Here is a 72,089-nt window from a genome sequence, read left to right on the forward strand (position 1 = left end):
CATAATTCAAAAAGATACGTGTGCCACAATGTTCATTGCAGCACTATTTACAATAGCCAGGTCATGGAAGCAACCTAAATGCCCATCAACAGATGAATGGATAAAGAAGATGTGGTGTATATATACAATGGAATATTACTCAGCTGTAAAAGGGAAGGAAATTGGGACACTTGTAGAGACATGGACGGACCTAGAGACTGTCATATAGAGTGAAGTGAGTCAGAAAGAGAAAAACAAATATCGTATATTAACACTTATATGTGGAATCTAGAAAAATGGTACAGATCAACTGGTTTGCAAGGCAGAAATGGAGACACGGATGTAAAGAACAAACATATGGACACTAAGGGGGCAAAGTGGGGTGGAGGGGAGGGGTTGGGGTGGGATGAATTGGGAGATTGGGATTGCCATATATACATTGCTAACAAGAAAAAAATTAAATTGTACACTTTAAATATATGCAATTTATTGTATGTCAATTATATCTCAATAAAAGTTCTTTAAAAAAAAGAATCACCTGATTCTAAAATATACATGAAAAGATACAAATGCTTAATCACTATATCCAAGAGATTCTGATTGTTTTGGGGGTGGGCTCAAATATTGATATTTATTACATTTCCCAGACAAGCTTAAATAGCTGGGGCTGAGAACCACTGTGCTATACGTGACCTTCTCCAAAAAAGCTGTTTTAAATAAGATATGTTCTCGGACTTCCCTGGTGGCACAGTGGTTAAGAATCCACCTGCCAATGCAGGGGACACAGGTTCGAGCCCTGGCTCAGGAGGATCCCACATGCCGCAGAGCAAATAAGCCCATGCGCCACAACTACTGAGCCTGTGCTCTAGAGCCCATAAGCCACAAGTACTGAGCCCTCGTGCCATAACTACTGAAGCCCGTGTGCCCAGAGTCCGTGCTCCACAACAAAAGAGGCCACCACAATGAAAAGTCTGCACACCGCAATGAAGAGTAGCCCCTGCTCACCACTAGAGAAAGCCTGCGTGCAGCAACAAAGACCCAACACAGCCATAAATAAATAAATAAATAAATAAATTTAAAAAAGTGTTTCTGAAAGAAAAACTAGGAACAGATTGTAGGGCAGAGGATAGAACGAAAATAGTGTATTATTTCAGGGGTTCTCCATTTTTTCTTCTTGTTATCCACCATGTGTTTTACAGCTTTTCTCACCTTCACTGAAGTCTTCAATTAATACTCCATTTTCTAAACTCTGTAGCTTTGCTTTCCATATTTATATAATGGTAGTGCTCCAAAACTTGAAAGCTAGGAGCAGAGCAGACTCAAGAGATAAAGGGAGGACAGTCAGCTCACCTCTGTTTTTTTAAAAAAAATATGTTTATTTATTTGGTTGCACTGGGTCTTAGTTGCAGCAGTTGGGTTCCTTAGTTGTGGCTTGCCAGCTCCTTAGTTGTGGCACACAGGCTCCTTAGTTGTGGCATGCAAATTCTCAGTTGTGGCATGCATGTGGGAACTAGTTCCCTACCAGGGATTGAACCCAGGCTCCCTGCATGTGGAGCATGGAGTCTTATTCATTGCACCACCAGGAAAGTCCCTCAGCTCACTTTTTTTTTTTTGCATGTGTGTGTGTATGTGTGTTTAATAGTTTATTTTTTTAAATAAATAAATTTATTTATTTATTTATTGGCTGCATTGAGTCTTCGATGCTACACATGGACTTTCTCTAGTTGTGGTGAGCAGGGGCTACTCTTCATTGTGGTGTGTGGTATCCTCATTGCAGTGGCTTCTCTTGTGGAGCACAGGCTCTAGGCACACGGGCTTCAGTAGTTGCAGCACACAGGCTCAATAGTTGTGGCTCACGGGCTTAGTTGCTCCGAGGTATGTGGGATCTTTCTGGAGCAGGGATCAAACCTGTGTCCCCTGCTTTGGCAGGTGGGTTCTTAACCACTATGCCACCTAGGAAGTCCCAGCTCACCTCTTAATAGCCTGTAGAATACTACTATTTAGGGCTCAGCATTTGCAATCTCAGTCAGCCCTTTTGGAAATCCATTACAGTTTTTCTCAGGTTCCAGATTCTATACCACAGACTGTGAAAAAGATACAAAATCTTTGTGTAATATAAAGTAATAGGTACTAATCGGCATATCATTTTATGAACGTGTACACACTGTGAAAATGCACAGAAAGTTTCCAGTTTCCTTTTTTTCCCTTCAAACTCCCTTATTTCTACTACACACTAACCCAGGCTGGAAAAAAATGGTAAATCAGCACTGGTAAATCAATGACATGAGCCTTATCCTTATCTGATCTGAATTTCTGTTGTGTCAGTTTTAGAGCCTTAAGAGCCTGCAACAAGTCTAATATTTGCTTGCAAAGATGTTAGGTAAGTAGAGATAGGTAAGGGAGAGCAAAGCAGCTGACTGGCCTAATCTTTCAAAGCCTGTTTGAAGATTAGGGATTGCCTAACTTTTTGACCCTAGGAAAGTTGCTTCACCATTCTAGGTTTCAGTTTCTCTGCTTATAGAATGGGATAGTGGGACTAGAAGATCTCTAAGGTCCCTTCTAGTTCAAATACTCTAATTCTCATTGTAAAGAGAAACCAGGACATTTGTGTCTTGTAAAAACCAGAACTTCAGAATAGGGAAGGTGGCAAGGATTGAAAGTGCGCAATTCAGAACAGGTGCACCAAAGTGAGGTCAGCATTAGTAAGAAGATTATGATTCTGGTGTGTGACGTTGGGTAAATCACTTTCCCTTTCAGGACTGATTTCTTTATCTTTAAAGTGAAGTTAATACTGCTTGATTTACCTAATGTGTGTGTGTGTGTGTGTGTGTGCGTGTGTGTGTGTGAGAGAGACAGACAGACAGAGTCAGAGAGCAGAGACAGACAGAGAGAGAGAGAGTTAATAAAAGGAAAAGCTGTGAAAGTGTTAAAAGCCCTTTTAGATATGTAAAGTGGTGGTTAGATATGTAAAGTCTTGGTTAGACCAGTTTGATAAAGGGAAAGGAGTGACAGCAAATGGGATTACAAAGCATTTTCGAAGTGTATTATGTATCCACTATTTACAAATTACATAAGTAATTTGTAGAGTAGCCTTCATGGACTCAAAGACCTCTAGCACACTCCACAACTGGAGTCCTTCTCATTTCCAGGAAATCTGTATATTTTGATTGGCCCATGCTGACCCAACTGCTTATCAAACTGTCTTACCTAATGCTTACTATGTTCCCAATCCTATAGTAGGGAACCCTTCAGGGAGATAAGAGGAATCTAAAACTTTTTTCCCCCTCTTGATGACATCATGTTTTAACTGTGGGAGTAAGATTATGGTATTTCTATTTTCCACCAAAAATTGGGATTTGTGGTCTGATAAGTACCCTTGTTCCTATGGAGACATTTGGACAACATTTAAAATCTGTACTGTAATAAATAAAAATCAAGATATTTGGGGGAGTAGTGAGGTAGGGGTAGGGGATTAAGAGACACAAACTACTATATATAAAATAACTAAGCAACAAGAATATATTGTACAGCACAGGGAAACATAGCCATTATTTTGTAATAACTCTAAGTGGAGTATAATCTATTAAAATATTGAATCACTATGTTGTGCACCTAAAACTAATATAATATTGTAAATCAACTATAATTCAACTAAAAAAATCTGTGTACCACCATCAGATACACATTTACCAATATTTACTTGTTTTTTCATTTTATTTCTTTACATTTGACTTTTAAATTTACCTGAATTTTGCTCTGTGGCAAATAATTTACAGGAATCATATGTATTATAATTCCCCCAAATGTTGAATTAATTTTCTCTTTATTATTATTATATCTTTCTCCTGTTACTACTGATTAAAATGCTACCCATATTGTAGTCTGCTAAGGTCAGGGAAGCTTCATCTTTTATTTGGCTTCTGACTGAGTCCCCAAGAAGTTATCTTTGTGTATACAGAGATCTGTTCTTTTCTGTGGAGTTGACAGTTGTTCAGTGGGTGGCTTAAAATGCCAGGTTTAATCAAGAGAGAACCAGGAGATTTTTCTACTTTATAGAATAGTGAAATTATTCATGACAAACAACAAACGAAAGTTTCACATACAGAACTCAGAAAGATATATAGGGTGGTCTTATAATTGTATTGGGGTAAGATTTTAGAACTGGAAAAACCATTACAGAATCTTGAAGTCTCTTATTTGACAGCAGAAAAAATGAAACCCAGGTTAACTATGATCTCACGGTTAGTAAATGGAAAAGGTAGGACTAGAATCCTGGCCTTAAAAAATATACCTGGTCCAGTGTTCTCTCCATCATACTATGCTGTCACCCAAAAATCATATAAGAATGTCTAACATTTATTGAGTTTTTGCTTTATGCCAGACTCTGGGTTAAGCACTTACATGTATTGCCTCACTGAATCCTCACAAGAACACTAAGAATATGGTGCTATTAATATGGTGATATTAATGAGGAAACTGAGGTTTTGAGAGGTTAAGTAACTTCCCCTAGATGAAAGAGCTACTAAGTGGCTTAATTCAGGTCTATCTAGCACTGAAGCCTATTATTTTCATAATTATACTACAGTGCCTACAAATAGCAAACTATACTTGGAAGCATGTTCAGCAACACTAGAAATAAGTGCAAGCTGAATTATTAGATAAATTTCACCTCTCTTAAGTTAGTAATAATAATAAATCTGCTTAATGCTGGAGAGGCTGCCGAAAATCAGGAACATTCATGTATTGCTAATATATTTGTACAATACCATTGATATTTCTATTAGTGGAAAATTGGGAATTGTCCAAAAGCCCCCAATAAGGAAATGTTTAAATCCTATAATCATAGAATGCTGATACTAGAATCTTTGAGATCAATTTATTCAAACACCATTTATTTGCTACGCCACCTTATTTTTCAGATGAAGCAACTGAACTCAAGTAAACTCTGATGGCAACTGAAATGACTATTCTGCAGGCATCAAACATGATAAAGACCATGAAGTATAGGAAAAGATACAGATAAATATTGTAGTCACAGCCTCCTATGAAAATGTAATGAAAAGGGTAAGAAAAAAATAGCCAATGAAAAGTTAAATTTTTAGGCCCACTCCTTGACAGCTATCTGATATCTCTAAATTATTGAAGTTTGCACCATCTGCCTGATTCAGAGATCATTTATATAGAGATGGAAGGAAAGGAGGTGGTCCTGTTCTTAACAATGCAAAGATAATCCAAAGAAAATAGAATAAGTAATACTGCAGTGAGAGTCGGGTAATCTTAGTTTCACTTCCAATTCTGCCATTAAAGGCAAGTCTATGTCAAAATGCAAATCAAAACTACAATGATGATGAATTGGGAGATTGCATTACTAATAAGAAAAAAATCAAATTGTACACTTTAAATACACGCAGTTTATTATCTGTCAATTATATCTCAATAAAAGTTCTTAGAAAAAAACTACAATGAGGTATCACCTCACATCGGTCAGAATGGCTATCATCAAAGTCTATAAATAATAAATTCTGGAGAGGGTGTGGAGAAAAGGGAAACTTCCTACACTGTTGTGGGAATGTAAATTGGTGCAGCCACTATGGAGAACAGTATGAAGTTTCCCTAAAAATCTAAGGTTACCATATGATCCAGCAATCCCCCTTCTGGGCATATATCTGGAGAAAACTCTAATTTGAAAAGATACATGCAACGCAATGTTCATAGCAGCACTATTTACAATAGCCAAGACATGGAAGTAACCTAAATGTATATCAACAGATGAATGGACAAAGAAGATGTAGGGTGCATATATACAATGGAATATTAGCCATAAAAAAGAATGATATCATGCCATTTGCAGCAACATGGATGGACCTAGAGATTATCATACTAAGTGAAGTCAGACAAAGACAAATATCTTATGATATCACTTACATGTGGAATCTAAAAAAATGATATAAATGAACTTATTTATAAAACAGAAACAGATTCGCAGACATAGAAAACAAACTTATGGTTACCAAAGGAGAAACGGGGAGAGGGATAAATTATGAGCTTGGGATTAACAGATACACACACAATATACATAAAATAAACAACAAGGTCCCACCGTATAGCACAGGGAACTATATTCAATATCTGGTAATAACCTACAATGGAAAAGATCCTGAAAAGAATATATATATACACATATATATACATGAATAAAAAGAATATATATGACCAAATCACTTTGTTGTATACCAGAAACTAATACCACATTGTAAATCAACTATAATTAAAAACAAGAAAAAAAAATAAACCAAAACTCAAATTGGTAGCATTGCATTGTGTGGATGTACCAAAATTTACTTACCTGGTCCCTCTTAATGGCTATATTTTTCAAACGTTCTCTTATTATGAGTAATGCTGATGTCAATATTGTTATTACACATATATTTGTACAAATGTTCTCCACAGCTGTTTGTTGTTATTGTCTTTGCTTGTGGTATGTGTAAAGATCAATTTTGCTTCAACTTTATGTGGTCAGCTTTATCAATCATTCTCCCTTCCCCCCCAAAAAAAAAGAAAAAGGAAAGAAAATAAATGCTCCATCAAAAGGGGGCAGGTTGCTACTCAGCTCTTGCTGATTGTTCAGATGTGAAATTTCTCAAGGGAAGCCAGAAATCTGGATTTCTATGTGAAATCTCTTAAGTGCTGGTAACTAATTCAAAATGTGTGAAAAAAAAATTCTGCAGGTCAAAAGGACGTGTCTGAGGACTGTTTATAGCTTAGTTTGCAACCTTTATCTAACCCAACATCTCACCTTGGGGATGATGGATAAAATCAGGCTCACTGAGTGTCCTGATTTTTGCTAGAGGTCAATCAGGTGATAGAATAGGGATTACAACTCAGATTTATGGTAATTACAACTGGAGAATTCTCTATCCCCCAGAGAATTTCCTACATTTAGGTAAGTGAAGCATCCCATAAAGTGGTAAATATTATTTAATGGCAGATTTAAAGGCATGTGGCTTCTGCCCTCAATAATATAAAATGCAATGTAAAAGTATTTCCTACATAACACATCCTACTCCACATCCAAGAAGTTATCAATGAAAAGTATAGATTTTTATCCATCCACATAGTAAATTTTCAAAAATTTTAAAACATGAAACTTCTCTGTAGGTTTAAGTGTGTCATCTCTGCTTTAACAGTTTGAAATTTAAAGTCTTTTTGAAATATTCAGTACAATTACCGAAGATACTGGGAAACGTTTTTCTTATGTTACATTTTGCTGTTTTGCTAAATTTGCAAAAGTTTGGGATGTTTTTAAAAAATCTAATATTATTGCACGTTAATCACCTTGAGTAATAACAACTCAAGTAGAATGTTTACACTTGAGTGTCTTATATAGTTTGCCAACAAGAGTCAAAACTTCTGACAAGTAGCTTCACATTTCAACATTTCTTGCACTAAAGCATTACGCTTAGTAAAGTGGAACTCCACTTGTAATTTACTTTTATTTTTCTAGTTCACAAGTAGGCATGCAGGGTGAATGCAAAGTTGTTTAGAAACAAATTCCCACCTAGCCAAATGCCAAACACTGGGCACAACAAAGGCCCCCAAAGCCAACAGATAGCATGAATTATTTACAGGGTTAGACGTAACACTAGCAAATGTGGGAAGCGGCAATATGCAAAACAAACATTTTAAAAGGAATCCTTAATTACTGTATAATGAAGAAAGCTTGGAAAGGAAGGAAGAAAGGAAGATGCACCAAAGAGCAGACAATTCATTAACATAGATTTGCACTTTATTGTAATTTTGCATCCTGAGATAATAAAATTTAATATCTGACAAGTGAACAATGACAGAAGCAGCAGTGAAAGTTTCAGAGAGGCAGGTATCCTTCATTTTGGCACAGCTGTATATAGGTTGAGTTCTTCCAGGGAAGTCACTCCCAAACTCAAGGGAGAAAAATGATTCATTCCACAGGCTATATAACAATACAAGATGCATAAAAATTCTTGGCTGAGAGGGACATATTCACTTTTATCCTTTTCTGTTAAAACTTTTCCAACAGGAATCCTCTGCCAAAAAGTAGAAATCCTAGGCTTTTCAAACAGATGTTTCTATCAATGACCACCTTCTAGCTACCAGGATTTCCTGTTTTTGCAGCTGAGACTCATATTTGTACGTGATTATTCCAAGGATGGCAAACTAGCTTGTAGATTATATAATTTCAAACATTTGTAACTTGTTTCAAAGTCCACGCATTAAATCAATTTTACATTATTTGCTTGTTGCAAAAATGAAAAATTAAAAAAATTAAGCAAAGATCAAAACAAACAAAATAAGCAGGAATAAAAGGAGCATTTGAGAAATTATTGCCTTGACTCATCATGTTGACTTTATACACAGAACTACTTTGAGACTCAGAAATTGATATTTGCTCCAATGCTAGAACACATTATAACACTTTCCACATTTGCAATTCTATGTGTATGATTTATCCATACACACCCAGACAAATTAGCTCAGTTATAGCATCCTGAAACGAAAAAAACTGAAGGCAAATCCTAACCAAACCATACACACACACACACACACACACACACACACACACACACACTCTCTCTCTCTCTCTCTCTCTAGCATTTCATTATTTAGGGACTAGGTAAGCAACTTGTAGAGGGCAAATAATCTCCGTTCCTTTATAAAAGTGGGTCCCAATATTTTTACCATAAGGATCCCTTTATTATTCCTTCCCCATATTTTCAAGTATTGTATTTATTAAATTGCATGTAACAATAGGCTTTCTCATTTAAAAATTAATCAAAAGTATAACCGCCATTCACAGTTTCTGATCAGTGTATAATAACCAGTGTTAGACAGAATTGAAGAAATATAAGCAAAATGTGTGAAAATTCAATGTCTTAGTTGGCTTGTGCAGTAGGAATATTATGGGTAAATGTGTAATTTCTAGTATACTTTTTGAAATACTGCGAAAGGTTCAAGAATGACCCCACTGCTATTTTCATCTGCCCCAAGCTGAGAACCATTGGTTTACATCCACGTGCTTTTCCTTCCTAAATCAAGTATTAATATAACACAATTACCCATGTTAACACATAGGGGATTAATAACAAAAATTACTACCAAAAAAATAGATTAATTGCAATACTCATTCTGTAGGGTGTGACTGAAAAAGAAAATAACATAGATTTAAAAGACTCTATTTAGAAATTACAAAATTATGATATACAATATATCCTTCAGTCGATTTCAAAATCACATTAACATATGAAAAAAACCTCAATTCCCCTGTGAGGTAGGTCCAGATTATTGTCCCCACTTCCACAATGAGGACATGAGGTACAGAGGAATTAAGCAGCAGAGCTAAGAATTAAACCAGAAGTGCCTTGGGTTTAACTTCTATACCACTTTCCTTTCCATCTAATATTATCAATTTGTTCCAACAGACGTTTTTAAGGATATGGAACTAAATAAGACACTGAAGCAGATATTGGATAGGATATGAAACTTTTTCACATTAACGTCAAAGTGGGTCCTACCATATTTCCACTGTCTTCAGAGCCATAATTCTTGCTCAGGTACCAACTGCATATAGTCAGATTCCACATAGATAAAGCCCACAGACCTCGTTCCTCAGTTCCTAGGGAAACTGCAATCACTCATCACCATGGAGGGGCTGAGGTCTAGCAGGCATCAGGTTCTTTGACTCTGTGTGATATGAACACACATCAGCTAGGAGTCAGTTAGCAAATCAAACTTTTACTCTGTGCAAGGCACTGTGAGAGTTTCCACCAAGGGTAGTAGATTTGTGAAAAATCATTCTGAGATTCTGTAGAGCAAAAATTTCCTAAGGATTCCTAGAATCACAGAATGTCAGGTGACCTCTAATTTTCTGTCCAGCTCTAGGTTCAATCCCATGATTTTACAGATGAAGAACTGACATGTAATGTAAGTGACTTGCCTGGAGCACATTAGATCATTTCTTCATATAGTATGAATTTGACAAAGTCCACAGAAAATGGAACATATTCTCTGGCTGCCATCAAAAAAATGAAAAGGCTGACTCAGAATCAGAAAAGAGAAACTGGGGTCAAGATATAAACATGTATATACACATCTCCTTATATTTAGTCCACATATTACATGGACAGGTACTATTAATAAAATCTATTCATTTTCTGCAGAAAAATTTCCAATAGTTCACCATTTAAAGTAACCCAAACAATTTGATAACTGTTGCAAAATAGATTAAAGCAGAATTTTATAGGCATAAGAGGACCTAATTTCAATGAATTTGAACATATCAAATTAGTAAAAAGTATTTCTACTATGTGAAATTGCTCCAATTAAACGAGTGTATACAATTTCTATATCCTCTCAGGTCAATATAGTCAATTCTAATAAAATACTGTTTGGAGGCTTTATATTTAAGCAGCAAGGTTTGATTTTTTAAGCGGTAATTTATTTGTAAACAAAATTAAAATACTAATGATTTTTAAAGCTCTCTTACATTAAAAAAAACCCTATTTGAAGGCTTACAAATGTTATGGAACTTCACTTAAATTATGAAAAAACAAGAATAAATTTCATTAAAATGGTAGAGTGCTAAATAGTAACAGTTTGATTAGTTGATCAGACATTAGTGTTTATATGTCACAATAATATGAATAGTATATGCGTTAAATACTTAAGTAGGTTTTGGTAGAGCTTCAATCAAAGACCATTGTTTTTCCAGAACCATGTTAAATTACACTAGTTTTGTAAGTGACTGATAGTCCTGTTCTGCAATATTCTGTCACTAATATATTTCATGATTGGGGGAAACCAAAGAAATAGGTTTTAAATAGTAAATTAGAATATATTGGGTTGGCCAAGAAGTACCTTTGGTTTTTAAGTAAAAATAAAAGACACATTTTTCACTTTCACCAAGAACTTTATTGAACAACGTATTCCCCCTTTTTGTTCCACTACTTTCTGCCGCTTTTCAGACAACTTCATAATTCCATCTTCCCAAAACTTTTTATCTTTTTGAGCAAAGAACTGTTCCAGGTGCCTTTTACAATCTTCCAGGGAATTGAAATTTTTTCCATTAAGAGAATTTTGTAAATATCGAAATAAATGGAAATCCAAAGGCACAATGTCTGGTGAATATGGCAGATGAATCAGAACTTCCCAGCCAAGTTGTAACAGTTTTTGCCTAGTCATCAAAGAAACGTGAGGTCTTGTGGTATCCTGATGGAAGATTATGTGTTTTCTGTTGACTAATTCTGGATGTTTTTCATTGAGTGCTGCTTTCAGTTGGTCTAATTGGGAGCAGTACTTGTTGGAATTCATCGTTTCATCTTCTGGAAGGAGCTCATAATAGAGGACTCTCTCTTCTAAATCCACCATATATACAACATCACCTTTGGATGAAGACTGGCCTTTGGTGTGATTGTTGGTGGTGGTTCATTTTGCTTGTCCCATGACCTCTTCCATTTCACACTATTGTACAGTATCCACTTTTCATTGCCCGTCACAATTTGTTTTAAAAACGGAATGTTTTCATCACATTTAAGTAGTAAGCATGCAGAAATACGGTCAAGAAGGTTTTCTCACTTAACTTACATGGAACCCAAACATCAAAGCGATTCATATAACCAAGCTGGTGCAAATGATTTTCAACGCTTGATTTGCATATTTTGAGCATGTCGGCTATCTCCTGCGTGCTATAATGCTGATTGTTCTCAATTAATGTCTCGAATGGATTGCTATCAACTTCAACTGGTCTATCCGACCATGGAGCATTTTCCAGCAAGAAGTCTCCAGCACGAAATTTCGCAAACCACTTCTGACACGTTTGATCAGTCATAGCACCTTCTCCATACAGCAAAAAATCTTTTTTACTTTGCATTTCAGTTGTGTTTTTACCTTTATTAAAGGCATAACATGCCGAAAATGTTGTTTTCTTCCATCTTCAATATTAAAATGGCTACACAAAAATTCACCAATTTTGATAAGTATTTTTTAAATACATCCTGATGTGACAGTTGCCACAATACAATCTAACAAAATTGTTCCGAAAGAAGTTAAAGACAACTAAGTGCTACTAGAGACACCTTATGGAAAAAACCGAAAGAACCCTTTGGCCAACCCAATAATATACCAGTGAAATACTGTTATACTTAGCTGAAAAGGATGCTTTTAAATATAATGATTTACCAATTCATTCATTCTGTATCCTTCAACATATAATGTTATCTTTATTCAAAGAAGACAAGGCACTTCTCCATCTAACATTTGACTACAATGGTCGCTCTCCTAAACTAACATAGGGGGTAGAAGGGAACAAAGAGTAGCTGAAAAATGTTAAAGCTGATTTCATTTTATATACAATTATGGGGGTAGAGGTGCATAATGTAAAGCCAGAGAAGGAACAGTTTTAACTTGTAATCTCAAAGCTTTGTAAGATACATGTTATTTTCTCTGGAAACATTCACAGCAGGTTTCATAAAGGAATATTATGTAACAAAGAAATTCAAAATTAGTTTCTTCAATCTAAAAACAACTGTGACAAAAATATTAACTTGGCATGTTCTATCCTGAGGATGTAAGAAAAAAAGGTCAATGGGGGAGAAATTAATGTCCACAATGTACTCTGTCATTTCAGCATTCACTGCTGCCAATACCACTGAAATGAAAACAAATCTCTTAAAGGACTCCAAAATACTCAATTGCTAATAAGTCCCCTCCAATGGAAAAGAGTTTGAAAAATCAGTCATAAAAAAAAAAAGAAACAAAATTGGGTATATTCTGAGTAGTTCAAGAAAATGAGTCAACCAGCATAATGAACAGTAAGATAGTAAATTTAAGAGCTATTAGAGTAGGTTTTAAAATTAAGTTTACACATGCTGGTAAATGCTTTTTATGATAAATACTACTGTAACTTGAATTATATACTCTGTCACCTCCAGATGCACTCTATTCATGTCTCGATATTTGTTTTACGGAAACAATTCACTACTTCTTGCTGTCCTTCGTTCAAAACAAGTGTGATTTATACATGGCAGAAAGAGTTACTATGACCATCATATGGCCAAATTCTAAGTTTACAGGAAAAAATGAGATTATAAGGGTTGACACTTAAAAGTAATTATTTTATCAGTGATAATTAGAAATTTTGTATTATGCTAGAAATAAATTTTGGTATTAAACTGTCACAGTTTGAAGCATAAACGTGGTGATACTAGCAGGAACATAAACCACAGATACAATTTTTCCCTGACCTTATAAAACAAAACATTTGGTATGGATTTTCAGAGGTTTCCACTTTTCTATAAAAATACACCTTCAATTTTGCAGCAGACAGACAAATGATATTTGCAGGCACACACAATATATTAAAAGTTAGAGAGCTGGGTGGCATGGGGGCAACGGGGTTCTACAGAGGGAGGTGGAAAAGTATTTGCTCAAACAATTACAGTCACATATTAAATACCGTCTCTTTTTTCCTTTCTTCTTTTACTGGTCCAGGACTGTGGATTTCAAATTAGGCATAAATTTTAAAAGTGGCTTTAAAAGACGATCTTGTATGAAGAAATGATTGTTCTCTTCATTGGGATGAATGTTCGTCTTAAAAAGTACTAAAAGCAATAAGACTAAGATGATAAATAAAATATTCAGTCCCAGATACTTTTATTTTTAGCACTAGGAATTATAAATAATGCCTATATACAGGCATAAATTTGCAGCTGAATTAATGCAATGTAAAGCTTTCATTATGTTACAAATTCAAATACTAGAAGAATTAGAGTGTGATGCTCTCATAATAATGTAAAGAGAAATAGAGAAATATGCACATACCAATGAAAAGGCTACATGTGTGGCTAATTTATAAACTAAAATAGTTTTGTCTAAATACTTATCTTTCCTCATTAATAATATCCAAATGTTTACTAAGGATCCTCAAAAACAGGATAAAGAGTATTTAATCAATTATGAATCAGCTACTTTAGGTACAGCTCTTTCTCAAAGTAGATTATCATAACTACAGAAAATGGTTAGCGGTGGCTCTCATGGGGAGTCTAAACACCTCCTAAGACATCTGAAATTTTGAAACATTCTTAAAGGTCATGATTGTGTGTATTTCCAAATGAAGGAAAAGATACATAAAGGGAAATAAATGAGGAGACTAAGGCTGTGAAATGTGGCAGATGTCAAATGATTTCTTTTGGGGGTGGCAGTGGAGGGCAAAATTGGATTTATTCAATTAAATGGAAAAAAAATAAGGTTCTCGGTTGGTTTCAGGTGCAATGCAGAAGATTTCAGACAATGATTTCAATTTTAATCCACTCATTACAAAGGGCAACCCTGTCCACACCTGAAATTTAACATACTTATTATGGATTTGCCATAAAACAGCATGTTAACAGTCTATACATTCAAAAGGATGCTTGCAAACTTCATTCAAATTAAAATCTATGCAGAATCGCTGGCAATACATTAAGAGTAACATTACATCCTGTAAACCATGGCATATCACATTTTACTTTATGCAAAGAGACAATATTTACAAGTCTTTAGGAGTTTAAATATTTTATCCACTAACATAAGTGATAATTTAGCAAAGTGCAGGACAAAACCAGTGCTATTAATTGCATGTCCTTTAAAAGCAGGTAAGAGTAAAATCATTTCTAAAAGCTACCAAAAGCTTATTTACATATGTCCAGTAAGGGATTACAGAGCATTAAGTAGCCTAGAAAAATGATGCATATTTAGAAATAGTGAGTATGAAAATTATAAGGCAGCATGCTGAGAACATGTTTTTGTTTTTAAACACCAGCACTGATGTTTATTTTCAGTGGCAACTATATATATATACATATATGTATGTGCGTGTATTTATTTAAAAATAGACAGTGCAAAACACAAACCTCATTTAACAACAAAAAAGATGTGCAAAATTTCTTTTTAAACCATCACAAATGAAAGTGTGAGGAGAATATTCTACCATTATAAAGAATAATTTGAACACAGCAAAGGAGACCATCTTCATTCCAAAATCATCTACAAGGCACTAAGGGTAGGAAATGACAGGTAATACAGAAGTGACAATAAAATCCCTCAGTCAGGTCGGAATATGGGATATTTTGGTAAGAATTCTATTAGTATTACCTGTAAAATAAAAATAAACAAGAATATATTGACAAAATAATTTTCATTTACTGTAACTTATATATAACCCAGAAAGTCTATAATTATTTTTCCCAGGACTGTATTTTGGTCCTGTACTATAAAGCAAGTGAAATATACAAAACAGGTACAAAAGGAACTTACCACAAGTTGTCATTAGAGTGGCAATTAAACTGGAAAACATAACTACTTACTGTAGCTAATAGTGTTTATCACCTCATTTACAGTAACTGTTTAGATGCAGAAAACCAAACCTTATTACATTTTAATGTCTTTCCCATCTTCCCTCTATCCTCCCCCCCCCCTTTTTTAAGCAAAGTGGAAGGGACTACAATTTTGTTATATGAATTAGAAAAAATACCTTTATATATATTACATCCATATATTTTTCAATTAAAGCAGGTGACAATGGATAAGTATTACTATCTTTTAGAAGTTTTTTGTAAAAAATAATAAAGTGTTCAAATGGATTGATTAAAATATTTTAATTTAAAACAGGTTTGGAAATATAATAATAAAAACTTAAGATATTTATAAATTTATATAAACTTACAATAGTTTATATATGGTTTTACCTATAGAGAATTTTAGATTTGTGGTCATTTGTACATTTTCCCCAAAACTATTCAAAGTGGAGAAAGATACATAACAATCCTTATTTATGAAATGGAAATGGAATGTTTATTATTAAATACATACCACATGTCAGCAACTTAAAGCCTGGACAAGTTTCATATTCTTTTGAATGTTAATGATGCTGAATTTGTCACATTGGCTATATGTGAATTTATGTTTTATGACTAAGATTGCATAGCTTTTAGTAAAAAAAAAATTAGAATCTATAGTTTCTTCACTGAAAGTTAAATATCAGCTAAGAAAAAAGAAAGCCAGGAATATGAATCCAGAATTCAGAAGTCAATTTCTATTTTACATAGGTTTTGACAAGATTACATTTAGAAATATTTTGTTCAACAGCAGTTGTGCCCATCACCATAAGCAATGGTTTGAACCTATGTTAAAATGAAGATTAAGGCTGTACAATGTTTTCATCTGAGCATGCTAGCTAAGATTTTTCTAAGATCTAAATAATTGTCAGCTTTCAAGATATTTTATGTTGGCTACAAATCTAAAAAAGGTGAAAGGAAACTTCTCTTTTCCAAATGAAAAACGTTCAAACTGAGGAGAAAAATGGCAGTAAGAAGATCTGACAAATGATAATACGGTAAAATGTAACATTTAGGATGGAATCCAGAAAAATGTAATTAAAGCTAACTGCATACTTACATACTCCATCATATTGCTAGTTTCACATTTCCTTTTAGTCAACTTCCAGTGCAAAGCAAGCTAAGAAAGTAAAGTTTGTTAAGAATTTTGATAGCAATTTATACTATTACCTATACATTTGAATAAATCACTGAACAACAATCAAGAAATAAGATATAAAACATTGCATTTAAAAATACTTTATAAAGGGTATATATTAAAAATTGAGAATTAGTTCTCTAAATCATCCTTTTGTGGCCTGAAAAATTCCCACTTTTTTCAATTTATTAATGGAAGTATGAATGGGACATTTACTTGCTTAAACTTTCTTACCTTGTGATACAATCTGTTATTTTCCCATTCTAACAACTTCTGAATTGATCTTCTGGTCTAAGAGACAGAATCAAGACTTTGTTACAAGATGAATTGAAGAGCTTTGTAAACTATGTGTATCTATATTCTTCTGCTTACTTGTAAGATCCCACTATTTTCTCTTCTTGTTTTTCTCTTCAAAACAAAATATGTACAAATTACTGTGTGTTATGAGTCCATTCACTGGACTATTATAAAAACATTACCAGTACTGCTAGTAGTCCATTTATGAAGCTAAATCTACATTTTCATATACCTCTTCACAGGGTTACTTTTTTTTTTTTTTTTTACTTTTTCATATATTTATTGACCTTTGGGATATCCCTTTTATTTATTTATTTATTTATTTTATTTATTATTTTTTTTGGGGGTACACCAAGTTCAGTCATCTGTTTTTATATACATGTAATATGCCAAGCTAATCTGATTACTCATACAAGGTTTTCCTATCAGAGCTCTTAGCACAACACCTGGCAAATAGTAGTCAGTCAAGGTTTACAGTTTGAATAAAACAAGCCAACATATATCAGAATTTCCACTAAAAAGAAATGTAAAATAAAAATGTAAAAACCAGTCAGAAAATTTGTATTTAGAGGAAAAAATAGAAACAACAGAAGCAGTACTGTAGTACAAAAGAGGACAGAGGCTGAGTTTCTTTACTTGGAGTGCATGTATTTTGCAATGAGTAAGAAGAGTTTGCAAAATCTTCAAAAACATTAAAATTAAAGATTGTTAGGCATTTTAGATTTTTAATGAAAGAGTTTTATAAGGTTTCTGATAAAAAGACTAGTAGGCATTGTTAAATTTTAAAACTACTCATTAAAACTGATTTACAACCAGACTCTATCTGACATGATTTCCAAAGCACCAACTTAAGAAACTATTATAACTGTTCAACCTTGTAAGTTAACAATCAATGACAACAGTACTCAGCTCATCTACAGTGGGCCAGATCAGCAACAATGCCAGTTAGAGTATACTGCTGGGCCACTGTACTTGACAGAATCTCCCTAAACAAAACCAGATGGGTAACAAACAAGGAAATTGAACTAGTAGTTTTCCACAAAGAAAACCCCAGGCCCAGATGGCTTCAATGATGAATTCTACCAAACAGTTAAAGAAGAAATATTACTATGAATATAAACACAAAATTCTCAACAAAATACTAGCAAACTGAATCTAGAAACCTATGAAAAAGATTATATCATGACCAAGTGTAATTTATCACATGAACACAAAAACAAAATGATGTAACACATTATATTAATAAAGGACAAAAACTACACAATCTTCATAAATTTAGAAAAAGCATCAGACAAAATACAATACTCATTCATGATAAAAATCCTGAAAAGAAAAAACAACAACCAAAAAAACTAGGAATAAAAGGGAACTTCCACAACCTAATAAAGGGCATCTATGAAAAACCTACAGCTAACATCACACTAAACGGAGAGAGACTAAATATTTTCCTCCTAAGATTAGGAACAAGACAAGGATGTCTCATCACATTACTTTTATTAGACATCATACTAGATGTTATAGCCAGGGCAATTAGACAAAAATAATAAATAAAAGGCATCCAAATTGGAAAAGTGAAACCATCTTCATTTGCAGATGACATGATCTTATATATAGAAAACCCTAAGGAATTCACTAAAGCACTACTAGAACTAATAAATAAGTTCAGCAAATTCACAGGAAACAAGATTGTGGTAGGTAGAATTCTGGCCCCCATGATCTTCACCTCCTGGAGTTACACCTGTGAATGTTACATTACATTGCAAAAGGGACATTGCAGGTGTAATTAAAGTTACTAATCATTTGGCTTTAAAATAGGGAAATTATTCTAGATTACTTTGGCAAACCCAATGTAATCCCATGAGCCCTTAAAAGCAGAGATTTTTTTCCGGCTAATGGAAGAATAGTCAGGGGTTTGAAACACAAGAAGTACTTGAACCACCATTGTTGGCTTTAGGATGGAAAGTTCACATACGAAGTCTAAGGAGGAAATGATTTCTGCCAAAACCTGAATGAGCCTGGGAATCTCCAGAAAGGAATGCAGCCCTGCCAGCACCTTGATTTTGGCCTTGTGAGATCCTAATGAGAGAATCCAATTGAGCCACAAAGTACCCAGACTTCTGACTGTGAAATAAAGGGAGTTGTTTTAAGCCATTAAATTTGTGGAAATTTGTTATGCTAGATAGAAAAGTAATACAGGCTTCAACATATAAAAATCAATTTTATTTCTATATACTAGCAATGAACAATCTGAAAATGAAAGTAAAAGATCATTTCCATTCACAATAGACTTTTTCTTTTTATATGTTAATCCCATCCTTCTAATTTATTCCTATTCACAGATTTAAGAATAAAATATTTAGGAATAAATTTAACAAGGGAAGTATAAGATGTGTAAAGTGAAAACTAAAAAACATTGCTAAAGGGAATTCCTTGGTGGTCTAGTGGTTAGGACTCTACGCTTCCACTGCCAGGGGCCTGGGTTCTATCTCTGGTCAGGGAACTAAGATCCTGCAAGCTGCACAGTGTGGCCAAAAACAACAACAACAAAACAAAACAAAACAAAAAACCCAAAAAACATTGCTAAGATAAGAAGTAAATAAATGGAAAATATCCCATATATATTCATGAATTATAAGACTCATGTAATAGCATTTACAACATATCGTGATGAGAAAATTGGCTATCAAAAAGAAAACTGATAAATTCGGACCCCTATATCACACTATGCACAAAAGTTAACTCAAAATGGATCAAAGACTGAATCATAAGAAATGAAACTTTAAAACAATTAGAAAAAAACACAGGAGTACATCTTTGTAATCTTGAGTTAGGCAAAGCCCTCTTAGATATGATGTAAAAGGCACAAGCAAGACAATTTTAAGAGATAAATTTGACTTAATCAAATTAAAAGTTTTTGTGTGTCAAAGATACCATCAAGATAATAAGAACCCATCTGGAATGGTGATGTGAGGACCTTAGGGAAATCTCTTCCCTAGAGAGACAACTATTAAGCTTGTCAGTATTAGCAAGTACAATCATTCAGATCTTCTAGAGATTGATCAAATGTTTACAACAGATTGAGAAGTATTTATCCAACAAAAATCTATGGAAAATAAGTAAGAACAGTGGGAAGGCTTGTATTGGAGCTAGGCATTATACTCATATCCACAGCTCTGCCTTGCGGAAGAACTGTTTAAGCAAGCTTGGAAGCTGAGTGGCAGGCAGTTCCCATTATATCCTAGATACTTAGAGTGAACAGCTCTTCTGGGTAGTTTTGGCAGATGGTGAAAATAGGCAGATCCCATTTTCCACAGCTCTGTGTTATAGAAGGCCTATATCAAGTGGGTGGTGGCAGCAGGGCAGCACCCATTTCCCTACCTACATCTGCAAAGTAGCCAGGACAGTTGGTGAAAAGTGCAGTCCCCCTTTCTGGCACACATCTATGTTGTGGGAGAGCTGTTATAGTTGGTTTGACAACTGAGTGGCAGTTCCTATCTTCCCAGCTTCCTAGGGCAGACAGATGGGGAATATTAGCAGACCCCATTCTCCCTGGTTTTAGCTTAAAAAATATCCGCAACTAACATCATACTAAATGGTGAAAGACTGAAAGCTTTTCCTCTAAGACAGAAAGAAGACAATGATGCCCAGGCTTGCCACTTCTATTCAACACATTATTGGAAATTACAGACAGAGCAATTAAGCAAGAAAAGAAATACAAGGCATCCAAATCAAAAAAGAAGTAATCTCTCTTTGCAGGTGACATTATCTTATGTGCAGAAAACCTTAAAGACTCCACAAAAAAACCTGTTAGAGGTAACAAACTCAGGAACATTTCAGGATATGAAATCAACATGCAAAATTCAGCTGCATTTCTACACAATAACAGTAAACAATTCAAAAAAGAAATTAAGAAAACAATTACATTTCGAATAGTATCAAAAAGAATAAAATACTTAATAAATTTAAGCAAGGAAGTGAAAGACTTGTACACATAAAATTACAAAATGATGCTAAAAGAATTTAAAGACCTAAATAAATGCAAAGAATCATGTTTTCATGGACTGGAGGACTTAATACTGTTAAGATGACAATATCATTAAGATGATTTAATGCAATCCTTATCAGAATCCCAGTGAACTTTTCTATAGAAATAGAAAAATCCATCGTAAAATTCATATGGAATCACAAGAGACTCCTATTGGCCAAAACAATCTTGAAAATGAGAAACAAATATGAAGGACTCACATTTCCTGATTTCAAAACTTACTGCAAAGCAACAACAACCAAAAAGAATATGGTACTGGCATAAGGAGAGACATATAGACCTATGGAATAGAACAGAGCCCAGAAATAAACTCTCAAATATCCATAATAGATTTTTGACAAGAGTGCCAACCTTTCAATGGGGGAAAAGGACTTTTCAATAAATACTGCAAGGAAAACTGGATATCCATATGTGAAAGAATTAAGTTGGATCCTAAATTTACATCATATGCAAAAATTAACTCAAAATGGGTCAAAGAACTAAACATAGGAGTCATGACTATAAAATTCTTAGAAGAAAACATAGGAGACAATCTTCATGACACTGGATTTTGCAGTATTTCTTAGATGTGACACTGAAAGCGCAGGCAAAATGGGGAAAATAGTTTAATTGAACTTCAGCAAAATTAACAACTTTTATGCATCAAATGACACTGTCAAGAGAGTGAGAAGAAAATCTAGAGGATGGCAGAAAATATCTGCAATCACATATCTGATAAGGAATTAATAACCAGAATATACATATAATACCCACAACTCAACAACAAATAAACAAGCTAGTTACAAAATGGGCAAAGTAATATGCAAATAGCCTAACCTAATATACACATAGCCAATAAGCAAATGTAAAAATGCTCAAAACCACTAGTCATTAGGGAAATACAAATCAAAACTGCAATGAGATATCACTTCACACTCATTAGGGTGACTTATCAATAAAACGGAAAATAATGAATGTCACTGAGGATCTGGAGAAATTGGAAGCCTTGTGTATGATTTACCAGAGTAGAAATGCAGGAGAGCAAAACTTTGTGGGAATTGGACTACAATAGCAATACCTGAACTTGAACTGATGAATGGTTGGAAGCTCAGTGGGGACAAGCTTAAAGTTCAAAATTCCAAAGGGGTCCAGTCTTGGTGGAGACTCCCACACTTTTATCACTTTTATTACCAGGAGCCCTATCAGGTTCTTACAGTGACTGCAGAAAAATCCCCTCATCTCTGGCAGGAGAATGGGAAGAACAGTCACATTTAAATATGCCCAGAACATTCTTTTCTTCTTAACAAAGTCTGCTCTCAAGAGAAACTATGTACCAGAGCCTAACCTACTGGGGTATTACTAGAGCCTAACCAACCTTGGAGAAGGGAAATACACAATTCTAGCACCCTCTAGCTTTCCTGTCCCACCTAAAGGGGAAAAAAACAAAACAAAACAAAATTGACAAGCATTTGTGTAGGGCACAGCCCAGGAGCACAGGCTCAATAAAAACCTTAATCCTAATCATAATACTATAGAACACTTCTCGTTCCCTAACACCTTACCACTACATCAATAAGGCTTCTGTATTATAATATGAGGAATACAACTGAAAGAACTGTGCATCTCAGATGATATCTAAGAAGTTTATAGATAAATCCAAGGAAAATAGGCCAGACAAAAACAAGGACACCAAGGAACGTTTAGCCTTCAATTTCCAACAGCTACAGCAAAGAGTAAACACAGCCAAACAAAAATAAAATATCACTTTAAAGACCTGTTTACCTCAGTGCCTTTCACTAGTACATCATCTGTAGCTTTCAAACAAAAATTAGAAGTCACACTAAAAGACAAAAAAAGCAGTTTGAAAAGACAGAGCAAGCATCAGAACCAGACTCAGAAATGGCAGAGATGTTGAAATGATCAGACTGGGAATAGAAATCAACTATGATAAATATACTATTTGCTCTAATGAAAAAAGTGGACAACATGAAAGACTAGATGGATAATGTTAGCAGAGAAATGGAAACTGTAAGAAAAAAATCAAAAAGGAAATGGTAGAAAGCCAAAATATCATAACAAAAATGAAGAATACCTTTGATGGGCTCATCAATGACTGGACATGGCTAAGGAAACTATCAATGAAGATTGAAGATGTATCAGTAAAAACTTCCAAAACTAAAAGAGAAAAAAAGAACAGAATATACAAGAACTATGGGACAATTACAAAAGGGGCAATAGACCCACAATACAAATATCAGAAGTTAAAGAGAGAAAGAAGCCGAGGAAATATTTAAAGCAATAATGATAAGAGAACTTCCCCAAAGTAATGCAAGGCATCAAACTCAGACTGAAAAAGCTCAGAGAATACAAAGTGGATACATACCCCAAAATCTACACTTAGTAATGTCATATTCAAAATGCAAAAAATCAAGGAAAAATCTTGAAAGAAGCCAGAGGGGGAAAATATCTTTCATATAAAGGAGCAAGGATAAGATTTATATCAGACATCTCCTTATAAACTATGCAAGCCAAGAAAAGAGTGGAATGAAATATTTAAAATGTTAGGAAAGTACTATTAACCTGAATTATGTCCATACCCAGGAAAACTGTCTTTCAAAGATGAAGGAGAAATAAAGACTTTCTCACACAAAAAATCGAGGGAATTTGTCACCAATAGACCCGCCTTGCAAGAAATGTTAAAATAAGTTCTTTAGAAAGAAGTAAAATGCTCCAGGTAAGAAGGAGAAGGAATGAATGAAGGCAAAATAAAATCTTTCATTTCTTTTATTCTCAACTATCTAACAGGTAACAGTTTGTTAATAACAATAATGTATTCCATGATTATAGCTTATGTATAAGTAAAATGAATGGCAGCAATGTTACAAGGGATGGGGGAGGAATTGGGAATATTCTGTAATAAGGTAACTGTTCTACCTGGGAAGTGGTATTGTGTTATTTGAAAGTGGACCTGGATTGGTTGTATATGTATATATATTGCAAACACTCTTTAGTGGGCAACCACTAAAAATATTAAAAAGGAGGATTATTGATATACTAAGGGAGGATAAAAAATGGTGTCATACAAAAATAATTAAAACCAGAGAAGACAGAAAAAGACTGGAAGATAAAAATAGGAACAAAGAACAAAAGTAATGAATAGAAAACAGTAACAAACATGGTAAATATTAATCAAATTATAACAATAATCACTTTACCAAAGGTCTAAATACACCAATTAAAAACAGAGATTGTCAGAATGGATCAAAAAATAAGACAACTATGTGCTGTCTACAAGAAACCCACTTTAAAGACATACAGAGGCTAAAAGTAAAAGGATGGAGAAAGATATACCATAGTAACGCTAATCAAAGGAAAGCTGGAGTCACTTTAATAGTTTTAGACAAAGCAGACTTCAGAGTAAGGAAAGTTATCAGACATAAAGAGATAAAGGAAAATAATCAGACATAAAGAGACATAATGATAAAGGGTCAATTTTCCAAGACATAACAATTCTTAATGTGTATATGCCTAATAAAAGAGCATCAAACTATGTGAGGCAAAAACTGATAGAACTTCAAAAGAAGAAATAGAAGAGTCCACTATTATAGTTGACGACTTCAATAGGCCTCTATCAAAAATAGACAGATCAAGCAGGCAGAAAGTTGGTAAGCACAAAGCTGAACTCAACAGCACCATTGATCTTCTGGATATAATTGACATGTGCAGACTACTTCATCTAAGAACATCAAATGACAGTATTCTCAAGTTGATGTAGAACATATACCAAGACAGACCACATTCTGGGTCAGGAAACACATCTTAACAAATTTCAAAGAACAGAAATCATATACAGTGTATGCTCCCAGACAACAATGGAATTAAACCAGAAATCAACAACAGAAAGATAGCTGGAAAATACCAAAACACTTGGAGATCAAACAGCACACTTCTAAATAACACATGGGTCAAGAAGAAATCTCAAGAGAAATTTAAAAATATTTTGAACTAAACATAAATGAAAACAAAATATCAAAATTTGAGGGATGCAGTAAAAGCAGTAGCATTGAATGCATATAGTTGGAAAGAAGTAATGCCTTAAATCAATCATATATGCTTGCACCTTAGGGAAAAAAAGGTAAATTCAACCTAAAGTAAGAAGAAAAGAAATAAAAAAATTAGAGTAGAAATCAATGAAACTGATAATAGGATTTCAAAAGAAAAAAATCAACAAAATAAATAACTGGTTCTTTGAAAATATCAGTAAAATTAATACACATCTAGCCAGGTTAACTAAGAAAAAAAGAGAGGAGACAAAAATGTTACAAAGTTTCAGAAATGAAATAGGGGTTATCACTAGTGACACCATGGACATTAAAAGGATAATATAGGAATATTATTAACAACTCTATGCCCATTAATTTGATAAACTAGATAAAAATAACTCATTATGTGAAAGACAGTCTACTAAAATGCATGCAAGGAGAAATAGACAATATAAATAGGCCTATATCTATTAAAGAAATTGAGTCAATAATTAATAACCTCTCCAAATAGAAAGTACCATGCCCAGATGGGTTCCAACATTTAAGGAAGAAATTATACAAATTCTCTACAATCTCTTCCAGAAAACAGAGGCAGAGGGAATATTTCCTAATTCATTCTATGAGGTCAGCATTACCCTAATATTAGAACCAGACAAAGGTATTATATGAAAAGAAAACTGCAGATCAATATTTTCTCATGACATAGATGCAAAAACCTGTACAAAACATTAGCAAAGAAATACAACAATGTATATACTACAATTAGTGGGGTTTATCCCAGGTATGCAAATCTGGTTCATCATCCAAAAATCAATTAATATGTAAGACATCACATCAACAGGCTAAAAAAGGAAAATCATATAATCATATCAATAGATGCAGAAAAAACATTTGACAAAATCCAACACTCATTCATAATAAAAATTCTCAGCAAACTAGGAATAGAGGAACTTCTTCAAGTGAAGAATATCTTACAAAAAACCTACAGCTGACATCATATTTGATGGTGAGAAACTCAAAGATTTCCCACTAAGATCAGGAACAAGGCAAGGATAGTCCCTCTCACCATTGCTTTTCAACATCATTCTGGAAGTCCTAGATAATGCAATAAGACAAGAAAAAGAAAACAAAAGTTATATATACTGAGAAAGAAGAAATAAAATTATCTTCATAGATGACATGATTGTCTACGTAGAAAATCCTGAAAAATTAACAAAACTCCTTGAACTAATAAGCAAATATAGAAAGGCTGCATGACACAAGGTTAATATGCCAAAGTATATTGGTATACATGATGATAGATTGGTGTACATGATTGATACATGTCATTATACATTTGTCAAAACCCATAGAATGTACAACACAAACAGTGAATGCTAATGTAAACTAGGGACTTTAGTTAATAATAATGTGTCAGTGTTGGCTCATGAGTTTTAACAATTGTACTTCAATAGAGCAAGATGTTAGTAATAGGGAAAATTGGGGGTTGAGTGAGGGAGGTATATGGGAACACTGTTTTTTTCTCAATTTTCTTCTGTAAACCTAAAATTGTTCAAAAAATAGTCTATTAATTAAAATATCATATATAAAAAGTAAAGATGAAATGAAGATACTCTTAGATGAAAACTGAGATGATCCATTCCCCACAGACCTATCATATAAGAAATACTATGGGAAGTTCTTCAGGCTGAAACCAAGGCACATCAGGTGTTATTCTGAGTCCACACACAGAAAAAAGGAAAACTGAGAAGCTCAATAAATTCCAAGTAGGATATATTCAAAGAGACCCATGTTGAAAGAAACTATATTCAAATCTTTGAAAGCCAAAAATGAAAAGAAGACTCTTGAAAGCTGCAACAGAGAAAGAGATATTCAATAAGATTAACAGCCAATTTCACACCAGCAACCATGAGGTTCAGAAGCAGTGGGATGACATATTTAAAGTGCTAAAAGAAAAAAAAAACTGTCATCCAAGAGTTCTATACTTGGCAAAACTATCCTTTTAAAAAAAGGAAAATTAAGACATTCCCAGATAAGCACTGAGGAAGTTCACTGCTATTAGACTTGCCTGTAAGAAATGCTAAAAAGAGTCCTTTAGGCTGAAATGAAAGAACACTGGATAATAACTCAAGCTACATGATAAAGTAAAGAACACTAGTAAAAGGAACTGTATAAATAAATATAAAAGTCAATATTGTTCTGTTTTTGTTTTGAAACTTTTATTTTCTTCCTATGTGATTTAAAAGATAAATGTATAAAGTGATAATTATAAATCTATGTTAATGGACACACAATACATAAGATGTAATTTGTGATGATAACATATATGGGGAGGTATGTAGATGTACAGGGGCAGAATTGGTATACTATTGAAGTTAAAATGGTATTAATTCAAACTAGGGTGTTACAAGTTTAAGATATTAATTATAATCCCAAGGGTAACAACTCAGAAAATAGCTAAAAATATATAAAAAAGGAAATGAGAAGGCACATGGTGCACTACAAAAATCAATTAAATATAAAATAAAGAAGTAATGGAGTATAAAAAAAAGATATGACACATGGAAAACAAAAGACAAAATGGCAGAAGTCCTCCCTTATCTATTACAGACTGAATTATGTTTTCTCGAAATTCATATATTCAAGTGTCACAACCACGAGTACCTGAGAATGTGACCTTATTTGGAGATATGGTTTTTAGAGTGGTAATTAAGCTAAAATGAGATAATTAGGGTGTGCCCTAATCCAATATGACTGGTGTCCTTATAAAAAGAGATTAGGACACAACATGTATAGAGGGAAGGCCAGGTGAAGACCCAGGGAGAAAAACGGCCATCTACAAGCCAAGGAGAGAAGCCTCAGGAAAAAAACATCAGGACCTCCCTGGTGGCACAGTGGTTAAGAATCTGCCTGCCAATGCAGGGGACATGGATTCAATCCCTGCTTTGGGAAGATCCCACATGCGGTAGAGCAACTAAGCCCGTGTGCCACAACTACTGAAGCCTGCATGCCTAGAGCCTGTGCTCTGCAACAAGAGAAGCCACCACAATGAGAAGCCTGTGCACTGCCATGAAGAGTAGCCCCTACTCACCACAACTAGACAAAGCCTGCACACAGCAACGAAGACCCAATGCAGCCAATAAAGAAATTAAAAAAACAAAAGACACAAAACACCAACTTTCCCAACACCTTGATCTCAGACTTACAGCCTCCAGAACTGTGAGAAAATACTTTTCTGCTGTCTAAACCACCTAGTCTGTGGTACTTTATTAAGGCAGCCCTGGCAAACTAATACATTAACATTAATCACTTTAAATGCAAATAGATTAAATTCTCAATTAAAAGGGAGAGATTTGCAGAATGGATTTAAAAATATGATCCACGGGTCTACATGAGACTCAGTTTAGATTCTAAGACACAAGTAGGTTGAAAGTGAGAGGACAGAAAAGGATTTTCCATGTGAATAGTAACCAAGAAAAGAGCTGGGATAGATAATATCAGACAAAAGAGATTTTAAGTAAAGAAAAATGTTACAAGAGAAAAAGATGGACAGTATATGTCTTAATATTCTCAGGCTACTATGACAAAAGACCATATTCTAGGTGGCTTAAACAACAGTTCTGGAGTGTGGGAAGTCTTAGATCAGAGTGTCAGTATGGATGGTTGCATTCTGGTGGGAGCCTTCTTCCTGGCTTATAGACAACGTCCTTGTTGCTGTATCCTCACATGGTAGAGAGAGAGCAAGCTCTCTATTTTTTTCTTATAAGGGCACTAATTCCACCATGAGGACCCCACCTTCATGACTTCATCTAAACCTAATTACCACCCAAGGGACAAATTACCAACCACCTCCAAATACCATCAGGTTAGAGGGGAGGGCTGCAACATATGACTTTTGAGGGAACACAAACATTAATTCCATAACAATATATATTGATAAAAATATATATCTTCCAAGAAGAAATGACAATTATAAATATATACACAACTAACAACAGACCTGCAAAATACATGAAGCAAAAACTGACAAAAGTGAAGGAGAAATAAATAGTTCTACAATAATAGTTAGGACTTCAATACCCCACTTGCAATAATGGATAGAACATCTCTGCAGCAGATCAGTAAAGAAAGGCAGGACTTTGTTACTGTCAACCAACTAGATCTAACAGACATATACAAAACCCTCCACCCCACAACAATACAATAGAAATTTCTTCTCAAGTATATATGAAGTATTCTCCAGGATAGGCCATATGTTATGCCATTAAATAAGCCTCAATAAATTTAAAAAGATTAAAATAATAAAAAGTATTTCCTTCAATAACAATGGAATGAAATTAGAAATCATAAGGAAAATAACATGATGTTCATGTTGTAAGACTGAGATAATAGTCCCTTCCCTCTAAATATCCCTCTTAATTTAGCAAATATTACAGCAAAAAAAAGGTAAATGTTAAAAGTAATTTCAAATTTAAGGATGGTGGCAGGCTTAGGCTTGAAAATTGACTGTAATATCACAGTGGTAAATGTAAGAATGTGTAAACGAAGACTTTCATTTCATATATCACGTAAGCATAGAATGCTATCAGAGCCAAGAGAGGCTAGGAGCAGCTCAAGGCATTCTGGTTTGTATTTTTTTTTAAGCTCTTTATTGGAATATAATTGCTGTACACAGTTGTGCCAGTTCCTGCTGTACAACAAAGTGAATCACCTGTATTTATACATATATCCCAATATCCTCTCCATCCCGCGACTCCCTCCCACCCTCCCTACCCCAGCCCTCTAAGTCATCACCCATCATCGAGTTGATCTCCCTGTGTTATGCAGCAGCTTCCCACTAGCCATCCATTTTACATTTGGCAGTGTATATATGTCAACGCTACTCTCTCACTTCGTCCCAGTTTCCCCTTTGCCCCTCCCCCCGTGCCCCCGCCAACCCGTGTCCTCAAGTCTGTTCTCTATTTCTTTTCTTTCAACTAATTTGCTAGAAAAAATGTCTATGACATATCTGGCAAAACAAAAAAAGTTCACAAGGCAGGCTATTAAATAGAAGTTCTTTTCTTGGAAACACTTTACAATCATTCATTTATACAGCAACCTTGTGACACGGCAGATTAATCATATTATTTTCATTTTATTTTGTGGATAAACGCAGACATGACTTCTATGAAGCTAGATACCCCATTAGAAATGGCTAGGGCCATTCTTAAATTGTACTTTATTTTTTATTGCTCCATGTGGGAAAAAAAAAAGCAGTGAGGGGCCTTAAATCTGTTCATCATCATGACCACCATAAAAGTAAGTAATATTATCTGGATTTTATAGGTGAGGAAATTGAGGCTCCAGAAGGGACAGTGTCTTATACAAGGTTACCAGCATGTGCTTGGTGCTTCACTGTCTACTGTGTTAACATGCCATGTACAAAATCAAGGGCCATAACTATAAAGTGTACAGAGCAAGGCAGATAATGTAATTGCTCAATAGTTCTGTGGTGAACCAGAGACCATATGTCCTATTCAAAGGAAGCAGCTACCACTCAGCAAGGGCCAATTGCTGAAATGTAGGCATGTGGGTCCAATACTGTTGGAGCTTTAGATTTTACAAGAGATACTGGTTATTTCAAATTCTTTTTTCAATATTCTAATTTTTAAATTCTGGCAACTGATTTAAATGTTTAAAAAACAGAGTGGGCTGGATTTAGCCCACAAGACGGTGATTTGCATATCTGTACTAAATAAACTTTAAAATTGACAGATTAGTGATCTAAGAATATACTGATACCTCAATTTCAAAATGAATTCTTAATTAACCAAAGTAGTGAGGGATAGGGAGAAATCACAGCATCAGCATTAATCTCATATCCATAGCGTTCACAGTAAAATCACATGACTGAATAAATTGTTTCTATTTCAGGCCTTGTGGCAGAGGCATTAATAAATAGGTAAATATGCAAACAGGTCATCAGAACAAAAGATTCTGGATAATATTAAAACCAAAAAATCTGTTCCTAAGTAACTGAAATTGGTTATATTTGTGTGATGAAAAAATCCCATAATTAATTCATATTGAGGCTTTAAAAATAATGGGGATGGGTCAGAGTTATTGATTTGTAACTTTTAAAAGTAAGATATGACAATTAAGGAAATAAATCTATTGTCTTTTTTTTAACTTATAGAAAGCTATTTGAGAACATTGTTCATGCTCTGACAAACAATAAACTAAGCTCTATTTAAAATAAAGCTCTGACCTACAGGTAATGACCAAGAGAATTAATAAAATGTCTAATTTTCCATTCAAAAAGTTATAGGGGTGGCAGTATTTTATTATTTGGTTTTTTGAAGCAGACATTAAGGGGGGCAGGAGAAAGATGGAGAGGAAAATGTAATCTTTTTGGTTTTTATGAAACAACTGTATCACTAATTATACCCCTACAAGGTGCTGTGATTTTGAATATGGTTCAGTAGGCTAATTATTATTTAGAAGTTTAAATGAAATCATCAATGTGGTACAGGGAAAATAAGTGTAGGTAAAATGAATTAATTTTCCTCATTGGCTTCAATTAAAAAGTTTAAAGATATCTTCCCACTGGGGAAAAATCATTCTAAAGATCAAAATAAAATTTTAAAGATGAGATTAATATATTAATATAGTAGTCTTAAATCTATGACATAACTAGTCATGTCAGAATGTTATTTCAACACGTTCAAAACTAACCAGGATTTCCCCTACAACTTTGTAGATTACTTTCACTTCTGCCTTTCTTCAGATCAGAAGAAACTCTCCCATATACCTGTGGCTTGGAAATACTTTAAATCATAGCTACAGGTTTTGTAAAAAGAATAAGCAGCCCAGTTACATTTATATTTACTTAAGCATTCCATTTACTTTGTACTTACTTAAAATAATGATTGGAACCCATATTAAGTGATAAACTGTTGATAAAGTTTGGACAAATGACAATCTCTCTGGCTCTTAGTTTCTTTCTCTCTAGAATGAGGACAGCACTGTTACGAGAATTAAATCCTGTAAAGTACTTGGCACACAGCAACTGTTCAAATAAACATTAGCTCATTATTATTACAAAATAAAATGATTACTCACTCTTTTGTTGAGACAAATAACGGGCCACAGGCTGCAACCCAGTGTGCAACAGCAGCAGAGACAACCACACAGCAGCCATTTCACATTGACTGGGAGAGCCTTTTTCAAACATGCATTCACACGGCCAATGCTGGTCTTAAATTCTTCTGGGGCCACCTACAACACAGGGCGCAGTCTTTAACAGTTTGTGGGCAGCTTTCTACTATTTATCTCTAAACCTAAAGAAAATGTTTGTCTTACTACGAATACTTTAAGGAATTACACATATCTAAATATATTTCCCCGCTATCTTCCCCTATGAATAAGTATTACATACTCCTGGATGACATTAGAAAGCATAATAATATACTTTCATGTCTACACAATTTATTCTGATATTCGAAAACAATCTTTTGAAATTACCAACAATAAAATGACAACAGTAAAATTGGTGGTAAAGGATACCGTCAAGCAGTTTTCTTACAAATATTCTCATTATTAAAGCAATATTATTTATAGTCTCCAGTCACTCTTACTAAAGGTTGAATAAGACTGGAAGCATAATATAACAATAAAACCTAAATACTACCAGAGGAAATAGAATTAAATTTAGAACTTGGCAATATTTCTGGATTACTTTTAAAAAGGCAACTCTCAAAACTTTTCTCCCTGGCAAATTTGTAACATAACAATTTTAACACTTGCCATTGTTTGCAGGGAAAAGCTACACTAACAAAAGCCAGTGAGGAGTGATCACATTCAGAAAACAGTGTTAATATTAGCATAAAATGGACTCATAACTGCTGTAAATTTTAGAAGTTCAGAGATCCTTCAATATACAAATTTAATATTTTTAATTACTACCTCCATTCCTGGAAGTGGCTGCTTGTGCCTCTCTGTAAACAATGACAAAGTCAGTTCAAAGGCAGGAGCATGACAGGCATAATTAGATTTATACCAAAAATTTAGCTTGAAGGTTATACAAATTTGAAAGTATACTAAAAATAGTTTGCTTTCAGTGAAATCACATTTCTGGATCACAAAAATGATTCCTTTTCATTTAGAAAGCTGTCACACTGTAAAATATATGGGAAAAAATTTCTACCATCTGGCTGTGCAAGCAAAAATTATGAAATTGTTAGGAAAATTAAGCTGCTGTAAAATAAAAATCCCATTAGCATGTTTGGTATCAAAAATACAGAGCTTTACAACTTTTCCAAGTAAAAATTGTACTAGAGGAATCAATTTATTACATTTTTGTCTTTTAAAAGACGTCTTTGAATCAATACTACAATACATACCTACTTGCAGATATTAGAAAGATACATGACCACAGTATTCAGTACCATCATGATTAAAACATTAAATAATTACATTAGCTTTATTAGAATTGTTCATGCCACCCACTAATGTTAATTGCCTAACCTATAAATTTGAATTTCTTCCTAATATGTTAAGTTGTGAAACTGTAAGGCTCAAAACTGTATTTACAGGAGGAAGGTAAACTAATTTCATTCTCCAATATGATCTAAAGACAATCACTAAGTAAAAAGAATTCCAAATAAATGACTAAATTTCCGGAGTAAATATGAAAATAAATTCAGAGAACCATGGCTTATCATTGAAAGTAGAAAACACCAGCAGGCAAAGGACATTAAGACAATAAGTCAAGATCTAAATTCTAGTTTCTTATTAGTTATAAAAAAATCCTAGGTAAGTTCATTTAATTTTTGCGAGTTTTAGTCTCCCATCTAGAAAATGAAAAAAAAAATTTCTATTATATACCTCACAGGGAATGGAAATTATATCTTAGAAAGAACCTCCTAACTAGAATACTTTGAGAAAGGAAGTCAGTGAATCATATCTGACTAGATTTGGAGAAAGAAAAGCAAAGCTCTTTTTTGCATGGAGTATCACCTGAAGGTTTGGATCAAGTAACTTAATACTCCACAGCTTTGCTACACATTTTATTATAAACAAAAGGATAAACTGCCATATTTTAAATGCAAATTTAATGCTTTTCAATTCTTTAGAGAAAAGGTGTTCTTTTGATCACGGTACCAAGTTGCTATCTTAAAATTTACCTCTCAAACATTGATATTCAACTTTTTTCTTAGTGAACCACCGAGCAACCAAATGGAAGTTAAAATAAGGAAAATATATTTATATATTTAGCTCTAACCTGTAATATAACATTATTAATTTTCTTTAAATTGTGTATCCAGAAACACTAATACATTTTAAAAATATGGCAAATTTTGATACAAATTCATAAAATTATTAAATCTGTCCATTTACAAATTTAAGTGCTTGTAATCAGAACTTAAATTTATGTTTAAAAAGTAAAATTTTTATTCAAAACTTTTATTTAAAAGTGTATAAGCATGGACAAAAAAAAGTAAAACATGAGGCTAAAGCCAGAAATGAATCAATCCAAAAAGTAAAACTTGATTTTTAAAACACTGTAAATGAAATAAATTAATATGCCAAGGTATATAAAATTTGTTATAAGATTTATTTTTCATTACATGCTTCTAGAAATGAATTAACAAAAACATTTCTAAAATGTGCCAATTTTCCTTCTTCCCCATCAATACTTTCTACTTTCAACACATAATATTCACATCTTATTATGGACAAATTAAAAACTAAAACATTCAAGTTACTAAAAATGAGAATTTAAATTTTTTGAAGTCATAACAGAAACATATTGAAAAAAAAAACTTTTACTAGAATTTCAAACAATAAACTAAAATCTGCATTTTGACTTTAAAAGAAAGGAAGCCAGGGCTTCCTAGGTGGCACAGTGGTTGAGAATCCGCCTGCCAATGCAGGGGACACGGGTTCGATCGCGGCAACTAAGCCCGTGTGCCACAACTATTGAGCCTGAGCTTTAGAGCCCGTGAGCCACAATTATTGAGCCCATGTGCTGCAACTACTGAAGCCCACGCGCCTAAAGCCCGTGCTCCACAACAAGAGAAGCCACGGCAATGAGAAGCCTGCACACCACAACAAAGAGTAGCCCCCACTCACCGCAACTAAAAAGAAAGCCCGCGTACAGCAAAAAAGACCCAACACAGCCAATAAAATAAATAAATAAATAAATAAATTTATAAAAGAAAGGAAGCCAGAATTGTCTTTGAAAACAAAAAATCTGTGTCTGAGTAACAGTAAAAGTCATTAAATAGAGATAAAGGCATAGGAAACGAAAACTGGTTAACTCCCAATTTTAAGCAATGTGAAAGAAATGTTAACTGCGTGGAATCAGAGTTAATACCATTTTACTCATTTACTTCCATATAATTGAGTATCTCTAGTAATGAAGGTTAGATGGAAGCCCTTTACTTTGCCACTGAATGGCAGGTTGTAAAGAAACATCTAATTCCTTTTGACTTTCTTAGAAAGAAAAAAGAAAGCCATGTAATAAAGGTGGGTGAAAGGGTCATATTATTTTATAACAGGATGCAAGAGACTTTGCAAACGGAAGAAAATCTAAGCAAAACCCAGCAGGACTGATTTACCTCCTCCAATCATGCGGAACACAACCCAAACAATCACTTGTCATACTGGATCGCAATAGTAAAAGTAGATTTTATGGTTTATGGTTCCCAACACTGCACACTAATCTCCCTGTAACACAATTTAATTGTTTCAATCTGAGGGCCAGAAACTTTTATTTCTTTTCTGAAGCCCTGTGGTTCTTTCATTTTCTGGTCACCAGAATCTGTATATACACACCTGTATATGTCCTATCATGACAGGAAGACTTATCTTTAGTGAAAGGAGGAAACAATCTTTCCTTCACTTAATATAAAAGATTATCTTTTTATTCATATTAAAAGCATTAACACATAAGAAGCACAAAATTAATACTGAGCCATAGAACTTAACAAAATGGTTTTTGAGGTTTCCAGAATTCACTCCACAATTTTGCTTAGTTTAAGCATAAAAGCTATATAGAATTCCATTCATGCTGGAATACTGGTTTTGTAAAATGTAGATTTATTTTTCTATTTTAGCTACTGCATTTATTCATTTTGAAATATATTTACACTGCTGCTAAGTCTGGAATTCAAACCTTTTTTTTCTTTTAGTTTTTTTTCTGAAACATGTAAATTCTTTTTTGCTTCTTCCCCACAGTTATCAGAGATGCATTTTGATAATCCAAAATAACCTATACAAATGAAATAGTGCCTACTGGAGAAAAAGCATCTCATTAAAGAAAAAATAAAGACAAAATAAAGTCATCATGTGACTTTTAAAAATCAGACTTTCAGAATTTTAGTGTTTTTTCATCACCAAACACTAGCCTAGGAAAAGCATCACTGTATCATTTATGCCTCATTCAATACATGAGAAATTTTGTACATTTAAATAATGCACACTAGAATAAATATCCACTCATTACATGTTAAGAAAACGGTCACCTGAAAAGAATGGATGTCTTTAAGAACAGTTCATATCCAGATCTTTTAGGTTGTGTGAATGCATACTGAAGACAGCTCAATATTCCTACTTCCCCCAGTTTAAAAAACTGTATTGTACTATCTTTTTTTTTTCCATTTTATTTATTATTTTTTTGAGGTACACCAAGTTCAATCATCTGTATTTATACACATATCCCCGTATTCCCTGCCTCCCTCGACTCCCCCCCATCCTCCCCGACCCAGTCCTCTAAGGCATCTTCCATCCTTGAGTTGAACTCCCTTTGTTATACAGCAACTTCCCACTGGCTATCTATTTTACAGTTGGTAGTATATATATGTCTATGCTACTCTCTCGCTTCGTCTCAGCTTCCCCTTCACCCCCTGCCCCCCCAAACCTCGAGTTCTGCAGTCCATTCTCTGCATCTGCGTCCTTGTTCTTGTCTTGTCACTGAGTTCATCAGTAGCATTTTTAGATTCCGTATATATGAGTTAGCATACAATATTTGTCTTTCTCTTTCTGACTTACTTCACTCTGTATGACAGACTCTAGGTCTATCCATCTCATTACATATAGCTCCATCTCATTCCTTTTTATAGCTGAGTAATATTCCATTGTGTATATATGCCACATCTTCTTTATCCATTCATTTGTTGATAGGCATTTAGGTTGCTTCCATGTCCTGGCTATTGTAAATAGTGCTGCAATAAACATTATGGTACATGTTTCTTTGGGGATTATGGTTTTCTCTGGGTATATACCCAGTAGTGGGATTACTAGATCATATGGTAGTTCTATTTGTAGTTTTTTAAGGAACCTCCAAATTGTTTTCCATAGTGGCTGTACCAACTTACAGTCCCACCAACAGTGCAGGAGAGTTCCCTTTTCTCCACACCCTCTCCAACATTTATTGTTTCCAGATTTTGTGATGATGGCCATTCTGATCGGTGTGAGGTGATACCTCATTGTGGCTTTGACTTGCATTTCTTTGATTAGTGATGTTGAACATCTTTTCATGTGTTTGTTGGCCATCTGTATGTCTTCTTTGGAGAAATGTCTATTGAGGTCTCCCGCCCATTTGTGGATTGGGTTATTTGCTTTTTTGGTATTAAGCTGCATGAGCTGCTTGTATATTTTGGAGATTAATCCTTTGTCCATTGTTTCAGAGGCAACTATTTTTTCCCATTCTGAGGGTTGCCTTCTTGTCTTGTTTATGGTTTCTTTCGCTGTGCAAAAGCTTTTATGAGGTCCCATTTGTTTATTCTTGATTTTATTTCCATGATTCTAGGAGGTGGGTCAAAAAGGATCTTGCTTTGATGGATGTCATAGAGTGTTCTGCCTATGTTTTCCTCTAGGAGTTTTATAGTGTCTGGCCTCACATGTAGGTCTTTAATCCATTTGGAGTTTATTTTTGTGTATGGTGTTAGGAAGTGTTCTAATTTCATTCTTTTACATGTTATGTGTTTGGGCTTACTTCTGAGTTCTCTATTCTGTTCCATTGATCTTCCTTTCTGTTTTTGTGCCAGTACCATACTGTCTTGATCACTGTGGCCTTGTAGTATAGTTTGAAGTCAGGAAGCCTGATTCCACCAACTCCATTTTTCCTTCTCAAGATTGCTTTGGCTATTCGGGGTCTTTTGCATTTCCATACAAATCGTAAGATTTCTTGCTCTAGTTCTGTGAAAAATGCCATTGGTAATTTGATCGGGATTGCATTGAATCTGTTAATTGCTTTGGGCAGTACAGTCATTTTCACTATATTGATTCTTCCAATCCAGGAACATGGTATGTCCCTCCATCTGTCTGTGTCGTCTTTGATTTCTTTCATCAGTGTCTTAAAGTTTTCTGCATACAGATCTTTTGCCTCCTTAGGCAGGTTTATTCCTAGGTATTTTATGCATTTTGTTGCAATGGTGAATGGGAGAGTTTCCTTCATTTCTCTTTCTGCTCCTGCGTTGTGAGTGTATAGGAATGCAAGAGATTTCTGTGCATTAATTTTGTATCCTGCTACTTTACTAAACTCATCAATGAGTGCTAGCAGTTTTCTGGTAGAGTCTTTAGGGTTTTCTATGTATAATATCATGTCATCTGCAAAGAGTGACAATTTTACTTCTTCTTTTCCAATTTGGATTCCTTTTATTTCTTTTTCTTCTCTGATGGCTGTGGCTAAAACTTCCAAAACTATGTTGAATAATAATGGTGAGAGTGGACACCTTGTCTTGTTCCTGTTCTTAGAGGGAATTCTTTCAGTTTTTCACCATTTAGAATGATGTTGCCTTTTGGTTTCTCATATGTGGCTTTTACTATGTTGAGGTAATTTCCTTCTATGCCCATTTTCTGGAGAGCTTTTATCATAAATGGATGTTGAATTTTGTCAAAAGCTTTTTCTGCATCTATTGAGATGATCATATGGTTTTTATCCTTCAATTTGTTGATATGATGTGTCATGTTGATTGATTTGCATATATTGAAGAATCCTTGCATCCCAAGGATAAACCCCACTTGATCATGGTGTATGATTTTTTTAACGTGCTGTTGAATTCTGGTAGCTAGTATTTTGTTGAGGATTTTTGCATCTAAATTCATCAGTGATATTGGTCTGTAGTTTTCTTTTTTTGTGACATCTTTGTCTGGTTTTGGTATCAGGGTGATGGTGGCCTCGTAGAATGAGTTTGGGAGTGTTCCTCCTTCTGCAATATTTTGGAAGAGTTTGAGAAGGATAGGTGTTAGCTCTTCTCTAAATGTTTGACAGAATTCGCCCGTGAATCCATCTGGCCCTGGGCTTGTATTATCTTTTATGCTGGTGGAATTTCTAGTTTCAGAAGGCTTGGAAAGAAATGAAGAGGTGTGAAGAAATACTCTGAAGATTCCGTCAGCACATAAAACTGGATAATTCTTACACCTGGGAACTCTATTCTCTGACATCTTTTTTGATGATTCATTTTCTAGAACTAGTCAGACTTGTAATTCAAACTTTTTTTAAAACTAAACCAATAATAAAGCTGGATATAACTGCCCAGACAACACATGCAGCAGTATCAAGGGGAACATAAAGAACAAGTTTTCCATTGGAGATGCTTTAACTCACATTCTCTTTAATTTTAATACTGAAGTTGCCATCGTTGTACAAACAAATAATATTCAAGAGATTTTTTCCCACAGCTTTTTTTTCCCTTGGGAAAAATATTAATGATTAATTCATATAAAACAAATCTAAATCTGCACTGCTGCTTAAATTGATGAATATTCTAAACGATCAAGATAGCACGGTAGAACATTCTAGAGAGTGAGGCCAAAATCTCAAAACAAAGGGCTCTTTTTATTCTAAAAAGATAAATGGTCACATATTTTCTAATGTTCACTTAGCCAGGGACTATCACTACTTGTTTATTACTATATGGAATGATTTGACATTATACATCAGGAGAGACAGAAAAGGTCAACAGTCAAAGAGAACAAATTATTGGTGGATCCAAGAACAAACTATTACTCAGATGAAGAAGGTTAAAGTACCAAAAGCAATTAAAATTGAAAGCTGGTGAGGAGAGAAAACTGGAAAAACCATGAAGGTGAAACTAGGATATACTGGTGAAGAATTGTCAATAACAACCACAAACTTACATTCTGCAGCTAATATGTACCTGACAATACACTGGGAGTTGTATATATTCTCTTTTTGCCTTAGTCAGAGCCTTTTCCTTTGGATTTAGAAGTTAGCATTACTGTTATAAGAAGATTTTCCAAACAGTTTAAAATCCTAGGAAGTCTTTGAATATTGAGCCTCAATGCTAGAAGATACTACTGAGTGTAGAAGAACCAGGAAACAAAAAAGTAATAACAATTTATTGCAGTGAATCCATCTGTAGAAACTCAAAATGTCTAAAAGGCAGAAAAATGTTCAACCCAAAATATGAGTTTTTGATGTATAACAAATCATATCATAGGACACCTTAACATTCATAGTGATACAAGTTGAATGATGATAACTTTGTTAACTATAAAATCATTGGAAATTACTGACCTAAATGAAAACAATTTATAGCTACCAGTGCTGAGAAAAAAAGGCAAAACTGGAAAAACTGAACAGATAAGTAAGTAATGACTGGCATTAACAGACAGGAACAAAATAACTGGTCATAGGCTAGTAGTCATGGAGACAGCTTTCAGTCACTAACGACACAGCCTCCAATTACCCTGGCCTCTTATTATGAGACTCCATTACAGTGTGTCAAAACACTTATAACATTAAATAAGCCAGGAAACAATGCTTTTAGAATTGAAAAGTTCAGTGCAAACTCTCACTTACCTTCCCTGTTAGAACTGAGGGAAATTCAGCATCAAACTTGTTGCTCAAGCCAAACCTTAAAAACAAAGACAGAACAAAATATATTCTACCCAGCATATTTAACTCTTTGCCTTAAAAAAAGTTACAAAGCCATGCATTTTCTTTTGATGTTGTGATTTAAAAGCATGTCCTAAAAATAATTTGATATTTATAGAAAATAAATCTTTGAATCTTTGACTATTAATTCAAATTAATAGTAAAAGAAACTTAAGGAGCCAATGTTAAAGTAGGATTCTAATTAGAACCATAAAATGAGATTAAATAATAAAATATTAGAGAAACACTGATTTACAGCTGGAAATATCACAACTTTTGGTTGAAACATTTCTGTTAAAACCCATTATAGTTGATAACTGTTGGAACTGGCTGACGGGTTGTATGTGGGAATGGATTATACTATTCTTTCTACTTCGGTGGATATATGAACTTTTTCCTAATAAAAACTAATGTAACCTTTGGAACTATAGAGCTTGACAACTTATGATCAGTTACTGTTCAGATACTCAAAGGTTGATCGTTATAAATGGCTTTTATGCATATGCTCAACCAGTTTTGAGAAAACAGATCCCAGCCTCAAAAGCTGAGTTTCTTCAAGTACATTCACTGAAATCTGTACTAAATCAAAATGATTTTTATAAGCCTTCCTTCACTTACTTGTTGATTTCAGTAGGAATAACAAAGGTCACTTCCTGCATGTTAGATGATATATCAGAGTGACTACAATTTTATGTTAGTGTAAGCAAAAAGGAAAAAACACTAACATTTAATAAGAATTCCTTGTGAGGTAGACAATAATAGTAACAGTTATCAGTAACTATCTACTTACCATGGGTTAGACCCTGTGTTAGGTAAATATATTACCTCTAAACTTTACAACCCTGCAAGAGAGGTATTGTTATCTTTGTTTTACAGAGAAGGAAGCTGACACTGGGAAATTTTTTTTTTCAAAAAGTAATTAATTGACTTGTTCAAAGTCATATAGTAAGAGGGGGCAACCAAAATTCAAATGCTAATCACCAAGTTCTTTCTGTCCTATATCAAGCTCCTTGAGAACAGAAACTATGGTTTATTTTACTTTGCTATCTTCCACTATGCTTAGTAGCACAATGAAATCTAGTAGGCACTTAATAAAAGTTTATTGAATAATAAGCTACTGTATGTCCTGTTTGATTCTACTGATTTATGGCACTTTGGTCTTAGGGTCACTTTAAAGACATCTTAAGAATCCAATGTCCTATTAAAACTTTCTGTGAGAATCATAGTCTCTTTGTATCACTTATGCTAATAGCTCCTTTGCAAGGACACAAGCCAGTCAAACACAAAGACTCTCTATACTTAGCAGCTAGCAGCAAGGTCTGTATCCATGAATAAATATATTTTACCTTGTATGTTTAAAATGTAGTTTAAAACAACAAATTCTATATTTTAAAAGAGTTGAGAAAATTAATTAGCAATTATAAAAAGACCTGAACTTCATTAAAAAACTTCATTACTTCTCTAGGTGTCAGTACAACATGTAATGAGAACATAATATTTTCATAATAACGTTCTCATAATATCATTCCCTTTAAATCTATACGTAGAGAAGTACAGCCAAACTTAAAAATAAAATGGTACTCTTGTACATGAATTTTTATGGCAACTTTCATGTGCTATTTGAGAAATTGACTCTCTAGTATTAAATATATATTTGTAATCATGTACTAAGCAATCAATAATGACAAATATTTAATAGCGCAAGAAATTTCATTTAAATCATATTTAGCTAAATAGTGACTTTATCTACTAGTGATAAAGAAGATGTAATTGATCCATTATCCCACAAAGAGCTAATTCTTATTGCATAACAAAGAAATAGATACAGGTTTCATTTATAGAGAGTAGACATGATATGTTTAAAAGTAAAGATCTGGCTTCCCTGGTGGTGCAGTGGCTAAGAATCCGCCTGCCAATGCAGGGGACACGGGTTTGAGCCCTGATCCGGGAAGATCCCACATGCCACAGAGCAAGTAAGCCTGCACTCCATAACTACTGAGCCTGCGCTCTAGAGCCTGTGAGCCACAACTATTGAGCCCATGTACCACAACTACCAAAGCTCGCGTGCCTAGAGCCCATGCTCCACAAGAGAAGCCACCACTAGACGCCTGTGCGCCACGATGAGAAGCCTGTGCACCACAATGAAGAGCAGCCCCCCACAATGAAGAGCAGCCCCCACTCTCTGCAACTAGAGAAAGCCTGTGTGCAGCAATGAAGACCCAATGCAGCCAATAAATAAATAAATTAAAAAAGAAAAAGTAAAGATCTATTTCCATTTTTATATCTTGTCTTCTATTTAAAAACATTTTTTAAAAATCCAATTTTATTTATTTATTTAGTTTTGGCCATGCCACATGGCACGTGTGATCTTAAGTTTCCCGACCAGGGATCAAACCCATGTTCCCTCCAGTGGAAGCAAGGAGGCCTAACCACTGGACTACCAGGGAATTCCCCTCTTCTCTTTTAGATGTAACGTTAATAATATGTTCCTACTTCCATTAGGGACTGCTGCCATTATACCTTTTCCCAGTTGCCATTCGTTTACTACATATCAAATACAAAGAGGATATAGACAGATGTATTTCTCAAAATGCATGGAATATTTCTATTATTTAAAAAATTTTTAGCCTTGCTATTATTCTCTCTTTGCATTTATCACCATACAAATGAACTTTTTTTTGCCACTGTTTCCATCTCCTTAATATTATCCCCTCCTTTCTTAAGCTTTTGAATGAACATGCTGGCTTTTTTTTTTTTCTTTTGGCTGCTCAGTGTGGCACACGGGATCTTAGTTCCCCCACCAGGAATCAAACCGTGCCTCCTGTGTTGGTTGTGCAGAGTCTTAACCACTGAACTACCAAGGAAGTCCCTAACCTTTGAAATTTCTCTTTTGATGCTGTTATTTTACTGAAAATAATCCCTTACTCAGTAAATTTATTTAGAAAGACAAGTTCATCTTATTTATTGCCAAATTCAATGTCATCTTCTCAGAACTTTCCCCCTAACTTTGCAGCCTGTGATGCTGTTCACCAAACCCTTTCTAACATTCTCCCATCCGTTCACTTTCTCCTAACACTTACCTTTTCCCCAAATTTAGCTTTTAGTCATCTGCTTTTCTAAAGGAATTATAACAGTTCATCTATTTGTAATAACTTTGACAATCACTTCTATGCTGATGACTACCAAATCTACGACAAAGAGTCAAAAATTATCCGCACTCCAATTGTATTAAAACTTCTGTAAATTCTACAGCCAGAGTGCGGATAATTTTTGACTCATCCTCGTATATCTCTAGTTCTATATTTCCCAACACGTTCTAGCCCCTCATCTCTAATTGGATACTAAAAATTTCCATTTGGAAATAATGCCATTTTCAGCAACATGGATGGACATAAAGATTATCATTCTAAGTGAAGTAAATCAGAAAAAGACAAATACCATATGATATTACCTATATGTGGAATCTAAAATATGACACAAATGAATTTATCTATGAAACAGAAACAGACTCACAGACATAGAGAACAGACTTGTGGCTGCCAAGGGGGAGGGTGGGTGAGGGAGGGATGGACTGGGAGTTTGAGGCTAGCAGATGTAAACTAGCATATACAGAATGGATTAACAACAAAGTCCTACTGCATAGCACAGGGAATTATAGTCAAATCCTGAGAAAAATCATAATGGAAAAAGAATATGAAAAAGAATGTATACATATATAAATGAATCACTTTGCTGTACAGCAGAAATTAACACAACAGTGTAAATAACTATACTTCAATAAAACAAATTAAAAAACAGCAACAACAAAAATAATTTCCATTTGGATATTTTGCTACAAAATAATACACCTCAAATGAACACATCTAAAATTAAATGTTACCTTTAATTGGAAACTGGCTCCCCCTTTCAAATTCCTCATCTCTATCAATGGCACATTAACTCTCTTTAACCTAGACGCTGGTATCGTTTTTTGCATCTTCCCTCTCCTATTTTTTGCACCTTGCTTACATCCAGGTAGTCCCAAGTCCTGCTATTTTCTCCTTTGAAATCATTCTCATAACATTTCCTTCCTTTCCATTTCCACTGCCATGTTGGCTCTTGTCTTTGCTCATGTGGTTCATCTTGCTTCCTCTCCCTAGTTTAAATCCAATGCAGCCCTCAAGGTTCAAGTCAAGTTCCAACTCCTGCTGCAAGCCTTCATGGATTTCCCTTTCTTCAAACACTCATAGCCAATTTAATCTGCACTATACAACTCAAAAGTTAATAAAATATTTTCTTTTATTCTTTGCTGATCCACACCAATTTTTCTTTTCTTTTTTCCTTTTTTTTTTCACATTTTAAAGCTCTTTATTGGAATATAATTGCTTTACACTGTTGTGCCAGTTTTTGCTGTACAACAAAGTGAATTATCTGTATTTATACATATACCCCTATAGACCCTCCCTCCCGTGATTCCCTCCCACCCTCCCTATCCCATCCCTCTAAGTCATGGCCCATCATCAAGTTGATCTCCCTGTGTTATGCAGCAGCTTCCCGCTAGCTATCTGTTTTACATTTGGTAGTGTATATATGTCAATGCTACTCTCTCACTTCGTCCCAGCTTCCCCTTTGACCTCCCACCCCAGGTCCTCAAGCCTGTTCTTTACAACTGCATCTTTATTCCTGCCCTGTCACTGGGTTCATCAGTACCATTTTTTTAGATTCCATATATATGAGTTAGCATATGGTATTTGTTTTTCTTTTTATGGCTTACTTCACTCTGTATGACAGACTCTAGGTCTATCCACCTCATTAATTGTAGTTTCATTTCATTCCTTTTTATGGTTGAGTAATATTCCATTGTATATATGTGCCACATCTTCTTTATCCATTCATCTGTTGATGGGCACTGAGGTTGCTTCCATGTCCTGGCTATCGTAAATAGTGCTGCAATGAACACTGTGGTACATGTTTCTTTTCGGATTCACACCAATTTCTTAAAGGCGATTTTCCTGTTAGCTTTGTTAACAAAGACCTGTACTTTGTTTTTTTCTGTATTCTTCATAGTGCTTAGCCCAGTGCTGAGGTTCTCAAAAAATGCTTGCTAAATTCACATTATGAATTTTCTTCTCTAACATAAAAATGGATTGTCTTTTCTAAAATATAAAAAGTATATTAGAAATGGTAAGGAGGGAAATTCCCTGGCAGTCCAGTGGTTAGTCCTCCACACTTTCACTGCAGAGGGCCCGAGTTCAATCCCACAAGCTGTGTAGGGCGGACAAAAAATTTAAAAAAGCAAAAAGAAATGGTAAGGAAAGTGTCATTTTATTTCTTAAAATACTCCATTATGGCCTACATTTATCTACTTCAAAAGGTATAAAGATAGGCAAACTAGGCCCAATATATTCTTACAATTTTGGCTAAAAGCCAGTAGCAATTCTGTTCTTGCCTACCAAGGGTTTCTTTCCTTAACTTCTCCACTAGATATTCAGCATCTAAAATGAGTACTTAACTCAAATAATCTTAGGCACAACATTTTACTTAGTAGCTACTAGGAAAATGCTGAAATGGCTGCTGCTAAATGTTTCATAAGCTCTGTTTCATAAGCAAACCATTAAGTTAAGAACTGTGAGTCCACAAAGGTTAAACAAGCTCATCTACCCATTAGTGACCAGTGATAGACATGAGTCAAGATGTGGGGTTCTTCAGCATTAGACAAAGACACTTGGGAACTGCTCACAATGTCATTTTATCAGCTTCATTAAATATAGAGCCTATTATGTGTTTGAAGCTGACCTAGCTGGTGGTTCTTAATGATTGCATTTTATTTGTCAAGTGTCTCCAATGCCCCCAATTTTAATTTCTTGGACAATTCTTTGGAGTAAAGGAAACTGAGGCAAAGACGGATGGGTCCTCTAGTTGCTCTTCCCTGTTTTCTCCCTCCCTATACCCCTTACTGGTTTTAATTCTTTTGAAAATGACTATACATCAGCCTTTGAAAACTTTGCACAAATTTATGTGTTCATGTTGTTTAAGAAAACAGATCAAAGTGTAGTAAAATTCTGCCAACAAAAACCATTTCGCTAGAAAACTATGCACTTATAGTAACACTGATTCTGAAGCACGTGCACTGAACTCTATTTACCATACCAAGAAAAAGGAAAGTCTATGCCATACAATTAAAAGAGATTTTTTAAAAATTAAATTTCTTTAATCTTCCATATGGAAATAACTATGTCTTGCCGCTCTGTAAGATGACAAGTTACCATAGCTTCAGTATTCTCAAGACCTAAAATCTTTAAAATATCTTATACAAACACAAATTAACAATGCTTCACTGTAATTCCTCAAAGACAGCTGTTTACAAAAAAGGCATTCCATTCACTGATTAGAGATGTATCAATATTTGTAGTGCTCTCTAACTTTTTGCAGAAATGCACTCTTTGGCAAATTCGTCCATCTTTTCCAATTCTATAAGGAATAACTTCACTTCTTTTAGATTAATTTTAATGAGAATTTTATATTTCTCTGAGAATTGGTAACCTCTCATCTCTACTAACTTCTGTACAGCTGTATTATCAAGGGTAAGTGTTTATATATTTTAAGTAATATAAAGAGTGTGGTAATACCTATAAACAAGAAAAAAATCTCATGAGATGTAATTTTCCTTATATTTTAATACATTAGATCCAAATATTTATCCTAAAAATATCAAGAAGAAAAATGAGATTCTAAGCTATATCACTCAGATGTATAGTATTTCTGAAACAATACTTACAAGAGACATTTCATTATTTCTGTTTCTAAAACCTCAACTCTGTGGGAGTTAATGTAGCCACACACACATACACACACACACACACACACACACACACACGGCATTCTTGTATCTTTTAATAAAATATTCTGTGTTATACAATATTTAAATGGCAGTGCCCATCACACTGGCATACTGACACATAGAAGATGGCACTTACTGTTCTTTGTGCTGGGCATATATATAGCAATGAGTAATACATCAAATATATCTGCCTTAATGACACTTTCTAAAATTTTTAATTTGGAAAAAGATACCCAAATATCCATTTATGATCACTATCATCTCAGATCTGGAATTACAATTATTGCGATTAGGTCATTTGACTTTTCAAGAAATTATAATTGATCGATAAGGACATAAATAGACACGCGTATTCTGACACAGAAGGTCTTGTGCAACAAATCTTTCAGAGGTAAAGCCATGCCATACCCACCCACCCCCAATCTGGTAGTATTATTGTATCTATGCTCAGAAACACAAATACTCTCCAAAGGATGATTCAACTAACTAACATTTATTGAGGGCTATAAGACAGCACACACTATGGTGGGCATATGAGTTTTACTAAAGTGAATCAATATTTATTCAACTCACTTTTACTGAGTGTCTACTTCAGGGCAGGCACTGTGCTAGGCACTGAGAATTCAGAGGGAACCAGTGACTGTCCTGCCATTTCAGCTTCCAATTTAGTGGGGGCAGAGAAGACTTGCAGGAGGTAGTGACTTATGGGGTAAGGGTGGTGGATACTGGAATTCTAGATGAGGGCTCTAGCTTGAGCAGAGGGAAAGAGATAAGAAACAGCATGCTGTGAATAAGAAAATACAAGCAATAACAGGCAATGTCAAGAGATTAGGCTAGTAAAAAGGAATGAAATTGGAACATTTGTAGAGACATGGATGGACCTAGAGACTGTCATACAGGGTGAAGTGAGTCAGAAAGAGAAAAACAAATATCGTATATTAACGCATATATGCGGAATATAGAAAAATGGTACAAATCAACCTGTTTGCAAGGCAGAAATAGAGACACAGATGTAGAGAACAAACATATGGACACCAAGTGGGGAAAGTGCGGGGGAGGGTTTTGGGGTGGGATGAATTGGGAGATTGGGATTGCCATATACACATTACTAATAAGAAAAAAAATATCAAATTGTACACTTTAAATATATGCAGTTTATTGTATGTCAATTGTATCTCAATGAAAGTTCTCAAAGAAGTGGAAAAAAAAGAGATTAGGCTAATAGATAGGCAGGGTCCAGTTTTATATTCCATGTCATAGAGCTTAGGCTTGATCCTATACAGATGAAGGGGAAACCACAGAAGTCTTAAACAGGAAAGTGGTGTCTCCATCTAGCAGCAGACTGAGGGATGGATGTGGAGGTGACAAGGATGAAAGCAAGATGATCAGTAGGGTAGTGAAAGGGCCATGAATCAAGGAAGTGGTGGTAGAGAGAAAAAGAAGAAATTTTTAGGTCATATATTGTTAATACCCACTGATTGCTTAGCTGTGAGAAGACTGAGTGGGAAAGAGAAACCACTGATAAATAATGGGATAGGAGGAGGTACATTTAAGTGAATTGGAGAACTCAGAGACAGGAGGAATTTTTTGAGGGATTGGGATGGAGGTGTGAGGGGATGTGGCGAGGGTGGGGGGTGGCGGGGAGGATGAGTTTTGTTTTGAATATGCTGGATTTAAGATAGTGAGCCATTAGGTGAGGAAGCCCAGATAAGAGTCAGAGCAGAGTCTGATATAGAGATATTGATACACATTTGGGACACATCAGATAATTGAAACCATGAGAGTCAAGATGAGACTATCTAGATAGAGCAGGGAATGAGAATAGTGGGCTGAGAACAAAACCCTGGATATCACTGGTATTCAAGGAGCAAAAGAGGAAGAGAAACCCATGAATGAGACAGTTAAGGAATAACCAGGAAAAATATAAGGAGAACCAGGGAGAGTGAAGTGGCCAAGGAATTCCTAGGTTTGTTTGGCTGGCAAAATGTTTTTTGTTTTTTTAAATCAGAATTTGAATACCTTTAGGCAAAACATATACCTTACAGTTCAACTAAGGCCCCATCATTACCCAGGCTGTACCATTTTCTGTGACCCATCTCGCCTCTGAAGGCCAGTGTGTTTATGATCCCTGGAGTAAAAGCCTCTGAGGAAGAGGGAGTCATTATGTCTCATAAACAGCAAGAGGACCAGAAAGATAGGAAATTGAAGACGCCCACTAATTTAGCAACAGGAGGGTCATGGTGATGATGCCTGTTTGTCTGTGGTCACGGTGGCAAAACCCAGATTACAGAAGGGTGAAGAGGAAACAGATATGATGAATATACAACACTGAGCCAAAAATTATCTGCACTCTGGCTGTAGAATTTACAGAAGCTTTAATATAACTGGAGTGCGGGTAATTTTTGACTCACCCTCGTAGCTACTCTTAAGAAATTTCGAGAGAGAAGGAAGACAGATTAGACAGTAGCTAATACGGAATGTAGGTCTAGGCAGGCTTTTATTGTTAAAGAATTAGAGAGGCTCTGAATATGTTTACAGGCAGAGGCCCAGTGAAGTAATATTATAGAGAGAGGGGCTGCCTGGGAGGAGGCTGGAAGAGAAGGGTATGGAAGACATAAGTGGAGGGGTGAGCTTTGAACAAGCAGAGAGACTCCTTGATCTCTGAGGGTGGAGGAAGAAAGCATAGGAATTCAAACCTAATTAAGATCCAATGCAGGTTTTTCAGCAGGAAAGTGACATGATTAAACCGTGTTTTAAGAAAAGTAGCTTGCCACAAGCATGCAGATGGATTGGGGTGGGGAGAGGTGGCAGACTGTGGCCGCAATTCAAGCAAGAGATGATGGTGATCCAAACTAGAGGGGTGCCAGTAGAAATGGAGAAAATGAATAATCTAATAGACCTTTTAAAAGGCATGACGACATAATTCTGGGACAGATTGGCAAAGGACAACTCAAGGAGAAGGAATATTACCCCGGAAGTTTGGAATGGTAGTAGCAGGGTCAGAAATGGGGCAACTGGAATGCACAGCCAATGTGGGGAGGGAAAATACTGGGTTTAAGATATACTGAATTTGAGGTGATGTTCTCAAATTTTAAACTTTGAAAAGAAACAGCATCCTCTAAAGAATAGATGATCGCACAAAGAATGAAAGAAATAAAGGTGGGAGAGAATAAGAAATGTTTCATTCAGATAAGGCAATTAATACTCCCATGCCAGAAAAAAAATTAGAGGCTGATATTTTCAATGTCTCAGAATTAAACGAACTATTTCCTAAGGATCTTACTTTACCTGTTGTAAGGAAGGTTCTACTATCATAGAAAAACCAGTTTCTCAGATCCAATAAAACTTTCTCCAAAACATTTAATCTTTTTTTTTTTTAAATCTCAGACATTTAACATCAAATGTGCTTTCTAGGTCAGAGAATGTGTACAATAAAACTAAATAGTTTTCCAAACTATGTACATTGGTTAGCAATTCAAGTACTGGTTTGCTGCTTTTCAGGTTTTGGCTTCAATTAATACCAACAGTTACTATAAGCACCACTATTTCACACTCCATATTCCAGAAGTTTTAAGCTGGGAGGGACCTTACACCTATCACAAGGGCCTGGGCATGGCAAGTGTCAGTGCTTTGCTTTTAATTGAAAATAGGTTAAGTACTTCACCACGGTTGTATGAAGAGCAGAATGGAAGCACAAATAAGCTTCAGGGAACTTAAATTCTGTTTTCTTGCTCGTTCTTTGTTTTCTTAATTTTAGAAAATAATGAAGCGGAGGAGTGTTGGAATATAAAATTATGGACTGGAATAAAAAGCCTTTTTCTGTTTGGTCATGTGAAATAATCTCCATGAAAGTAACCTTTGGTGCCAGAATCATAATTAATTTGGGTAATAAATTGTTTCCCTAGTGATGAAAGGAATGGAAACAAAACAGCGCAGTAAGCTGGCATATGAACATTGTAGGTTATCTGCAAAAGTCTTGGATCAAGAAAAATTGTGTTAAAATTGCCTAACCAAAAGGCAGGTCTAAAAATCTCCCCACACTCTTCCACAATTTCAAAATCTTTCTTAATACTTTTCATGCAAAGATCACAAAAGTACATTATAATCAAAATACTCAACATGTTAAAATTAAAAGCTAACATGATGCAGAGAGGTGGTGCATAATATATGATTTCAGATATGAACTCAACTGAAAGTCAGAGGAGTAGGTGAGCCATTATCAAAATTATAGGCAGCATGACTTGATAGGAAAAAATTGTCCTAATTTGAAAACTCAGCAAATCACAGTATAATTAAGAGGTTGAACATGACACAATAGTCAAACTTCCAAGTATTTACAGTCCAAGAATATAAAAATGAGAAAGCACTCTTCAAGCCCAGAGAACCATTAAATTTTTCTTCTACTTTGCACTACTATGCTATGCGGTCCCTCCCCCTTTTATTTTCTCAAATATAATCCAATATTTCAATTTAAAAAATTCTGCATAAGTTTTCAAAAAATTATTCTCAGCTCTAGGGGACTAATTTCCATATATATTTAATGTTCGCATATTTAATATTTGGGCATACAAAATCTGAAGGCATCTTAAATTATCTCAGAGCTGAAAGGCTTTAGAACCCATCTACTCCAAACCCCTCATTTTACTGATGGAGAAATCAAGGCCCAGAAATGGGAAGTAACCTGATCAAGGTCACAGGGCCAGTAAGAAGCAAAGCTGGGACTAACATACAAGAGCCCTCACTCTCAATCCATTGCTCTTTCTCCGTTTCACAGCTGCCTCTCAACCTGAACCTCTAATTGTATATTTAAGGACCGTCAGAGTGAGGAGTGATCAAGATACGGAAAGGATTATTACATTCATTTACATAAGGATTAAATAGGAAGAATGGATGGATGAATATGTGGCTGGGTGGATATTTTGTGATGTTATTCACAAAATATATCATGTTTCTGTTTTGAAGAGTCCAAGCTTAGGTCTTGTTACTTGTTACAGCAGTCACCGTGTTCCACTAGACACCAATCTTAGCAGCAAAAAATCCTCTGGTACATCCTGCAGTTTAAAGACTGTTCATCGCCAGCATACACAGAAACGAGACTCACCCCTACTCAAATCCCTATGGCTCCCAATCCCCTAACTTCCCTGTCCTATACTCACTCTTTACCCAGTGTTGGTGCATCATATTTGCATTCTCCTCACTTCCTTTACACCTATCTCCCTCAGTTTCTCCATTTAGACCAGGTGTCCTTTCCTAACTATATGTCTCAGTCAGCCCTCCCCCACTCCACAGGCCCCTCGTTCGCCTTATTCCACTGTCACCAAATCTCAGCCTTTTTAAACCCCAAGGCTCCCTCTCGCTTACACAGTGATGTGGCCGGCGCCCCGCACCAATACAGGGTCGGGGGCATATCTCCGCAGATGCTCCTCGCTCACTACCCGAGGCGGAGGCGGCGTCTCCTCCACCTGCTCCTCTTCTTCCTCCTCCTCTTCCTCTTCTTCCTCCTCCTCCTCATCTTCCTCGTCATCGTCGGGCCCCGATACCGACGACGACGACGACGGCGACGACGACGACGTTGCCGCTTCTTCTTCCTCCTCCTCTAGTTCCGAGATCGTGTCGAACTCCGCCATGTTGGGCAGCAGGATGCTCATCACGTGACCTCTCGATCGCCTCCACCCTCAGGGAGAAGAGTTTGAACCTGCTGAGGTGCTGGAAGAGGAGGGGGAACGAAATGCAGAGAAAGAGGAGGGGGGTAGGGACAGGATTTAAGGAGATGCGCCTGCGTGGTGGGGTAGACAGCGGGGTGGGGGGGTGGAGGTGGTGTTGGAGGCGGGGGCATGAGGGAGAGTAGCAAAATCAGTGTACGCTTGCGCCGCTGCAAGAGAAGAGGGGCATTAGAGGTGAACTACAGGGAATTATCGAGGTCCGGTATGCGGGTGCTGCTTTTAATACTGCTGTTTGGGTTTCTGCTGCTTGTTTCCCGGGGACGTATCTTCTGGTTTTGTTTCCTATTAATTAATAATGGGTATTATTGCCGTCTTCCCTCCAGTGCAGCAAAAGGATATTCAATGAAAGTGAGGTTAGAATTTTGCCCCATGTATCTTAAAGTATACACCAATCACTTCATTTGTTCAGCATTACAGTTTAAAAGACTTTTGCAGCAGAACTTTGTCACATCCTGGGAGGCATATTTATTAACATTTTACTGAAGAGGAAATTTTCTATTACTTCTTCTACTATGCAATACTTATGGAGGACTTACTAAGTGTCGGGGACTGTACCAAGTACTCTCTGTGCATGTCATTTAATACTTAACAACGCTATGAGATATGTACCATGATGATATCATTTTACCAATGGGAAACCTAGATGCAGAGAAGATAAGTAGCTTGCCCAAGGGCATGGAGTTACTAAATGGCAGACCTGGTTTTAAACTGGGGTGGGGGGGGTTCTGATTGCAGAAGCCCAGCACTCTTTTTTTTTTTAGAACTTTTATTGAGATACAATTGACATACAATAAACTGCATATATTTAAAGTGTACAATTTGATATTTTTTATTAGTAATGTATATATGGTAATCCCAATCTCCTAATTCATCCCACCCCAACACCCTCCACACACACTGTCCCCACTTGGTGTCCATATGTTTGTTCTCTACATCTGTGTCTCTATTTCTGCCTTGCAAACTGGTTGATTTCTATCATTTTTCTATATTCCGCATATGTGTGTTAATATACGATATTTGTTTTTCTCTTTCTGACTCACTTCACTCTGTATGACAGTCTCTAGGTCCATCCATGTCTCTACAAATGTCCCAATTTCGTTCCTTTTTACAGCTGAGTAATACTCCATTGTATATATGTACCACATCTTTTTTATCCATCCATCTGTTGATGGACATTTAGGTTGCTTCCATGTCCTGGCTATTGTAAATACTGCTGCAATGAACAAAGGAGTGCATGTGTCTTTTTGCATTATGGTGTTCTCTAGGTATATGCCCAGTAGTGGGGTTGCTGGGTCATATGGTAGTTCTATTTTTAGTTTTTCAAGGAACCTCCATACTGTTCTGCATAGTGGCTGTATTAATGTACATTCCCACCAACAGTGCAAGAGCATTCCCTTTTCTCCACACTCTCTCCAGCGTTTGCTGTTTGTAGATTTTCTAATGATGGCCATTCTAACTGGTGTGAGGTGATACCTCATTGTAGTTTTGATTTGTATTTCTCTAATAATTAGTGATGTTGAGCAGCTTTTCATGTGCCTCTTGGCCATCCGTATGTCTTCTTTGGAGAAATGCCCATTTAGGTCTTCTGCCCCTTTTTTGATTGGGTTGTTTGTTTTTTTGATATTGAGCTGGATGAACTGTTTATATGTTTTGGAGATTAATCCTTTGTCTGTTGATTCATTTGCAAATATTTTCTCCAATTCTGAGGGTTGTCTTTTCTTCTGGCTTATAGTTTCCTTTGCTGTGCAGAAGCTTTTAAGTTTCATTAGCTCCTACTTATTTACTTTTGTTTTTATTTCCATTATTCTAGGAGGTAGGTCAAAAAAGATTTTGCTGTGATTTATTTCAAAGAGTGTTCTTCCTATGTTTTCCTCTAGGATTTTTATAGTGTCTAGCCTTACATTTAGGTCTTTAATCCATTTTGAGTTTATTTTTGTATGTGGTGTTAGGAAGTGTTCTAATCTTATTCTTTTACATGTCGCTGTCCAGTTTTCCTAGCACCACTTATTGAAGAGGCTGTCTTTTCTCCATTGTATATCCTTGCCTCCTTTGTCATAGATTAGTTGACCATAGTTTATCTCTGGGCTTTCTATCCTGTTCCATTGATCTATATTTCTGTTTTTGTGCCAGTACCATATTGTCTTGATTACTGTAGCTTTGTAGTACAGTCTGAAGTCAGGGAGTCTGATTCCTCCAGCTCCATTTTTTCCCCTCAAGATTGCTTTGGCTGGGACTTCCCTGGTGGTCCAGTGGTTAAGACTTTGCCTTCCAATGCAGGGGATGTGGGTTCAATCCCTGGTCAGGGAGCTAAGATCCCACATGCCTCATGGCCAAAAAAAAACAAAACAAAACAAAACAAAAAATAAACCTGAAACAAAACACAGAAGATTGCTTTGGCTATTCGGGGTCCTTTGTATCTCCATACAAATTTTAGGATTTTTTTGTTCTAGTTCTGTAAAAAATGCCATTGGTATTTTGATAGCAGAAGCCCAACACTCTTAACCAAAGGGCTATACTGCCTGAAGTTGTTTGGAAGGGCTTCGTAGAGTGGTGCCTTTTGGGCATCTTGAAAGATGTTTGAATTTTGGAGTTTTTTGGGTGGGGAGGGAGGAGGGAAATGGAGGATGTGGAGAGAGCATTCCAATCCAAGGAAACATTAATTAACACCATCCATTTTCCAGACACTGGCCAGATGCTTTCACATACAATATCTCAGTTAACACAAACAATTCTGTGAGGTAATCATCATCATTATCTATTTTATAGATGGCAAAACAGTCTTGGGAAGTTTAAGTAATTTATTAAGGTCTCTGGTGACTTTTTGTCCACGATTTTCCATTTCAAATATTCTATCTTCTCCACACCTGCTAAAATGTTATTGAGATCACATATTTTGAGTTTCCAATCCATGTCTCAAACTATTTCATACTTGGCAGCAGCACAAAAATTCATGCCGTAATTCAGGGATCCTTAAGACAATAAAGTCATACAGTTGCTAAGTAATAAAACAAATACTGTAATCCAGATATTCTAATATCAACTTCACTGCTCTTTCTGCTACACTACAGCTGCATCCCAATAAGTTGGTGAGACTGAGAAAACAGATATAGCCACACTTTAATTTAGGGTGAGCACTATATTAACGGTATAGCAGTAAAAAAGCATTTAGGATATATGAGGGAGGAAGAACTTCATTCTGTGAAAGACAGCGATCAAATCATCATCATTATCAAGGAGTCTGAGGTATTAAAATGGAAAAATAATTTGTTGTACTCAAAAGCTTGATTATTAAGGAACTTTAAAAATAAGTTGCAACACTATCAGTGAGCAACAAAATCTAGTGTTTTTTCTTTTTATAGCAGAGAGAACTTTACTAGCCAGAAATTATAATTAAAGATGGACTCAAAGTATTTTATAATAGCCTTCTGGTATGTCTGTTTTCTTCGACATTAATAAATAATGTGTCATATGTCATTTATCAGAGCAAAATACCTTAGACTTAAGAACAAATCAATATTCTGCACCAGTTCTCTTTCAGAAAACAAAAAAGCCATAGACAATACTAAAAAATTTTCAAACATCTTATGTTATCCATAAAGGTCCACTAAATAAATATCTAGGGGGAAATATTGTGCTGATTACTGCTTAAGTGGTAGTTTCTCCTTTTCACCACTCAGGATTAGACTAGGTAGGAATATTTGAAGGGAAAGGAGTGTTAGGAGTGGACTTGTGATAAGTGTAAATGAGGTATTGGAATGATGGTAAAAGTGAAGAAATGATGGTTGTGGGAGATGCGAGGGAAGAAGAAGGAGGGTGAAATTCCATGGTCAAAATAGAAAGAGGCCCCTGACACTTAGTCAGATGTCAAATGGACAAGGCAGTTAAGAGAAGTGCTATGCTTGGGGAAACTCACAAGTATAGTCAAATCTGCTTATCTGTTTTCGTGCATATACATTGGGCTGAAAAGGCATACATGATTCCAAAGATAATTTGTTTTGCTGAACTATAGGAGAATTTGGAGTTGGGCAAGCTGAGAAAAACATATTTTGTCAGCAAATGCAAGAAACAACATGATTTTTAATTGATAGTTTTATAACCATTAAGGATAGTAAAGCTAGGAGTGGATGAAGAGGAAAGCAGACCATGTAACTTTCTGTCTGATGTGCTGAGCAGGGCATGGGTGGGGACCTGAGGCAAGAGGTCACAGGTTTAACCATTTGAGGTGTGTGTATGCGGGGAGGGGGTGGATTTCGACCTTTGCAACTTTTAAAAGAGCCGTCCCTCCCTCCCTCCCTTTTTCTTTTCTTTTTCTTTCTTTTTATAATCTAAAGTTGATACAATTTATTTATTTATTTTTCCTTAATTGTTTTGGCTGTGTCAGGTCTTAGTTGAGGCACGCAGGATCTTTGTTGAGACATATAGGATCTTTTCATTGTGGAACGCAGGCTCCTTGTTGTGGTGCATAGGCTCCAGAGCACATCAGCTCTGTAGTTTGGCACATGGGCTTAGTTGCCCAGCGGCATGTAAGATCTTGGTTCTCCGACCAGGGATTGAACCCATGTCCCCTGCATTGGAAGGTGTATTCTTTACCACTGGACCACCAGGGAAGTCTCCTCTTTCTTTCTTTCTTTTTCTTTCTCTCTCTCTATTTAGATATCTATTTATTTAAGCATATGATTCAGTGATTTTAGCGAATTTACAGAGTTGTACATATATCACCACAAACTAATTTTAGAACATTTCTGTCACATTCAAAGAAATCACTGTCCCATTTTCAGTTATTCCCCACTCTTTACCCCAGCCCCAGGAAATAATTAATCTACTTTCTGTCTCTAATGTTTCTTTCCTGGACATTTCAAATAAATTGGATCGTACAATATGTGCTCTTTTGTGTCTAGCTTCTTTTGCTTAACATAATGTTTTTGAGGTTCAGCCACATTGTGTCTTGTATGAGCACTTCATTCCTTTTAATTGATAAATAGCATGCCATTGTAAGGATATATCACATTTTGTTTATCCATTCACCAGTTGATGACATTTGGGTTGCTTCCACTTTTTAGATATTATGAAAATGCCGCTATGAAAATTCACATACATGTCCTTGTGTGAACATATGTTTTGATTTCTCTAGGGTAGATACCTATGAGTGGAATTTCTGGGAGATATGGTAAGACTGTTGAATTTAAGAGAACTGCCAAACTATTTTCCAAAGTTGCTCAATCAGTTTACATTACTACCAGCAATGTATGAGGATTCCATTTTCTGCAACACTTGTAATTGTCTATCTTTTTGATTATAGCCATTCTTGTGGGTATGAAGTGCTATTACACGTAGGTTTACTTTGCATTTCCCTAATGACTAATGATGTTGAGCATCTTTTCATGTGCTCGTTGTCCATGTACTTATATACCTTCTTTGATAAAATGTTTATTCAAATCTTTTGCTCCATTTTAAAAATTAAGCTTTATTTTAAAATAATTGAAGATTCATATATAGTTGTAAAAAGTAATACAGAGAAGTGCCATTTAACCTTTACTCAGTATCCCTGAATGGTAACATCTTCCATAACTATAGTACACTATCACAACCATGAAATTGACACTGATACAGTCCACCCATCTTACTCAGATTTCCAGTCATACAGGTACTCATTTGTATGTGTGTACTTAGTTCTATACAATTTTATCACAGATGTAGGTTCATATAACCACCATAGTCAAGTTATGTCACCACATGGATCCCTCTTTTCATCCTTTTATAACCACCACGCCCCCTCTTCACAACAATTAAAATGTTTACTACCTATAATTATTATAATTTCAAGAAATTTATGTAAGTTGTATCATACAGTATGTAACCTTTTGAGAATTGGCCTTTTTCACTCAGTATACTTCTGAGAATCATGTAGGTCATTGGGTGTATCAATGGTTCAGTCCTTTTTATTGCTATATAATATTCCACAGTACAGATGTACTGCAGTTTGTTTAGCTATTTACCTACAGAAAGACATCTGTTTTTATCCCCAGATTTTAACTTTTATCAGTAAATTTGCTATGAACATTTGTATATGGCTTTTTGCCCTTTTAATAATTTGGTTGTTTGCTTACTATTGAGTTATAAGGTACCCATTCTATATTCCAGATAGAAGTTAATTATCAGATATATGGTGTACAGATATTTTCTCCCAGTCTGTGGCTTGCCTTTTCATGTTGTTGATGTCTTTTGAACTGAAAAAGTTTTCAATTTTGATGAAATCCAATTCATCAATTTTTCTTTTATCGCTTGTGCCTCTGATGATATATCTAAGAAATTTTTGCCTAATGTCAAAAATTTGCTTTGTTTACTTCTAAGTTTTTTTAGAAGTAAATGTCTGTGACCCATTTTGAGTTCATTTTTTGTGTGTGGAATGTAATAAGGATCTAAATTCATATTTTTGCATATGGCTATTGAATTGTCCCAGCACCATTTGCTGAAGACTATCTTTTTTCTGTTGAATTGCCTTGATACCTTTGTTGAAAATCAATTAACCATAAAAGTATGGGTTTATTCCTGGACCCTTAATTCTATTCAACTGATCTATATGTTTACCTCATGCCCATACCACACCATCTTGAATACTATAGCTTTGTAATAAGTTTTAAAATTGGAGCATGTAAGTCCACCAAATTTGCTCTTTTTCGATACTATCTTAGTCCCCCTGAGTCCTTCACATTTCCACAAAAATTTTAGGATCATCTCATCAATTTCTTCTGGAAAAACCAACTGGAATTTTGATAGGAATCACATTGAATCCATATATGAATTTGGGAATATACCCTGAAATAAATTTATATTGCAATGATATTGCCATTGTAACATTAGGTAACACCTCTGTCATGCCACATAATTATCATTTCTTCTAGGGGTGGAAAAAATTAAGATTTACTCTCTCAGTAAGTTTAATGTTTGTAATACAGTTTTGTTGTCTGTAATCACTGTACTGTGTATTAGGATTACTTATTTACTGCTTGCAAGTATGTACCCTTAAACAACATCTCTCCAATTCCCACACTCCAGCCCCTGGTAACCAGTATTTCACTCTCTATTCTATTGAGTTCAGTTTTTTTTTTCAGATTCCACATATAAGAGATATCATACAGTATTTGTTTTTCTCGTATGACTGTTCTCAGCAAAATGTATTCAAGGTCTATCTGTGTTGTTGCAAAAGGCAGAATTTCCTTTTTTCTCAAGGCTGAATAGTATTCCATTGTATATATACACCAAATCCTTTTTATCCACTCAACCATTGTTGGACACTTAGATTGTTTCCACATCTTAGCTCTTTTGAATAATGCTACAAAAAACATGGGAGTGCATGTATCTCTTTAATAACTTTTCATTTCCTTTGAATATATATCCAGAAGTGGGATTGCTGGATCATATGGTAACACTAGTTTTGATTTTTTTTCAGAATGTCCTTACTGTTCTCCATAGTGGCTGAACCAGTTTACAATCATACAAACAGTGTACAAGGGTTCCCTTTTCTCCACATCCTCACCAACACTTGTTATCTCTTGCCTCCTTGATGACTGCCATTCTTGCAGGTGTGAGGTGATATCTCATTGTGGCTTTGATTTGTATTTCTCTGATTAATAGTGATGTTGAGTACCTTTTCCTGTACTTCTTGGCCTGTTGGACATACCTGTTGGATTCTTTGGAAGGATTTCTATGGTTTCTCTGCCCATTTTTAATTAAATTGAGTTGTATGAGTTCTTTATAAATTTTGGATATTAACCCCTTATTCAATATATGCTTTGCAAATATTTTTTCTTATTCCACATTTTTCATTTGTTGGTTCTTTTTTGTGGTACAAAGTTTTTAAGTTTGATGTACTTGCATTTGTTGACTTTTTCTTTTGTTGTTTGTTCTTTTGGTGTCAAATCTAAAAAATCATTGACAACACCAATGTTAAAGAGATTCTTCCCTATATTTTCATTTAAAAAATTTATTAAGATATAGCTGATGTACAATATTATGTAAGTTGCCAGTGTACAACATAGTGATTCACAATATTTAAGATTATACTCCATTTATAGTTATTATAAAATATTGGCTATATTCCCTATGCTGTACAATATGTGCTTGTAGTTTCTTTATTTAATACATAGTAGTTTGTACTTCCTAATCCAGTACCCTTATCTTGCCCTTCCTCCCTTCTCTTTCCCTACTGGTAACCATTGGTTGTTCTTTATATCTGTGAGTCTGTTTCTTTTTTATTATATTCACTAATTTGTTTTATTTTTAGATTCCACATATAAGTGATATCATACAGTATTTGTCTTTCTCTGTCTGACTTATTTCACTTAGCATAATACCTTCCAAGCCCATCTATGTTGTTACAAATGGCAAAATTTCACTCTTTTTTTATGGCTGAGCAGTATTCCATTGTGTACATATATACATATATATCACATCTTCTTTATCTATTCATCTGTTGATGGACACTAATATTGCTTCCATATCTTTGCTATTGTAAATAATGCTGCTGTGAACATTGGGGAGCATGTATCTGTTTGAATTAGTGTTTTTGTTTTTTTAGATATATATACCCAGTAAGGGAATTGCTGGGTCATGTGGCAGTTCTAATTTTAGGTTTTTGAGAATTTTTGAGTTTTCCACAGTGGCTGCACCAATTTACATTCTCACCAACAGTGTATGAGGGTTCCCTTTTCTCTATATCTTCACCAACATTTGTTATTTGTGTTCTTTTTGATGATAGCCATTTTCACAGGTATGAGGTGATATCTCATTGTGGTTTTAATTTGCATTTCTCTAATGATTAACGATGTTGAACACCTTTTCATGTGCCTATTGGCCATCTGTATGTCTTCTTTGGAAAAATGTCTATTGAGGTCTTCTGCCCATTTTTTGATTGGATTGGTGTGTTTTGTTTTTTTTTGATATTGAGTTATATGAGTTTGTGTATCTTGGATATTAGCTTCTCATCAGTCACATCCTTTGCAAATATTTGCTCCCATTTCATTGGTTGTCTTTTGGTTTTATTGATGATTTCCTTTGCTGTGCAAGAGCTTTTAAGTTTATTAGGGCCCATTTGTTTATGTGTTCTTTTATTTCTTTTGCCTTAGGAAACAGCCAAAAAATATTCATATAATATATGGCAACATGTGTTCTACCTGTGTTCTCTTCCATGAGTTTTGTGGTTTCCATTCTTATATTCAGGTATTTAAACCATTTTGAGTTTTTATATGGTGTGAGGGAATATTCTAATCTCATTGTTTTACATGTAGCTGTCCAGGTTTCTCAGCACCACTTGTTGAAGAGACTGTCTTTTCTGCATTGTATATTCTTACCTCCTTTGTTTTAGATTAATTGACCATAGGTGCATACATTTATTTCTGGGCTCTCTATTCTGTTCCATAGAGCTATGTAACTATTTTTTTGTGCCAGTACTATGCTGTTTTGATTACTGTAGCTTTGTAGTATAATCTAAAGTCCAGCAGGGTTTTACATCCAGCTTTGTTCTTTTTTCTCAAGATTGCTTTGGTATTCAGGGTCTTTTGTGTTTCCATATGAATTTTAGAATTATTTGTTCTAGTTCTGTGAAAAATGTCATGGGTATTTTAATAGTGATTGTATTATATCTGTAGATTGCTTTGGTAGTATAGCCATCTTTTTTTTTTTTAGCTCTTTATTGGACTATAATTGATTTTCACTCTTGTACCAGTTTCTGAGGTACACCAAAGTCAATCAGCTGTATTTATACACATATCCCCATGTTCCCTCCCTCCCACGACTCCCCCCCACACTCCCTGTCCCAGCCCTCCAAGGCATCACCCATCATCGAGTTGATCTCCCTTTGTTAGATAGTATAGCCATCTTAACAATATTAATTCAATACAAGAGCAGAGGATATCTTTCAATTTTTTGTATCATCTGCAGTTTCCACCATTAGTGTTTTATAGTTTTCAAGGTATAGATCTTTCACCTTCTTGGTTTATTCCTAGGTATTTTATTCTTTTTGATGCAATTTTAAATGGGACTGTGTTTTTACTTCCTTTTCTGATATTTCATTATTAGTGTAGAGAAAGCCAACAGATTTCTGTATATTAATCGGCAAACTTTCTGAATTCATTTATCAGGCCTAATAGTTTTCGGGTGGAGACTTTAGTGTTCTCTATTTAAAGTATCATGTCATCTGCAAATAGTGACAATTTTACCACTTCCCCTACAATTTGGATACATTTTATTTCTTTTACTTGTCTCATTTCTGTGACTTGCATTTCCAATACTATGTTAAATTGAAGTGGCAAGAGTGGGCATCCTTGTCTTTTTCCTGAGTTGAGCAGGCAGGCTTTCAGCTTTTCACCATTGAGTGTGATGTTCCCTGTGGGTTTGTCATACATGGCCTTTATTATGTTGAGATATATTCTCTCTATACCCACTTTGGTGAGAATTTTTTTTTTTATCATGAATGAATGTTGAATTTTGTCACATGATTTTTCTGCATCTATTGAGATGATAAAGTGATTTTTGTCTTTCCTTTTGTTAATGTGGTATATCACATTGATTGATTTCTGAATGTTGCACCATCCTTGTGACACTGGAATAAATCCAAGTTTATCATAGTGTATGATCCTTTTTATATATTTTTGGATTCGGTTTGCTAATATTTTGTTGAAGATTTTTCCATCTATATTCATCAAATATGCTGGCCTGTAATTTTCTTTTTTTATACTGTCTTTGTCTGGTTTTGGTATTAGGGTTGTGGTGCCCTAATAGAATAAATTTGGGGTTTTCCTCCCTCTTCAATTTTTGGAATAGTTTGAGAAGGATATGTATTCTTTATATGTTCAGTAGAATTTGCATGTGATACCATCCAGTCTTGGAATTTTGTTTGCTGGCTGTGTTTTTACTAAAAATTCAATTTCACTTCTAGTGATCAGTTTGCTGAAATTGTTTCCTCATGATTCACTCTCAGCAGGCCGTATGCTGCTAGAAATTTGTACATTTCTTTTAGGTTGTCCAATTTGTTGGCATATAACTTTACAGTATTCTCTCGCTCCTTTTTTATTGTATCTTTGTGATACCAGTTGGTATTTCTCTTCTTTTGTTTATTTTGGGTCCTCTCATTTTTCTTCTTCATGAGCCTGGTAAAGCTTTATCAATTTTGTTTATCTTTTCAAAAAACAGCTCTTGGTTTCCTTGATCTTTTCTATTGTTTTTTAAATCTCTATTTATTTCCTCTCTGATCTTTATTATTTCCTTCTTTTTGCTAGTTTGGGCATTGTTTGTTCTTTTTCTAATTCTTTTAGGTGGTAAGTTAGGTTGTTTACTTGAGATTTTTCTTGTTTCTTGATGTAGGCCTGTATCACTATGAATTTCCCTCTAAGAAATGCTGTTGCTGCATCCCATCGATTTTGGAAAGTTGTGTTTCTATTTTCATTTGTCTCTAGGTATTTTCTGAATTCCTCCTTGATTTCATGATTGATCCATTGGTTTTTCAGTAGTATATTGTTTAGTCTTTATGTGTTTGTTCTTTTCCTATTTCTCTTTCTGTAGTTGATTTCCTGTTTCATATCATTATGGTCAGAAAAAAGGCTTGACATAATTTTTATCCTCTTAAATTTGTTGTTTTGTGGCCTAGTGTGTGATCTATCCTGGAGAAAGTTCCATGTATAGTTGAAAAGAATGTGTATTCTTCTGTTTTTGGATATAATCTCTTGGAGATATCTATTTGTCCAACTGGTCTATTGTGTCATTTAAGATCATCATTGCTTTCTTGATTTTCTGTCTATGTGTTCTGGCCATTGATGTAAGTGGCATGTTAAGGCCCCCTACTATTATTTTAGTTATATCTACCTGATTTAAACTGATAGTCATTTAAGTTCAAACACACTCTAAAAGGTCTACATTTTTTACTCCCCTCCCCCACATGTTTTGTTTTTGATGTCATATTTTATATCTTTCTGCTTATTCTTTTACTATTTATTGTGTTGGTTTGGCCAAAAAGTTCGTTCGGTCTTAAGTAAAAATAAAAGGCATATTTTTCATTTTCGCTAAGAACTTTATTGAACTACATCACTAACCAAATAAACTTTTTGACCCCAATAATTTTAGTTGCTTTACAGTTTTTTGTCTTTTAATCTATGTGCTGGTTTATTTAAGTGATTTTCAATTCTTACTATATATTTACTTTTCCTATTGGGATTTTCTCTTTGCTGTAGATCCTTACCTCTTTTTCATTTAGACAAGACCCTTCAACATATCTTGGGTAGATTTAGTATTGCTGAATTCTTTTAGTTTTTGCTTGAATGAGAATTTCTTGCTCCCTCCTTCTATTCTAAACGATAATCTTTTTTAAAAAATAAATTTATTTATTTATTTACTTTATTGGCTGCATTGGGTCTTTTTTGCTGTGCGCAGGCTTTCTTTAGTTGTGGTGAGTGGGGGCTACTCTTCGTTGCAGTGTGTGGGCTCCTCATTGCCATGGCTTCTCTTGTTGTGGAGCATGAGCTCTAGGCACACAGGCTTCAGTAGTTGCAGCACATGGGCTCAATAGTTGTGGCTCACGGGCTCTAAAGCACAGGCTCAATTGTTGTGGCGCACGGCCTTAGTTGCTCCGTGGCATGTGGGACCTTCCTGGAGCTGGGATCGAACCTGTGTCCCCTGCACTGGCAGGCAGATTCTTATCCACTGTGCCACCTAGGAAGCCCTCTAAATGATAATCTTGCTGGTAAAGTATCCTTGGTTGCTGATTCTCCCCTTTAAGCACTTTGAATATATCATGCCACTCTCTTCTGACCTGCAAAGTTTGTGCAGAGAAATCAACTGATAGCATTTATGGGGACTCCCTTGTATATGACTCTTTTTTTTTCTCTTGCTGCCTTTAGAATTTTCTCTTTATTTTTAACTTTTGCCATTTTGATTATATGTCTTTGATGTGTGTGGGTCTGTTTGTGTTCATCTTGTTTGGGACCCTCTGTGCTTCCTGTACCTGGAGATCTGTTTATTTCTTTAGGTTTGGGATGGTTTCTGCCATAATTTCTTCAAATACATTTTCAATCCCCTTCTCTCCCTCTCTTCTCCCTCTGTAACCCCTATAATGTGACTGTTGACACATTTAATGTTATCCCATAGATCTCTATGTTGCTTTCCTTTTTTGCCATTTGTCTTTCTGTTGTTTCGATTGGGTGATTTCCATTATTCTATCTTCCAGGTCACTTATGCATTCTTCTGTGTCATTTAGTCTGCTATTCATTGCCTTTAGAGTGTATTTTTTTAAAATCCCAGATATTGAATTATCTATTTCTGATTGAGTCTTCTTTATATTTTCTCTTTCCTTATCAAATTGATCTGTGTTTAGATGAATTCTTTTCCCTATTTTAGTTAACATTTTTATTACCAATGTTTTGAATTTTGTATCTGATAGATTGTTTATTTTTATTTCATTATTTTTTCAGGGGTTTTCTCTTGTTCTTTCAGTCGAGAGTAGTTTCTTTGCCTTTTCATTTTACTTAAATTTCTCTTTCTCTATGAATTTAGGTGAAACAATGACCTATTGTGGTTGTGAAGCTGTGTTCTTAGATGGCGCATCCCTATGCAGACTGCATGTGCCCATTGTGTTTGGTGAGAGGGCTGGATTTGATGTGGATGCCAGTAATGTCTTTCTGCAGGGTGAGCTGGAAGCCAGCACTTTTGTAGGGGGAGGGGTGGCTGGTGATGGAGGAGCTAAAGCCTATACAGGGCGTGCAGTGGGACCTCTCTGTTCAGTGGCTGTCACCACTCTGTCACGGGGTAGGGCTTGATTCCAGGAGTGGAAGCCTCAAGGGTTGGCCTCGAGCTGGCTTTCTTTACTTTAATTGTGTGTTTTTCCTTCTCCCAGTAATGGGACCTTTGTGCCAAAGGAGTGGAGTGCTCAAACAAGTGAGGCTTATGCACTTACAGAGGTCTGATGCTCTGTTTGTGCAGGCATCTGTGGCTAAGTTCAGATGCAGCCCACGGTTGCATCATTTCCCGAATTATGACTGCCCCCAGATCTAGTATTACACTGTAGCATGGAGTGTGCCAGGCTGGAGCATTTACTTGGCTTCAGCTGGGGTGCACAGCAAGGTAGTTGTGGGAATTATGGTAGCTGTGCTGCCATCAGAAGTCTGGGCTGCTTCTATGGCACCACTTGAGCAAGTGCCAACAGTAGCTGCCATCCTCCCACCCTGGATTATGCCCTGGGTGGCCTCTGTGTCCCTAGATCTAAGTCCTTTCCCAGGTTCTGGATGCCCTAGATCCAGTGCCAAGTTGTGGTGTGGGGTGAGCTGTGCCAGGGTGTTTGCTCAGTCCAGGTTTGGCTGCATCGCTAGGTAGAAGCCAGTGGGTCAGACCTCTCTCTGCCTTGCCTGGGGGCAAGCCAATACCTTCTCACTCCTAATGAGTTCAGTATAGGTTTCTCCATCCATTCTATCCATTTCAGTGGTTCTCCAAGTAGCTAAGGGGCTTGTCTCTTATGTGTAAGACCCCAGGACTGGGATGCCCAGACTGTGACTTGATCTGCTCACTCCCCAGGGAGAGTGTCCACCCTTGTGATCCCCCTTTTCCTTTGAGTCCCCCACCTGGGGCACAGGTCCCAACCCAATTGCTCTTCCTCTCTTCCTGCCTGATTATGTTTATATCTTTCTTACTACCTTTGTTATACAGGAATTCTTCTGCTAGTTTCCAGTTAGTTTTCCATGAGAGTTGTTCCACATGTATACATATTTTCGATGTGTTCATGGGGGAATATGAGCTCTGTGTCCTCTTACTCCACCATCTTGATCTCTCTGGTCTAAAAACCCTTTTCTAATGTAGAGTTGTAATTTTCTCACTCTGTCTATATACTTGTCACCTTACTACAAGTTTTGTGTACTCCTGCCTTTTTGTCTCTGGTAGAAGCGCTCCTTTCAACATTTCTTGTAAGGCAGGTCTAGTGTTGATGAACTCTTTCAGCTTTTGCTGTTCAGGGAATGCCTTTATTTCTCCTTCATATCTGCATGATGACTTTTCTGGATAGAATATTCTTGGCTGACACTTTTTGTCTTTCACTATTGTGAGAATGACCTTCCACACCCTGGCCTGTAAAATTTCTGCTTAGAAATCTGCTGATAGCCCAATGGGGGTTCCTTTGTATGTTCCCATCTCTTTTTCCTCTGGCTGCATTTAAAATTTTTTATTGTTGATTTTGACAGTTTTAATATAATGTGTCTTGGAGAAAATCTTTGTGTGTAAAAAAAAAATAGAAAATCTTTGTGTGTTGTGTTAACTAGGTGTTTTCTTAGCTTCTTGGACTTGTATATTCATTTCCTTTCCCAGGTTTGGGAAGTTCTCAGCTATTATTTCTTTGAATATACTCTCTACTCTCTTCTTCTCTTATTGTTCTGGGATATCCATTACCATAATGTTACCCTTCCTAAAGGGGTAGTTCTCATAGGATTTCAATTTTTAAAAAGGTCTTAATTCTCTTTCCTCTTCTACCTGTTATTATTTCAAGATTTGTAACTTTGAGCTGACTAATGCTTTTTTCTTTATGGTCTGCTCTATTTCCAGTGCTTTCTAATGCATTCTTCATCTCATTTATTGTGTTATTCAGCTCCAGAATATCTGCTTGTTTCTATTTTAACATTTCAATCTCTTTGGTAAGATACTAATTCTACTCATTAATTTTATTCCTGAAATCATTGAATTGCCTTTCTGAATTTTCTTGTATCTTGTTGAGTCTCTTCATGACAGCTATTTTAAATTCTCTAGTTAGATCACAATATTCCATGACTTTATCTTTTGTTGGTGGAGAACTGTCATTTTCTTTTTCTGATACATTCTTAGTGTGGTTATTCATGGTACTGATGAGTTAGTTGCTCCTTAGCCTGACATCTGAAGTATCAAACACCTGCCTTCATTATGCAAAGCTTTTATTTATTTATTTTAAAAACTTGATTCTAATAATCATCAGGTTAGAAATTGAAGACCTTTCTTTTATTTTCCAGTAGGTGGCAATATAGTACAAGTTTTTGGTTTCTCTTAACCTGTGCTGCCTCTGACAATATTAAATAGTGGGCATTTTTTACTGTCAGAAGTGTTGCCCAGTACCCTTGTTGTTGCTGCTTGTGCCTCCAGGGTTATTGGTGCCTTGCTGCTGCTGGTGTTGCTGCCTGAGGCCATGGGATGGCAGGCAGTTCCATTGCATTCAGTATCTCCTGGGTCACAGTCTCCACTATTGCAGGGGAGGGACAAGGTGGGGGCAACCAGGGTCACAGGTGTGTCTAACTATGTTGGGTGTTGTTGGCTTCACAGGTGACACCTGTGAAGGGCAGAGGGCCAGAGTCATGGGCACCTCCATGCTTGAAGAGATGGGGTTATAGGGCCTGCTGCTACTGCTGCCTAGTTACTTGTGGATATGAGTACTGGAGTCATGTGCTCTGCCTCCTCTGCTTCTATGGGGTTCTCTGGGGCTACCGTGACTGAGGGCCAGGATTGCAGGCACCACCTCTACTGTTCCTTCATTTCTGCCTCCTCTGTGTGTTCCAGTCCATCCACCTTTATATACATACAGATGTGTGGAACTCCTTGGCATCCTGTTGTGTTGGGTGGGCAGAGGAACCTTTGTTGAGTTGTGGATGTTTTACTGGTTGTATATTGGAAGGTAGAGACAAAAAGAGCATCTCACTCTGGCACCACACTGTTGTCACAACCTGTTTAATGCATTTCTTATCCATTTTCCCTCTTCATCTGCTTTCTCTAATTGAGCATTTTTATTGTTCCACTTTATCTCTTCTATTTATTATTTATACCTCTTTGTAAAAATGTTTTAGTGTTCTACCTTGGGTTTACCATATGCATTTGAAATAATCTAAGTAAACCTTTGAATAATATTGCACTGCTTCATCTGTAGTGTAAAGACATTATAAGAATATATTTCCAGTTCTTCCTTCTCATCCCTTGTACCACTGTTGGCATACATTTCATTTTACATAAGCTATAAGGATCTAATACATTGTTAAAATTTTTGCATTATAGTCAGAGCACTTAAAATAGTAAAATATTTTACCCCCATTTATTCTATTTTCTATGCTTCCACTTCTTTTTGTAGGTGGAAAATTTTGACATACCACATTCCTTCAGTTGAAAAAATTTAAAACTATATTTTTGTAGTGTATTTATGTTGACAATAAATTTCTTCAGTTTTTATTCTCCAAGAACTGTTTCTTTTCATTTTTGAAGGATTTTTTTAAAACTTTATATAGAATTCTGCATTGACAATTTCTTTCAATAATTTAAAGATGTCACTCCATTTTCTTCTCGTTTGAAGGGTTCTTTTATGAGAATTCTGCTGTAATTCTTATGTTCTGTAGGTAATTTTTGTTGTTATTGGTGGTGGTGGTGGTTTTGTATGTTTTTGTTTTTTTGGTCTTTTTGTTTGTTTTGGGGTCTGGCTGCCATTGAGATATTCTCTTGCTTTGTCTTCACTAGTTTCAATATATGTTTCTGTGGATGTTTTTGTTTGTTTGCTTGGCATATGTCCTGCTTGGTATTCTCTGAGCTTCTTGGATAGAATATTCTGCCCAATATTGGTATAATATACACTCTTCCAAAATGTGCACAGAACATTTTATAGTAGATCATATGTTAGACCACAAAACAAATCAACAAATTTAAGAAGATTGAAATCACATCAGGTATCTTTTACAACTATAATGACTTGAAACAAGAAATCAATAAGTGGAGGAAAATTGGAAAATTGACAAATGTCTATTCAGGTCTTTTGCCCATTTTAAAATTTGGTTATTATTATTATTACTGTTGTTGTTATTGTGCTATGGAGTTGAGTCCTTTATATGTTTTACTTTACTCTGTTGATTATTTACAGTGTTGTGTAGAAGTTTTTAGTTTGATGCAATCTCCCTCGTCTATTTTCACTTTTGTGGCCTACTTTTCCAGGGTCAAATACAAAAAAATCACATTTTTCTCCTGTATTTTTTTTCCTAAGAGTTTTGCCATATTGGCTCTTACATTCAAATCTTTAATCCACTTTGAATTGATTTCTGTATATGGCATGAGAAAAGTGTCTAATTTCATTCTTTTGCATATATATATCCAGTTTCCTGATATCATTTATCCTGTTTCTATTGAGTGTTCTTGGTACTTTTGTCAAATATCAGTGGACCATAAATGCATAGATTTATTTTCTGGGCTCTCTTTCTTTTTTTTTTTTTTTTTTGTTCTATGTGTCTGTGTTTATGCCAGTACCATACTGTTTTCATTACTATAACTTTGTAGTATATTTTGAAATCAGGCAGTATACTTGCTGAAACTTTATTCTTCTTTCTCAAGGCTCTTCTGACTCTTCAGGTTCTATTATTGTCTCATATGAATTTTAGGATTGGTTTATCTATTTCTGTGAAAAATGTCATTAGGATTTTGATAGGGATTCAATTGAATCTGTTTATCACTATGGGTATTATGGACATATTGACACTATTAATTATTCCAATCAATGAGCACAAAATATTGATATATTTCCATTTACACGTGTCTTCTTTAATTTCTTTCATCAGTGTTTTGTACTTTTTAGTAAACAGAATTTTCACCTCTGTGGTGACATTTATTGACAAGTATTTTATTGTTTTTGATGCTATATTAAATTGGATTGCTTTCTTAATAATTTTCAGATTGTTTATTGTCAGTGTATAGCAACAGAACTGATTTTTATATGTTGATTTTGTATTCTGCAACTCTGCTGAAATTATTTATT

The 72,089-nt window shown here is 35.3% G+C and overlaps 1 protein-coding gene across 1 annotated transcript; it reads right to left on the minus strand.

Annotated features, from left to right (window-relative positions):
- Nucleotides 1-13,806: 13,806 nt before the first annotated feature.
- Nucleotides 13,807-53,385, minus strand: CHIC1 (cysteine rich hydrophobic domain 1). Its single transcript, XM_057718483.1, has 6 exons — nt 52,953-53,385; nt 40,697-40,751; nt 31,987-32,142; nt 16,756-16,812; nt 16,444-16,503; nt 13,807-15,141 (listed from the first exon to the last, which is right to left on the minus strand). The coding sequence occupies exons 1-6, from the start codon at nt 53,237-53,239 to the stop codon at nt 15,091-15,093; spliced, it is 666 nt and encodes a 221-aa protein (XP_057574466.1). The 5' UTR covers nt 53,240-53,385; the 3' UTR covers nt 13,807-15,090.
- Between the last annotated feature and the right edge of the window lie 18,704 nt (nt 53,386-72,089).

The sequence above is a fragment of the Hippopotamus amphibius genome, chromosome X (assembly GCF_030028045.1).
Source record: "Hippopotamus amphibius kiboko isolate mHipAmp2 chromosome X, mHipAmp2.hap2, whole genome shotgun sequence".
Classification (NCBI taxonomy): Eukaryota; Metazoa; Chordata; class Mammalia; order Artiodactyla; family Hippopotamidae; genus Hippopotamus; species Hippopotamus amphibius.

Bases quoted from the DNA above. Each gene is read 5' to 3' on its own strand.
- CHIC1 (XM_057718483.1), bottom strand. From the start codon at position 53,239: ATGAGCATCCTGCTGCCCAACATGGCGGAGTTCGACACGATCTCGGAA. The intron at 16,813-31,986 runs GTGAGTAATCAT...TCTGTCTCTTAG, and splicing joins TTATTTGTCTCAACAAAAGA to ACCAGAAGATCAATTCAGAA. The intron at 16,504-16,755 runs GTAAGAAAGTTT...TTACTTTCTTAG, and splicing joins ATAACAGATTGTATCACAAG to CTTGCTTTGCACTGGAAGTT.